Source organism: Nyctereutes procyonoides, unplaced genomic scaffold (assembly GCF_905146905.1).
Source record: "Nyctereutes procyonoides isolate TBG_1078 unplaced genomic scaffold, NYPRO_anot_genome, whole genome shotgun sequence".
Taxonomy (NCBI): domain Eukaryota; kingdom Metazoa; phylum Chordata; class Mammalia; order Carnivora; family Canidae; genus Nyctereutes; species Nyctereutes procyonoides.
The window spans coordinates 9974543-10046631 of NW_026575051.1; the positions used below are offsets into that span (position 1 = coordinate 9974543).

Consider the following 72089-nt stretch of genomic DNA (forward strand, 5'->3'; position numbering starts at 1 on the left):
TACTGAACTGAAGCTACTTTGGGAATAAACCTTATACTGCTTAGAATGGCTCAGAAGGGTATGGATGAATAAGTAAAGCACAGAGGGGTTTTAGGGAGTGAAACTCCTTTTAATGATACCAGTGGGTATGTGTCAGTACACCTTTGTCCAAACCTATAGCATGGTCAGTACCAAGTGTGAGCCCTAAGGTGAACTTGGACTTTGGTTGACACTGATACGTCAATGTAGATTTGTTGATTCTAACAAACGTACCACTCAGGGACAAGACGCCCATAGTGGGGGACTCGGTGCAAGTGGGGCAACTGGTGCGATAGGGGAACTCTGTGCTGTGTCCTCAGTTTTGCTGTGAACCTGAAACTATTCTCAAAACTAAAATCTATTTTTCAAAAAAGAACCAGAAGAGTGATGGGTCTTGCCATACCTTTTTTTTTTGTATATATTTTTTTATTGGAGTTCGATTTGCTAACATATAGCGTAACACCCAATGCTCATCCCGACAAGTGACCCCCTCAGTGCTCATCACCCAAGCATCCCAACAAACCGCCCACCTCCCTTTCCACTACCCCTTGTTTATTTCCCAGAAATAGGTTTCTCTCATGTTATGTCACCCTCACTAATATTTCCCACTCATTTTCTCTCCTTTCCCATTTATTCCCTTTCACTATTTTTTATATTCCCTAAATGAATGAGACCATATACTGTTTGTCCTTCTCTGATTGCCTTACTTCACCCAGCATAACCCTCTAGTTCCATCCACGTCAAAGCAAATGGTGGATATTTGTCAGTGAGAATGGTGAAAATTAACAAGACAGGAAACAACAAATGTTGGAGAGGATGTGGAGAAAGGGGAACCCTCTTGCACTGTTGGTGGGAATGTGACCTGCTACATACATCCACTGTGGAGAAGTGTGTGGAGGTTCCTCAAAGTGTTAAAAATAGTGCTACCATAGGACCATCAACTGCCATACCTTTTACCAACAGGCCAGCAAGTTCCCCAGCAGAGCGAGTTTGGACGGCAGTGAGAGAACAAACATAAAGTTCATCTGGGGCAGCCTGGGTGGCTCAGTGGTTCAACGCCGCCTTCAGCCCAGGGCGTGATCCTGGAGACCTGGGATCGAGTCCCACGTCGGGCTTCCTACAGGGAGCCTGCTTCTCCCTCTGCCTGTGTCTCTGCCTCTCTCTCTCTCTCTCTCTCTCTCTCTCTCTCTCTCTCTCTGTGTGTGTGTGTGTGTGTGTGTGTCATGAATAAATAAATAAAATCTTTAAAAAGAAAAAAAAATTAAAGTTCATCTGAATTACCCTTTTGTGAATCCCAATTGTGGTACTTAATAGAGAAATTGACTGCCATTCCCTTGGCCCTGATGACTCCCAGTGGCTTCTTTGCTGCCAGCCCTCTATACTCCCCCCTACCCATTACTGCTTTTCTCTCTCTGGCTAAGAGAGGGGCTGGGCAGAGATCTCACAAAAGTTCAGGAAACCTGTTCTTTAACACTGAACAGAGCGGAATGTGGTATTTGTTAGTGAAGGAAGGCATGCCCCTCTGCTCCTGGAAGGTCGAGTCTGCTTCCCTGGGTTTGCTGTGTCCTGGGAACATCTCAGGAGGCTGCTTTACCTGATGAATGGCAGAAATGAATGTTATTTGAAAATGATGCATCTCTGCCATCTCTGGCCTGCGTCTTCCTCCCTCCTCTGAAGAAAAGACTGGATTGCTAGTAACTAAAATCCTCAGCCTGCCCCTCCCACCTGTCCCAAGGAGCCAGTCCAGCCCCATTCACATCATTCCCAGGGGTAGGGCCTCCCTCCTCTCCAAAGACCTCTGAGCACAGAAGTGAGGAAAGTCAGGGAACAGGCTCTGGGGAACCCCTGGGAGCTGGTCCCTCTAAACCCGCACCTGAAGCCACTGCCTATGTCCTCTCATTCATTTCCACCCAAGCCTGGCCATGGCTCTCACTCACCTGAGCCTGAGGCTTTCCTGAGAGACACAATGAGAACACCAGGCCATTGTTCAGGATGAATCCACATGTCAGAACAATCTCCAACAACAGAGGTCCTGTGGAACAATCGTCAGCAATAGCAGGCCTGTGGAAAGGGCAAGCACTGGAATCCTAGCTTTGACCACCCCCACACCCAGAGTCCAAAAGGGTGGGTATCTGCTAAATGTTCTATTCTGAAGCTGAGCCTGCTCCTGGCCATGAGAGCAGCCAAGCAGGGGTTTGTACTCTTTGAAGACGGGGCCTCTACTTTTCCCAGGATCCTTAACCCTGGCTCTCACCGCAAAGGAATCTATCTGGTCTCCTGCCACTAACACCTGCCTTCTCCAGAACTCCTGCACAGCTGCTGGGTCACTCTGCACTGAGACCCTCACTGTTCCCCTCAGGAGGCCTAGGGAAAGCCCTTCGTGCTCCCCGCTGCTTACAGAAAAAAGTGCACATGACTGTGGCCTTCAAGGGTCTCCACCATCTGAATTTATGGTTGTGTGTTAACCTTATCCTCTCCTTGACATTCAGCCCACTGTCCACCTCTGTAGCTGACACACTGTGTGCGTTCTCACCACTTGCTCCTGGCATGGAACACCATCCTCTCTGTGCCTTCAACATTTATCTCCCTCCAGGTGGTGATCTCTGACACCCACCCACCTGTGGCCCTCACTCCCCAACAGCTCTGGGTGGGGAACAGCTTCTGTAGATCCCATTCCTTTAACTCCGAGGAAGAGGCAGCTGAGGGATTACTCAAATTCCATTGGCGCTGGGGCCCCATTTTCTAGATGGTGCCTCATGGGCAGGGATATAATATGACTGCATGCTCTTAGCATCCCAACTCCCAGCTCCTTTCCTACAGAGCTGATGGATGGGACTTTTGCTGCCTTGAAGTAGTAACATTCAAGGCTTGGATTGGGCCTTCAGGAGGGAAAAAGAAGCGAAGGTCATTCTGCCTGCTAGGGTTCAGGACCCCCTTGGTCTGCCTGGAGCAGGAGAAAGTCCTCCATGTGGTCAGCCTGGTTCCAGAGTCCTCATGTGGGGCCTGAGCTGAGGGCCTCAGCTAAGCCCTTACATTCCTTTGCTTGGGCCTCCACGGAGCAACCCTCGTTCGGACACAACTTACATTGGATCCAGATTGCCTTGGTTGGTTCTCTTGGCCAGTGCCATTTTCTGAAAGAGATAAAAAACCCTTTTGAGCCTTGACTGACATGGGCTCCTACTGGGTGCCCAGATTCTGCCTGCCCAAGATGGCTCAGTATACTCTGAGCTTGCCTATTTCCACAACCCAGCTGACTTACTCTGAGCCATGACTTCTTCTTCTCCTACATGCTGAACAGCCATCTTCCAAGATCATTGCCATGGGACAATACTCATTTGGGGGAGAAACATTCACAGGGTCCTCGAAGGTCAAAGGTAGAAGGAGTATTCAATACCATCCAGCCCAATCTCCAAGGAACAGGATGACAAGGAATGCCCAAGGTCACTCAGCAAACAGACCCAGGGACCCACGTTTCCTGACCCTATTCCTATATATCTCTGTGACTGCCAGCTGGCCTCAGCCACCAGAGTCTCATCCAGTAAGCCCAGTCTAATCTTTCAGCTCTCAGTACTCTTGTCCTCTCAGCCCATCACAGTCAAGTGACCCACTCACCTGCCACGAGTCTTTCTACTCTTGCTTCTGACCCTACATGGAGCTTGCCTGTGAGGCAGGGAACCTCCTTCCTGCCCTCCCTGCCCCATCTTCTCTCCTCTTAAATTCTCATTTCAGCCCCTCTACTGTGGGGTTGGGTGGACACCATCCATCACCTCCAAATATCCCCCCAATATATTAAGTTTCTTTTTGTGCTCCACAACTGCCATGCCCTCCCCCACCTGGAAAACTGAAGAAAAAGTCAAGAATAAAGAAAGACTCTTCCCCGGTGCACTGAAGGAGCATCTATTCATCCCTGGGCAAGCCCAGCCAATCCCAGATTCATTTGTTTTAACCTAACTAAAAATCAGTCCCTGACTATCCTTTCCGGTGAGTACAAACTCAGGTATTACTGCAAGTACCCTCTCCGGAGGATTATATTTTGTTTCCCCTGTGAGGCTAGCAATTCCTTCAGGCAAGAGCAATCTGTACTTGACTCGGTTTCCTTAGCCACATTAGCCTAGATTTTCTCCAGTTACTAGAGAAAAGGAATGTGAAGCTGCTACCCATCCTGCACTGAGTGCTCTTTATGGCTTGATGGAAATAATTATGTTAGTGTTTATCATATACTAAACCTGATACACTTCTCATGGAATAGTCTGGGATCAGTCATTCTTGATTACTTTTCTTGGTGTTCTCATCATGTGAGTTAAGGAATCAGGCAGCACGAGGGATTCAGACCTGGTGAGCCCACGCCATTTGCTAGTGCCTGGAGTGAGCACACTCCTCCGAATGTAAAACATAAGGCTTTTGTTCCTCTGAACTCAACAAATACAGAAGAACCCAGAGAATTGGAGCCACTGAATGTCACAGTGTGGAAAGCTAGAAAAGGGTGGGGGACTTGCTCGAGGTCACTGAGCATGTCCGGGGCAGAGAGGGAATGGGTCTCGGGCCAGCACTCTTCTCCTCGTCCCATGACAGCCTCACCTCCCTGGGTAAAGAGCAAAGTGCTAGTGCTTCCACACCATCCAAATTTATAAAGTGTCTCTGAGTAAAGGGCAATGGAATCGTTTAACTGACTGCATAAATCCTTTGTAACCAGCCAGTTAGTTCCTGGGTATCACTGGATGTTTCTAAAGTACTGGGAATTACTATATTCGAAGACTATAGCCTGTCCTGCCTATAGCCCTGTCGGTTTGCGTGGTCAACTCTTTATTTCCAAATACTACGACGTCCAACTTAAGCCCAGCCCTCTCCTGATGTTCACATATTGCAGTTAGCAGGACATGGGCCAGCGGTGTCCTGTGGGGAGGAGGCCCCTCCAACACTCTCACTCAAAAGGAGGTTTCTTATTTTTTTATTTATTTAAATTAAATTAGCCAACATATAGTAACATCATTAGTTTCAGATGTAGAGTTCAGAAATTCATCAGTTGTGTATAACACCCACTGTTCATCACATAACCTGCCCTCCTTAATGCCTATTACCCAGTTACCCCTGCCCCCACCCATGTCCCCACCCCCACCCCCAGCAACCTTCCGTTGGTTTCCTATAGTTAAGGAGATTTCTTAAGAAGCTTGAGGCAAGGGCATCTGCATGGCTCAGTTGGTTAAACACCTGCCTTCTGCTCCAGTCATGATCCCAGGACCCTGGGATGGAGCATCAGGCTTCCTGCTTCTTCTCCCTCTCCCTCTGCTTGTGCTCTCTCACTCCTGCTCTCTCATTCATGAGCTTCTCTGTCTCAAATAAATAAACAAAATATTTTAAAAAGAAAGGAGAAGAAGAAGAAGAAGAAGAAGAAGAAGAAGAAGCAGCAGCTTGAGGCAGAAGTATCAGGGTCCCCCCCCATGTGGATAGACAGGCTTTCTAATAAACCAGAGGTGCCCCCACCAACAAGAAACAACTAGAGGTAGTGAAAGGGCCTCATTTTGCTCTCTAGAATCTATTCCTCATCTGCTACTTTTTAAATCCCTCTAAAAAGGGAGCAACTTCTTATTAGCAAACTGGACCCATTTCCAGGATTCACCAAGAACCATCCAGTCAAGGTAGGATCCCAGCTGCATCCCAGTATCTGCTGAAAGATACAGGGAGAAACTTAATCTCTCTGAGCCTCCCTCCCTTGTGCCATGGGAACAACAGGGCTTATTTCACAGCAGGAAGATTAACGAATTATGCTCATGGCACAGAGCCTATGGTCAGTTATCTATTTCTTCTATCAGGTTCTCTGATACAGAAAGGATGTTTGAGATGACCTAGTCCAATTTCTTCACAGGTGAGAAAATGGAGGCCCAGAGAAAAGCTATGGCTTTCTCAAACTCACAAAGTGTGAGTGTGGAAGATCCAGGGTGCAATGATTTGGGGTCTGAAGTTTTTCCCATTACTCTGCTCCATCTCTCCAAGGCAGCCCTCCCAGCATATGGGGCCTCAGCCTGTGGCTGAGGTCAGTCTCCGCAAAAACCCTTCTCTGTCCTGGGTCTCGCTTCTTCTCACCTTTGCACTCTACCCAACCAATCTGTTTGAACAGGACATGGGGCTTCTAAGGTAAGAGATCGATCACACAATGGTACAGCCCCAAGTCCTGCTGGAGCTCTGTCACAGTGACCTTGCATAGGGCCTCAGTGGGACAATCCTTCAGCAGGAATCTCCCTACCTGGGCCCAGTTCAGGCCTTTATTTCTAGTGTTCGTGCACACCAGTGTCTCTGGGGGACCCTGGCTCCTCAACTGTGGCCAGGCCTTCAGGCTAGAGGACTAGGACATGTTGTTGTAAGAACCAACGGTGGTCCAGTTCTTTCCTTCTAACAGGCACTTCTGTTTCTCCTCTTCGCCTACAGCTTGGAATCCTATAATGAGGAGTCAAAGGGCTTCACAGAGCAAATGTTTCTTCCACCATCCCTACATCTGCAGACCCCAGTGCAGATACAAGGTCGCAGATCAGAAGTAGTAGTAACTCCACCAAGCCTTTCTGAGTCATTTAGGATTTCCGTAAATTATTTTGAAATGGTTCAGAAATTTTATATATACACATATATAATATATAATTATATATACATTTATATTACATGTTATTATTTATATATATTATTTATATATACTTACACAATACATAATTATATAGAAGTATATATATATCTCCCAGCAATGTACAAACATATGGAGCAAATAAGGCAAAATATCAATTATGGTTGAGTGTTTGAATCTAGCCAATAAGATTATGGTGGCTATTCTTCCCAGATTTTGTAGATTGGAAAATTTTAGTAATAAAATTGATAAAAAAAGAGTAAAAAAGAACTTAACCAGTTTTACAACCTATATTCTATTCTTCTTGTGCTTCCCCCAGACATGTCCCTTGCTTTCCAGAACACAGTACTTCATACTAACCCCTGCCATCTCAGGGTTGAATGGCCTCCCCACTCCTCTCCATCCCCACCCACCCACCCTGGTCCCAGAGGAGAATCTACCTGAACAATTGCACCTGCACTAATCTCTTTCGCCTTTCAATCCTCAATACCATTGGTCACCCTGTACCTGCTTACACCACCACCACCACCATCATCCACCATGACTTGTATTAAGCACATATATTCCCTAAATACTGAGCTGAAGAAGTTTACAGTCGTCTACTGTTTAACTCTCAAGAGAATCCTCTATAAAGTAGGTACCGTGTACAAACAAATACTGAGTAGGTACTACTTATAAATGAGAACTTTCAGGCTCAGAGAAGCTGGAGGACTTCCTCAGGTCATAAATGTAGAAAGTGACAGAGATCGGATTTGAACCCCACTCTGTCTGATTCCAGAACCCTTCATCTCTTTTCTATGCTGCCTTTCTGTGTCCTCCTAGAGAGATTTGTACTGTATTTTTGTCTTCATGTTGTGACTTTTCCCTTTTGTTACTTACCTTTCATTTTTACTAATGCCTCCTCTACTTCAGTGCCTGATTCCTTTAAAGAGAGACTTCATCTTACACTTTATATCTCCCAGGAAACCAGCATAGTGATGAGAAATTGTTTGGGTAACTTCACATAATTTCTCGATTTCACAGTATGCTAAAGGAAGCTCCAGGTTCTGTTTCATCACCTAGTTCCTGCTGGGATAGGTGCACCCTTCATTTCTCTTTCCTGTGTCTAGCACACATCCTGATCCCATCCAGTCCCTCCTAAGGAAGTGGGAGAAACCCCTCTTCGCAGGTATCCCTTTGGCTGTCTGCATCCCTGCCACCTCCTTACCTGAGGCCCAGAGCAGCAGCAGCAGCAGTAGCAGCCATGGCCACCCCCAGAGCCCTGTCCCCTCCATCCTATCCCACTCCCAGGGTCCACTGGGTGCTGGCCTTCTTCCAGTTGCTGGAGGATGTTTCCCCCACAGGGGTGTTTCCCATGTTTCCTGAGAGGCTTGACTATTACTTTGCAATTGAGAAAGGAAGTGTGAAAAGGGAGCAGCTCTGGAAAATGCAGAAGAGAAAAGAGTGATCACTGACCTTGTGACATCTTCCTTCCTGCTTCCATTACATCACAGCCCATTGGTCAACACTCGAGAGCTCCCCATTCTCCACTATAGCAAGACCCATCCATCTGATGTCCCACTTCTGTTTCACCCACTTCCACAGGTCACCAGGACTTTCTCATGCCTGGCCACTGACCACTACATCCTGCAACACCCTCTGCCATTCCCCCTGTCTAGAATGACATCATGCACCCAAATTTGGCTTGTTCTTCAAGATGCAGCTCAAACCTTGCCGATGACCTGCCTTCTTTAATCTTGCCCCACACTAGGGTTCTCAAGTATGGGCATGTAGCTGAATCACTCAGGAAGTCGGAAAGCATACATATGCCTGAGCTGTACCTCCAGAGATTCTGATTTGGTAGGTCTGGGAAAACTCAGCAATCTGCATCTTTACCAGAAGCCCAGGAGATTCTAAGGCAAGTGATCCAAATGGGGGATACTGTGAAAGCTCTGTTTGAGGTCAGATGAGTTCTGAGGCGTTCCCTCAGGTACTCGTCCTAGATGCAAGGTGTGTACTTCCCTGAGCTCCCAGCTTTGGCAGAAGCATGAGGACCACAAACATGATGGTACTAGGAGTAACTACCACAGATCAGAGGTATTTGTCATCTTCTGACTCTCCAGCCCCCAATACCATCTCTGCCTGGGGGACATGCCCCAATGCACAGATCTCACTAGGATGCAGAGCTCTACTTCCTCTACTATTGCATATGAAGGCAGAGATTGCTCCTACGTCTTCTTCCTGGCATCTAAATGCCAGGCATGTGACTTGACCTAAGCTTGTGCAAGATTCTGTCTAGGATTCTGGATCCTAAAGTTGTAATACACGGCGTAGGGCCAGTTGGAGATGCCTGACGCAGAAGAAATTTAAGCACTGAGAGTCCAGAAATAGCATGTGCCAAGGATGAGCTGGCTTCAAGTGTCCAAAGGCCATGGCACAATGGCAACATCACTAGATTGTGTGATATTGTGAATTATAAGAAATATGTGTTCAGTCATCCAGATAATTAAAACATATTAAAAGATATTTGGACTTCATCTATAGTTTCGGGATCGCATCTCCCAAAATCCATGAAATTTCCTAAGCTGTAAGAGCAGTGGGAGCTTCTTTTGTCACATTTGGTCTCTTTTCCTCAGTTTCTGAAAACACTTCAAAGCCATAAATGTGACATGAATGTTTTGTTCATAACAAGCCCCTTTTTACCACACCTGAGTTTATGTCAGTGAATAAACTCTTGGAATTCCCAGAAAGATGGAGGCTGTTGCCTGCGGAATCAATCTTGAAACTTTCAACCCCATCCCCTGATTTCTGGGGAAGAAGGAGGGGCTGGAGGTTGAATCAATCACCAGTGACCAACACATTCATCAATCATGCCTATGTAATGAAACTTCCAATAAAAAAAAAACAACAAAAATTGGGGAGTTCAGAGTGTATCCAGGCTAGGAAACCAGAACATTTCCATGTGCCACTGTGCTGGGCTCCAAACTCTATGGGGACAGAAACCGTTTTGTTCAGGACTTCACCTTATTTATTTATTCATCTGGCTGTTGAGTCATATCCTTTAATTTCTCTTATAAAATACAAGTAATCTAGTAAGTAAAATGTTTCTGAGCTTGGCAAGTTGCTCTAACAAATTAATGGAACCCAAGGAGGAGAGCACTGGAAACTCCTCTAGTAGGTGGACCAGAAGCACAAATGCTGCCACTGGCATCTAAAGACGAGGAGGGGGAGTCTTGTGGAACTGAGCCCTCAATCTGTAGAATCTGATTATATCTTTGGGTAGGTAGTATCAGAATTGAGTTGAATTAAAGGACACCCAGCTGGTGTCCAAGAATTGCTTGTTTGTATGGGAAACCCCCCCCCAAACACACACACACACACACACAGAGAGAGAGAGAGAGAGAGAGAGAGAGAGAGAGAGAGATGGGAATTGGGTGCAGAATTCTAATCAGTGAACAGACCCTTTGACTGTTTTCTTCTATGACCTCAGCTGTGGCCTCTACTGTGTGCATTGTCTCTTGGTTTCACCAGTTAGATGTCTTTTTTAAAAAGATTTATTTATTTATTTTAGAAGGAGAGAGAGAGAGAGAGAGAGGTGGGGAGGGTCAGAAGGAGAGAGACAATCTCAAGCAGGCTCCTCACTGAGCACAGAACCCTACCTGGAGCTTGATCCCCCAACCCTAAGATCATGACCCCAGACAAAACCCAGAGTTGGCTGCTTAACCAACTGAGCCACCGAGGCACCCCCCACCAGTTAGACTTCTGCAGGCTATCCCTATGTGGGTTCTTGGTTCTCACTTTGCCTTCCTTCTCTGTCTGCCCTATAACTGCCCTGTAGCTCTCATGCTCACCCATAAAATAGGCATTCAGGCGCACCCATGTCTTGCAAACTCCAACAGATTTAAGTCAGGGTTTTCTGATTTTCTACCTCTTCTGTTCTAAAGGAAGAGAGCCCCATTTGTGGGCTACTATCCCTGCTTCTCATGTGATACAAGGAGAAGAAACATTTAGACTTGACAAAACCCCTTTCCATTCTATATGGCTTTGAAGCCCTTAGTCCTCAGAAAAGGAACTCTAGCTTTTGTTCCTGTTAGTAAATAGTGACTTATTACTTATGTAGTCTCATTCTAGGTACATATTTCCTTTCTTAAATTTTTTTACTTAAAATTTTATTTTAATTCCAATGTAGATAACATATGGTGTTATATTAGTTCCAGATGTAAAATATAATGATTCAACAGTTCCATATATTATTCTGTGCTCATCAGGAGAGGCACTTAATCCCCATTACCTATTTTCCCCATCTCCCACCCACCTCCCTTCTGGTAACCATCAGTTTGTTCACTATAGTTAAGAGTCTGTCCCTTGGTTTGGCTCTCTCTTTTTTTCTTAGCTCATTTGTTTTGTTTCTTAAATTCCACATTGGAGTGAAATCATATGGTATTTGTCTTTCTCTGGCTAGCTTATTTCACTTAATATTATACTTTCTAGCTCCATCCATGTTGATGCAAATGACAAGATTTCATTCTTTTTTTATGGCTGAGTAATATTCAATTGTATATATATACACCACATCTTCTTTATCCACTCATCTACCAGTGAACAATCGGGGTCCTTCCATATTTTGGCTATTGTAAATAATGCTGTAATAAATATAGGGGTGCATGTACCCTTTTGAATTACTGTTTTTGTATTCTTTGGGTAAATACCCAGTAGTGTGATTCCTAGATCTTAGGGTAGTTCTATTTTTATTTTTTGAGGAACCTCCATACTGTTTTTCACAGTGGCTACACCAGTTTGCATCCCATCAAGAGTGCACAAGGGCTCCTTTTTTTCCACATCCTCGCCAGCACCTGCTGTTTCTTGTTTTTTATTTTAACCATTCTGACAGGTGTACAGAAAAACAAAATGCTGTTGGTATTTTGATAAGGATTGCGTTAAATTTGTAGATTGCTTTGAGTAGTATAGACATTTTAACAATACTTGTTCTCCCAATCCATGAGCATGGAATATCTTTCTATTTCTTTGTGTCATCTGCAATTTCTTTCATCAATGTTTTATAGGTTTTAAAGTATAGATTTTTCATCCCCTCTGGTTAATTTTTTCCTAGGTATCTTATTATTTCTGGTGTAATTATAAATGGGATTATTTTCTTAATTTCTCTTTCTACTGTTTCATTTTTAGTGCATAATGCATAGGAATGCAGTGGATTTCTGTACATTGATTTTGTATCCTGGAACTTTAATGAATTCTTTAATCAGTTCTAGCAGCTTTTCAGTAGAGTCTTTAGGATTTTCTATATGGAACATCATGTTGTCTACACATAGTGGAAATTTTACTTCTTCCTTACCAACTTGGATGCCTTTTATTTCTTTCTGTTGTCTGATTGCTGCAGCTAGGACTTCCAGTACTATGTTTAATAAAAGTGGTAAGAGTGGACATCCGTGTCTTGTTCCTGACCTTAGGGGAAAAGCTCAGTTTTCCCCTACTGAGTATAATGTTAGCTCTGGGGTTTTTATAGAAGGCCTTTATTTTGTTGAGGTATGTTTCTAGTTGCATACCTCATGGGTATGTTCTGAGGATTCAGTAATAGTGTACCCTTGATAAGGCATGTGATCAACAAATGAGATTCTCTATCAGTCCTATGTTTTGGACCCCATCTCATCCAGTATTTTCCCAGGATACAACCTCTTGTTAACTTGTTTTCTCTTTCCCAAATTTAGAATTCTCACCGTGATGTCATTTCTTCTTCTTAATCCATGCTTTTCAAATCCCTTCTCTGGGAATGTGGGAGAGGACCACAGATGAAGAGAGAAATCCAAGCATCTGATGCTAGAGAAGAGGTAGGGAGAACAGGATGTTTCTGTAGTAGGAGCTCTGTCCAGATCAGGCAAAAACGTTATAGCCCAGGGGAAGAACAAGGGCAGAATTAGCAGCAGTGCCCTCTGTACCTCACAACCCCCATGAGACAGCAACAGTAAAGAACATTGAAGAACATTAAATAAACATCTCTTTATTTAAGGCAAATCCTGAACCACTAGTAGAACAGGCATGTTTGCAGCTCTATCTTCTCTTCTGAATGGGCAAAACACATACCCAATGTTATTAATGTAATGAGGAGAGCTGGCAGGGTGGGAAGGTGGGACCTGAGCCTTAGAAATAACCTGTTACAGATTCAACTCATGGCATTGCCCTTCCTTCCCTTCCCCCTCACAGCTCTCCTCCAGGACAATTGCCAGAGGGATGTGGTTAGAAATCAGAGGTCATTCTCATGGCTTCACCAGCCTAGGGTCCAAATGACCTCTGTGTGACAGCAATCAGGACAGTGAAGACCAGGCTCTTGCTCAGGAGTCCACACAGCACAAGAATGACAATGTTGATCACAGAGAACCTGGGGAAAGAAGAGTTGTAAGTTGTCGCTACTCCGGCACGCCTCATACCTGAGCATTTACAGAAGTCCTTCATGCCCCTTCTCTTATCTGCTTAGGCCTTTCTAGCACATGTCCCCATACTGACTGGTCCTGTGCCTTTAGTATGTCCCATTGCCTAAAACTACTGACTGGAAATATATTAGTGAAGAGCATAGGGCCCATGTGCAGAAGAGGCAGCGGGGAGAAGAGGCAGGCTTCTTAGGACTCTCTTCCTCACTGGGATGCAGTAGAGAGTGAAGGCTCAGCAAGGAAGCCTAGTTTGTAGCCCCAGCAGCATGGCCTGCTTCCTGAAAGGGCTCTGGCCTTTCATGGCTCTGGCCTGTTTCCTCATCTGTAAACAGAAGAATCCAATCCTTGCCCAAATCTCATCATGAACTTTTACAGATTTTAGCATAATGGTTCTAAAAGTTCTGAGATAGCATTTGTGGATACCATAAGAAGAGATACCATGAGTGAGGAAACATGGCCTATCTATACTCAGTGATATGCATACAGATTATAGTACAACCAATCTGCATGATAGGACACAGGGCAAAAAGAGAAATAGGTGACAGTAAAACAAACAGAAACCTAGATATTCGCCTAATGTTATATACAAATTTAACATCTAAGGGATTTGGCAGCCCAGGAGGTAGGCAAGGATTGTTTATTTTATTATTATTATTTTTGTGTGTGTGTGAGTGGGCAAAGCGATAGAAGTTTATTAAGCAGAACTAGAGAAAGCTCTCAAAAGTGAGAGAGGTCCCGACAGGGTTCCCCAGGATTATTTAATAAATAATCGCGTGGTATCTGGATTGTAATATGAAGAAAAAGTCATTTTTATACAATTTATACCATCTAGCAAAATACACCCCCACCCCCAAGATGGACTAAAGATTTAAATAAAATGAAAAACAAAACAAAACACCCACAAACACCTAGAAACGTCACCAGAAAATAGAATCAAGCACATTAAGGAATAAAGCAAAGCAATAATTTAAAAATCAACACATTTACCCACACAAAACTTAAAATCAAATGTATGAGCTCACAAAGGGGGAAATGACAGAATGGTGACAGAAAGCAGCAAAGGCCCCTTTCTGCTGAAGTCCCTGTGGGCCTGTAGCACTGTCCTCCCTGTCCTCCTTGTCCCCCATGTCTTCCATCACCTGGAACTACATATCCCAGCGGCTGGTCAAGTTCAACCCCTGGCAGCTCCTGGCCCCTCATGGTTAGTGTAGCGCCATCCACAGCACAGGTGCAGTCCACTTCTCCAAGGCACAGCTCAGCTTGACCTTCAAGTCCCCTCTGTCCTCTCAGCCCTTTCACATATTCATGTGTGGAGCTCCTGGAGGGTGTCCACTTTTGAGAGCAAGCACGCACCCCTTTCTGAGGCTGCACACAGGCCACCAGACCACCGTACCCACTCCAGGGCCTGAAATTCATATGGCCCTGGGCTGCCCCTAACAGAGGATTGGGAATTCAGGCGTATAAAAACTCCAGCTCCCCCAGCCTCTGATATAGACAAGTCCCGTGGTCCTCCAGAACTGCCCTTCAGGACTGAGCCCCAAAGACTCAGCTTGGTGATGACACACTTGCTAAGTTTCCTTCTCTCCTGGTCTCACTTCCCTGATGTATTTACCTGAGGTCATTTCCTACATTTGTACAAGACTTTCCCCACTGCTTGCTTCCAGGGAACTCACCCTAAGACGGAGTGACAGGGGCTCCCTCTGAGGTGCTCCCCACCCCATCCATCCCCAGATTGGAAGCACAGTTCTTCCATTACCTAGGCAAACAGCTCCCTGTACTAAAACATTTCTTTTTCAAACAGCTTGGTGGCTTCTGCTTCCTTGATTGGATTCTGACTGATAGAATAGTTCATATTAGTTAATAAATAAAGTTAATAGAAGAGGTGCAGCCTCTATGTGGGTAATAGTATGTACTCTCGATTTATATGCTGGAAAACCAAAGTAACTTTTAAAAAGAAAAATGTTGATTCTCACTGATTGTTTACTTAGTTCACAAAGATTTAATAAGCACCTATTATTTACCAGGCACTGGCTCCTTCAAAACACTTGTTGGGGAAGTGGTGGGGGCGGTGGGAGGGGACAAAGTTCAGAGAGGCACTACCTCTACCTTTGTAGAGCTCCTAGTCCATAGTAAGAGAGAAATGAAAACAAGTGTCAGTTCACATCAAATTTAGTAGAAATATTTTCCAAATCCTTGTAGGCAAAGGATCCCTGTGGTGACAACTGCTTTACTTATATATTATGGATCACAACACAAATTGTTTCCAACCTTTGGAGGACATTTGGCAATATGTATATAGAGCAATATAAACATTCATATTCTCTTAAGGGAATTTCCTTTGAATAAATAATTTATTTTTTTTTTAAATTTTTTATTTATTCATGATAGTCACACACAGAGAGGGAGAGAGAGGCAGAGACACAGGCAGAGGGAGAAGCAGGCTCCATGCAGGGAGCCCGACGTGGGATTTGATCCTGGGTCTCCAGGATCACGCCCCGGGCCAAAGGCAGGCGCCAAACCGCTGCGCCACCCAGGGATCCCTGAATAAATAATTTAAAAGAAAAAAAGACATCTGCAAAAATGTTCATCTCAAAGTTATCAATACCATAAAAAATTAAAACAATCTCAGCGTCTAAAGCAAGTCAAGATGTAAGTCATGGCTGGTTCATTGAGAAAAGGATGCATTTGTTGAGATTATAATCATGAAGTCTAGGTAGCAACATCAAAGGATAGTTTTAGCATAGAAAAATAATAGCAATGTTTATAATTAGAATTACTGCTATATTAAATATGTATGAACATGAATAAAGACTACAAAGAGAATGTGGAGATCAGACATGTTAGATTAGTAGGAATATTGATGAATATTTTTCTGTTAATTAAATATTTAATAATCAACACATTCAAAGGTAAGTCAACATTTAATAAGAAACTGTAAAGAGGGTTTTGCATGCAAAGTTAATGGTTCTTAGCTTTGCCTGCACGTTAAGAAATCTCCTGAGGATCTCATAAAAAATACTGAGACCAGCCCCATCTCCAGAAATCCTGGTCTACAGGAGGGCACATGCATCAGTATTAAACACAAACCAAAGCAAAAGCAAACACTCCAGTAATCCTAACATGCTGCAGCCACTGAGAGCAGTTGGGCTAGATTATCATTTCCAGCTCTGCATTTTCTAGCCTCCCTATAGACAAGGAAACAAGCTACAAAGAGTTCATGACTCACCTAAAGTCACACAGCAAGCCAGTCTGGCTGCTATTAGAACCCAGGGGCCCTTATTCCATTATACCATTAGGCTGATGGGGTTGGCTGAGACCTACTGGAATTCAGCAAAGACATCCTTTCCCTCTCCTTGCTCCTCTAGTGTGCAAGAAAACAAGGTGAACCAGGAAGAGTGAGCAGTCTCACCAACAGTCTCTTCCCATTCTAGCACCACCCCCTTCCTCCCCAGGGATATTTCACCAGAATTAGGTGACTCAAGTCTGTCCTGCCCTCCCCACAACCCCATCCATCATTCCCCACAGCTTCTCAAGCACATGGACTCAGAAACCAGTAGGGCCAGAGACCTGAAACCATAGCTGGTGACATTCGTCACATTTGTGATGTTGACTCCAAAGTCAGGAGAGGAGGTGTCAGCAGTTGATTTGGGTGGGAGTTGGGTCACAGTCCTGGGGCTGGCAAGAAGCGTGCTCTGGGCCTTGGTAGTGGTAGGAGGATGGGTGGAAATCTGAGCCAAGTTCTGGGTAGGACGCTTGTCTGATGCAGTGATGCCTAAAGGATCAGCAAGAAGGCACAATGAGTAAATGTATGGATAAGATGAGGATGAATTTTTGGGAAGAGGGTTGGTAGATGGAAGCATGGAATATTACTCAGCCATTAGAAACGACAAATACCCACCATTTGCTTCGAGGTGGATGGAACTGGAGGATATTATGCTGAGTGAAATAAGTCAATCGAGGACAAACATTATATTGTCTCATTCATTTGGGGAATATAAAAAATAGTGAAAGGGAATAAAGGGGAAAGCAGAGAAAATGAGTGAAAATATCAGTGAGGATGACAGAACATGAGAGACTCCTAACTCTGAGAAACGAACAAGGGGTGGTGAAAGGGGAGGTGGGCGGGGGGTTGGGGTGACTGGGTGACAGGCACTGAGGGGGCACTTGGCAGGATGAGCACTGGGTGTTATGCTATATGTTGGCAAATTGAACTCCAATAAAAAAATTAAAAGAAGAAAGAAAGAAAAAAGAAAGAAAGAAAGAAAGAAAGAAAGAAAGAAAGAAAGAAAGAAAGAAAAAGATGAATAGAAGGAAGGCAGGAAGGCAGGCAGCCAGGAAGGAGGGGAGGAAGGGAGAGAGGGAGGGAGGAGGGAAGGAAGGATGGATAGGTGGCAAGGCAAATGAAATTGAGGAGGGCAATGAACATGGCCATTCATGAAACAAGTTTTTCTTTTGCTAAGATTAGAAAATTAGTGTGAAGTCAGCCTGGGTCAGAGACAGGAAAAAGGAAAGAACTAAGGAAGAAAGGCAGAGAAGGGAAGAGAGACAGAGACAGAGACAGAGAGAAAGGAGGAGGGAGGAAGGTGGTTAAGGAGGAAGAGGGGGGAAATAAAGGAATTCAAGCTATTCCTATCACTGGAAATGCACTTGCCTGCTATTCTTCACCACCTTCTTCAAGAATAACTTTCTGATTACTCAAACTTGTACCATTCTCTGCCTTGTCCTCACCTGAACCTGTAGCATATTGCTTTTCAAATTATCTATTATTAATGTATTGCATATGAATTTTATCTTCCTTAGGGTTAGGATTCTCCAGGTGCCAGAAACTTGAGCCTTCTTCCCTTTCCTCTCCTTAATTTCCCTAGTTAACATCTACTTAGGCCCTACTACGTGCCAGGTACCACATTAGTTGCTAGAGATACAGAGCTGAGAGAGGCACAGGTTCTTTTACTCAGAGATGAACATGGGAGGCATTTAAGTAAACTGGCCACTACTACCCAGTGAGACAGCATCATCTATGAGAGGCGACATGAAGTGAGCTCTGTAGCTTTGCTACCAAAAGTGGGGGCCAGGGACCAGCCTCAGCAGCAGCAGCACCTACAAGCATATCAGAAATGTGGAATCTAGGTCCCACCCTAGACCTATTATATCAGAGGCTGCTTTTTTTAATAAATTAATTTTTATTGGTGTTCAATTTACCAACATACAGAATAACACCCAGTGCTCATCCCGTCAAGTGTCCCCCTCAGTGCCCGTCACCCATTCACCCCCACCCCCCACCCTCCTCCCCTTCCACCACCCCTAGTTCGTTGAAATAAGATCCCCAGGTGGTTTGTACCCACGGTAAAGTCTGAGAAGCACTGCTTTTGGAAGCACACAGGAAGGCCATCAAATGGACCCTTGGGAAGGAGATAATGGATCATAGAGGCATCCCCCCAAAAAAATTTCCATTTGGAAATCTAAAGAATGAGACTAAATTATCCAAGTCTATCACTCATTTTTCACTATACCCCATTTCCTACAATAGGACCTCAAATTAAGCTCTGCTACCCCAAGAGAAATCCCATACATAGAAGCCCCTTCTTACTTTTGGGCCAAATGCATCTCAATGACCTCAAATGAGAGACAAGGAGCTTTTGGGAGAGGCCAGACTGCTAGAAATTCTGAGCCACAGCCATAGTGGTGCTACCACCACTGCCCATACCCTCACCTGGCCTGGCTCTCCCCCATTCTCCTACACCCCTCCAGATCACTCACCCTTGGTCACCACCAGGCGGACACGGGGGTACAGGATGTCAGGGTCCTTCTGAGGGTGGTAGATCACACACTGATACAGTCCTGAATCCTCCACTTGAAGATTAGTCATTTGGACGTTCAGGATGGCCTCACTGGGGATGTCTTCTAGGAAGTACCTGCCTCTCCGGACTTGACTGGTATCCCCTGAAACACTCTCTGTGAAAATCAGTGTCAGGGGCTTCTCTCTATCCATAAGCTTCTGCCAAGCTTTCTGGCTATGGGTGTACTTCCAGGTGGAGGTGGTACATTTCATATTCAGGGTGCCTCCCTCTGCTAAGACATACTTTATTTCATCTGGTTCAGTTGCAGCTTGGAGTTCTGTAGGTAGGGAATAAGAGTTAGACTCTATGAGGAATAGTTTTCCTCTCTTTGGAAAAAAAAAAGAGAGAAATCACCTCTCTTTCTTGTTCAACCACTCATTTTCCAGATGAGATCCTCAAGGCCTCCAGAGAACATGCAAACTTCCCTGAAAGCCAGCACTAGATCCCAAATCTTTTTACAGCACTTCTGTTCTTACTCCAAGAACTAGACTGCACATTTTTTGTGCAAACTTTCATAAATGATTGTTTTTGAAAGGGAAAAATTGCCTGATTGGAGGCAGAACACGGTACGTGTGCCAAGACCATGAGTGATAGGGGTATAATGGAAGGGAAGATTATAGAGGACATACAAGGTGATGAGTAGATGTGAAGACATGGTAATAATGGACAGTGATTCCACTAAACAGCTAGGAAAACTGCGTCTAAGTAGGGGAAGGAGATCAATTCTGGTCTAGTCCAAGGGAGCTTTGTCAATGGGAAGACCAAGTTGAGAAGAAGTAAGATCTTGATCTGTGTTTTTGGCGACACAACAAGGCTCTATAACTTATCCGCGGGGTCTACAGAATATTCACTCAAGCCTGGGTTACTTTCTTCCGTGGAAACCACCAAATAATGGACTGGACAGTAATGTTGGGTCAAACTGTGGGTCAGACTACCAGTACCTACAACCACTACTCTTATTATTAATACTACTGCACGTGCACACGCACATACACACACACACAAAATTTTATCCTTGGGGAGTAGCTCTGAAAATGCCCATTGAAAAATGCCAATCACGACCCCTTTAATGAAGCCCCTGGGCTATCATCACAGCCCACCTATGGACTCCTAAAGATTTTGAAAATGAAACCAGGCCAATTCTTCTGGGACCAGACTGTTTCTAAGGAAATCTAAAAAACAAGCTTCCTGGAAAGTCATCTGAATTCTGGTCAGAAATTCTGCTCCAAGAGACAGGCAAACGGAGGCTGAAGGCTATCTTAAGCCAACCGTGACTCACTCATTCATCAATCAGTGACTAACAGACTACTGTGTGCAAGGCACTGTGTTGGGCTCTGAGAAAGATACACACCTCCTCTCTCCACCCTCTGTAACATTAATGTAAAATGTTATAGATAAGTTATTTGTCAACTTGGGCAAAGTAGATAATATGGTCTAAATGTGTGTGTTCCCCGCAAAAGTCATATATTGAAATCCAAACCCCCAAGGTGATAATGTTAGGAGGTGGAGCCTTCGGGAGACGATTGGGTCATGATTGACCCTACAAAAAGGATTAGTGCCCTTATAAAAGGGGATGCAGAGAGCACCCTCACCCCCTCCACCCGGGGAGGACATAGTGAGAAGTCCACAGTCTGCAATCCAGAAGAGGGCCTTCACCAAAACCCAACCAAACTGGCAGCATGATCGTGAGCTTCCAGCCTCCAAAACTGTGAGAAATAAATGCCTGTTGCTTATAAGCCACCCAGTCTGTGGTATTTTGTGATAGCGGCCCAAGTCGACAAAGAGAGTAGGAGTTACAGGAGTCTGAGACTGTGCACAAACTTGCCTATCTCTTGTGAAAGAAGACAGCAAGGACTCAGCACTGAAGTACTATCTGCATGCCATTTCTTGCACCACTGCAAGAAAGGAATTCCTTATGTTAATAAAAAAGAATAACAACTTCCTTCTATTGCTGTTTTTAAAAGTACTAGCTCATGTAATCTTCCTAACTTTATCATTAAGCTTCATATTTTATAAGGTTGATACTACCATTATTCCTATTTCAGAGAAAAGGAAATTGAGGCACAGAAAGGTTATTTAACAACTCAGAGGTTATTAAGTGATTTGCCCGAAGTTCCACAGTAGAAAGTGATAGAGTCAGGATTCAAACCTGGCTAGTCTGACCCCAGACTCAGCTTTAAACCCCAGAGCTGTGTTGCCCAAGGCAGCTGTCTCGTTGAGATGAGAGCAGTCCCAGTCCACGCCTGAATAGGTACCTAATGATTCTGTTCCTTAGGATACAGGAGTTAGAAAGAGACTTTAGGTTATCCCAAAGCCACCCTCATAGGACCCAATGAAATATATACCACGGGCTTTCTTGAACACAAGTACACAAGCATCTACTCTCCATCTTCTCCTAGTTCTGCTTTGGAAAAAAACATGATTATGACACAAGTGAATGAGAACCAAGCTCCCATCTGCCTATCTGAGTTATTACCCCAGCTCCAAGCAGGCTTAAAGTGCCATGTGTGTGCAGGCTCTGCAAGGTGACCTTGCTCAAAGTAGTGGGTTCCTGGAAACCACCTTTTCTCTGTAATCTTCATGTCTTTCCACAGCAAACTCTTCTTTTTACTTGTTATTGACATTTTCCCTCTCTTTGTTTTTTTTCCCAATTTATTCATAAGGATTAGGAGGGGAACATCTAAAGTCCCAAATGCTTCCATCTTTAGGGAAAGTGTGAGCTGTACAAGAGAAGTGAGGGTGTGGTGACGGGGCAAACCTGCAAAGCCTGGGCAACAAGGCCTCCAACAACAGCAGACAATGGCAGCCTGGAGTCACAGCCCCCAGGAAAGTGAGCATCAAGCCCCCTCTTTTCCCTTCTGTTCTGCTATTCCTCAGCACTAGCAGATTTCCTGGCCCACAGTAGGCTCCTGGGAAATACTTGTTGAATGAATTATGTCTTTTGGGATTAATAGACGGTCACATCACATCAAAACCACAAATATAACATTTGAAACAAAACTTCAAATGCAAACAAAATTATTTTGGATCATGTCAGGTTTAGATTTACTCTAGCACTTTCCAATCCAGAGTTGTGTCTATCTTTGCCAACATCAAAATGCACAGATATCCTGTTTCCCTAATTCACCCATTCTATTTCTGTTCTCAGGCCATATACAGTCTCCTGTTCTGTTAAGTTTGGGTAGAGAGACCCAGTCTGGCAAGTCTCTGGTTGGCTCTATGTTGGGTAGCCACATCCTCCCCACCCCCAGAGCTTCCAAAGAAAAGGGAAGCTTTTCTCATGGTGGGATCTCCGAGGTTTGGGGCAGAGGCCTCACCTGCTCATGCCTCTTCCTCGCCTCACCTGAGATGAAGAGCAACCAGAGCAGTTCCCAGAGCCTGGCCTTCCTCATCCTTCATGTGCGCCAACACCAGCTGGCACTGATGTGCCTGGGACACTCTAACCTCAAGGCTCCAGAAAGTTGCACAACAGGATATGAAGCCATTCCTGGGAGGTGCTGAGGTTGATGCTCTGTTTTCGTCATCAGTTGTCTTGGCTCCAGATGTTAGGGACAACACAGAAACCCAGAGATAGGGTTTGAGTGTAGCCTTTTCTGAATTCCAGTTTCCTGATCTCTGGGGATAATGACAATTACCTTTTCAAACAATCTCACAAAATTTTAGTGAGAATAATACTCTTGTGTTAGCAAAAGTGAGGCATCACAATTATCAGGGGACTAGAGGGCCACCTTGCCCTCTTGAGGCCAGCTCTTAATCCAATCCAGTTCAGTGTAATTAAGAGTGCCAAACATGGGAGGGATGGGTTGGGATAATAATGCCTCGCTTTTAGGGTTATTGTGAGGATAAAATGGGGGTCCTTATGGAAAGCACTCAGTACCGTACCCAACACACATTTTTTTTTACACCCTCTCCCTACTCACCCCCACCCTGATTTCCTTGGCTTTTTCTGACTCGAGGCTTACCCTCTTTTTACTGGGATGGCCCACATCATACATTTGCCCTCAGCCTCCTGTCACAGACCTGGCCTCAGAGCTCATGGAATTGTAGGAAGCCCCCTAAATTATTTGAGATGACATGGCAGCCATTAAACAAGAATAGACTTAGAAACAGAGTGACACAGGACAGGACAGTGATGAAAGAAGGAAAAATTCAGCAGTTGCCATACCAGAAACAATAAAAGGCAGATTTGACAATGTGAAAAATCAATAACAAAAAAGATTCACTTCAGAAATACTCCCAAATGTTGGGCAGCCCCAGCGGCTCAGCGGTTTAGCGCCGCCTTCAGTCCAGGGCATGATCCTGGAGACCCTGGATCGAGTCCCACGTCAGGCTCCCTGCATGGAGCCTGCTTCTCCCTCTGCCTCTCTCTCTCTGTCTCTCATGAATAAATGAATAAAATCTTTAAAAAAAAATACTCCCAAATGTAAAACAAATATAAGCATTTTGAAGAGCTCTGAAATATATTAGAGGAAAAGTCTTAAAAAACTAATAAATAATTTACAAATAAGAGATGTTTTTGAAGTATAATATGAAACAGTGGATCATAAATGAGGATAAAAATGTATATTAAAAAAATACTTTCGGGGGAGGGGCAAGATGGCGGAAGAGCAGGGTCCCCAAATCACCTGTCCCCACCAAATTACCTAGATAACCTTCAAACCATCCTGAAAATCTACGAATTCGGCCTGAGATGTAAAGAGAGACCAGCTGGAATCTACAGTGAGAAGAGTTCGCGCTTCTATCAAGGTAGGAAGACGGGGGGAAAAAGAGATAAAGGAACAAAAGGCCTCCGAGGGGGAGGGGCCCCGCGAGGAGCCGGGCTGAGGCCGGGGCGAGTGTCCCCAGGACAGGAGAGCCCCGTCCCTTCCCGGAGGAGCAGGAGCTGCACCAACTTTCCCGGGCGGCAAGGGGCTCGCAGGGAGTTGGAGCAGGACCCAGGAGGGCGGGGATGCCCTTGGGCTCCCGGGGACACTAACAGACACCTGCGAGCGCAGGAGAGTGCTCCGAGCTCCCTAAGGGCTGCAGCGCGCACGGAGGGACCGACCGGAGCAGCTCGGAGGGGCTCGGGAGCGGCTCCAGGGAGGGAGCTGCGGGGCGGGAGCGCGAATCCACCAGCGCAGGCCCCGGAGCACAGGGCTCCGGGACACAGCCCAGGATCCGGCCTCCCCCGGGACAGGCAGAGGCTGGGAGGGCCCAGGACAGCAAGGACGCTCCTGCCCGGAGCTGAGCAGATCAGCGGCCCCGCCCCGGAGCCTCCAGGCCCTGCAGACGGAGAACCGAGAGCCCCGAGCCCCGTAGTTCCTGCAGAGGCTGAATCCAGGCTTCCAGAGTTGCCATAGCAACTGCTGCTGTTCCTCCTGGGGCCCCACGGGGTAAACAACCCCCGCTGAGCCCGGCAGCAGGCAGGGGCAGAGCAGCTCCCCCAAGTGCTAACACCTGAAAATCAGCACAGCAGGCCCCTCCCCCAGAAGACCAGCTAGACGGACCAGTGATACTCCCCCGTGTTCCAATACAACTTGTTTTTGGCCACTCTGCACTGAGCAAAATGACTAGAAGGAAAACCTCACCTCAAAAGAAAGAATCAGAAACAGCCCTCTCTCCCACAGAGTTACAAAATCTGGATTACACTTCAATGTCAGAAAGCCAATTCAGAAGCACTATTCTACAGCTACTGGTGGCTCTAGAAAAAAGCATTAAGGACTCACGAGACTTCATGACTGCAGAATTTAGATCCAATCAGGCAGAAATTAAAAATCAATTGAATGAGATGCAATCCAAACTAGAAGTCCTAACGACGAGGCTTAACGAGGTGGAAGAACGAGTGAGTGACATAGAAGACAAGTTAATGGCAAAGAGGGAAACTGAGGAAAAAAGAGACAATCAATTAAGGGACCATGAAGACAGATTAAGGCAAATAAATGACAGTCTGAGGAAGAAAAACCTACGTTTAATTGGAGTTCCCGAGGGCGCCGAAAGGGACAGAGGGCCAGAATATGTATTTGAACAAATCCTAGCTGAAAACTTTCCCAATCTGGGAAGGGAAACAGGCATTCAGATCCAGGAAATAGAGAGATCCCCCCTAAAATCAATAAAAACCGTTCAACACCTCGACATCTAATAGTGAAGCTTGCAAATTCCAAAGATAAAGAGAAGATCCTTAAAGCAGCAAGAGACAAGAAGTCCCTGACTTTCATGGGGAGGAATATTAGGGTAACAGCAGACCTCTCCACAGAGACCTGGCAGGCCAGAAAGGGCTGGCAGGATATATTCAGGGTCCTAAATGAGAAGAACATGCAACCAAGAATACTTTATCCAGCAAGGCTCTCATTCAAAATGGAAGGAGAGATAAAGAGCTTCCAAGACAGGCAGGAACTGAAAGAATATGTGACCTCCAAACCAGCTCTGCAAGAAATTTTAAGGAGGACTCTTAAAACTCCCCTTTAAGAAGAAGTTCAAGTAACTCTGAACGTGAATGGACTTAATGACCCCATCAAAAGGCGCAGAGTTTCAGACTGGATAAAAAAACAGGACCCATCTATTTGCTGTCTACAAGAGACTCATTTTAGACAGAAGGACACCTACAACCTGAAAATAAAAGGTTGGAGAACCATTTACCACTCAAATGGTTCTCAAAATATACCCTAAAAACTACAGAACACTTCTGAAAGAAATTGAGGAAGACACAAAGAGATGGAAAAATATTCCATGCTCATGGATTGGCAGAATTAATATTGTGAAAATGTCAATGTTACCCAGGGCAATTTACACGTATAATGCAATCCCTATCAAAATACCATGGACTTTCTTCAGAGACTTAGAACAAATTATCTTAAGATTTGTGTGGAATCAGAAAAGACCCCAAACAGCCAGGGAATTTTAAAAAAAGAAAACCATATCTGGGGGCATCACAATGCCAGATTTCAGGTTGTACTACAAAGCTGTGTTCATCAAGACAGTGTGGTACTGGCACAAAAACAGACATATAGATCAATGGAACAGAACAGAGAACCCAGAAGTGGACCCTGAACTTTATGCTCAACTAATATACGATAAAGGAGGAAAGACGATCCACTGGAAGAAAGACAGTCTCTTCAATAAATGGTGCTGGGAAAATTCGACATCCACATGCAGAAGAATGAAACTGGACCACTCTTGCACCATACACAAAGATAAACTCAAAATAGATGAAAGATCTAAATGTGAGACAAGATTCCATCAAAATCCCAGAGGAGAACTCAGGCAACACCCTTTTTGAACTTGGCCACAGTAACCGGAGAAGGACAAACAGTGTATGTTCTCATTCATTTGGGGAATATGAATAATAGCGAAAGGGAATATAAGGGAAGGGAGAAGAAATGTGTGAGAAATATCAGAAAGGGAGACAGAACATAAAGACTTCTAACTCTGGGAAATGAACTAGGGGTGGTGGAGGGGGAGGAGGGTGGGGGGTGGGGGTGAATGGGTGATGGGCACTGAGGGGTACACTTGACGGGATGAGCACTGGGTGTTATTCTGTATGTTGGTAAATTGAACACCAATAAAAATTAATTTATAAAAAAAAAAATACTTTCAGTGTAGTATGGCAACTGAAGAATACCATATTGCAAATTTAGAAGTTGCTAAGAGAAGATACCTAAAAAATTCTCATCACACAAAATAATTCAGTAACTATGTAGGTGAGAAATGTTAACCAGATTTGCTTTGGTGATCATTTTGTAATAATACAAATATTGAATTGTTATGTTGTACATCTGAAACTGATATGTGTGAATTATACTTCAATTAAAAAAAACACTTTCTAGATATGAAAAGAAATCTGTAATTTGAAACTGAAAGTCCAACAGGAACAAGAAAAAATTCATGAGACCAAAGAAGTTTCCAGGTGAAAATAGTCTAATTTAAATAAAAAGATTCCTTGCAAACTGGTACAGCCACTCTGGAAAATAGTATGGAGGTTCCTCAAAAAGTTAAAAATACAACTACCCTATGACCCAGTAACTGAACTACTAAATATTTACCCAAAAGATACTTTTGATTCAAGGGATATATGCACACTGATGTTTATAACAGCATTATCAACAATTGGCAAATTAGGGAAAGAGCTCAAATGTCTATCAACTGATCGATGGATGAATGTATAAAGGTGATGTGATATATATATATTACTTACTCAGCCATAACACAGAATGAAATCTTGCCATTTGCAATGACATGGATAGAACTAGAGTGTATTATGCTAAGCAAAATGAGTCAGCCAGAGAAAGACAAATACCATAAGATATCATTCATATGTAGAATTTAAGAAACAAAACAGATGAACACATAGGAAAGAAGAGAGAGAGAGAGAAGCAAACCAGAAAATAGAATATTAATTATAGAGAACAAACTGAGGGTTGCTAGAAGGGAGGTGGATGGAGGGATGGTCTAGATGGGTGATGGTTATTAAGGAGAACACTTGTGATTAGCACTGGGTGCTTTATGTAAATGATGAATCACTGAATTCTACACCTGAAACTAATAGTACACTGTATGCTTACTAACTGGGATTCAAATAAAAACTTGACAAATTAATTAATTACTTTTTTAAAAATTCCTAACTGCTAAACAAACAGGGGAAAAAAACACCTTGATTCCCTCAAAAGAATTGAAATGAGCAGGACTCACATTTCTTCTCTAAGCAACAAATGCTAAGAGGCAGTAGGATGATGTGTAAAGAACATTATGACTAGAATTTTACACCCACACTGATTGCTATTCAAGTATGAAAACAACTAAGAGGTACGATTATGTCTGCAAATTAAAAAAAATTCTAAAGTTAACTTTGACTTTTTAAGCTAAAACTGTGAAATGTAGCAATTTCTAAAATATACATAGTAGTGGAGACATTGAAATCATATTATTACACCCTGCAGAGTTTATTACAGTTAAGGTTTTGCTAAAGTTCCTTTTATGTTCTATAAATGATATCAGAATCCAGACTTCAAGCTGCGCTTGGATTGAAATCTCAGAGATGTTTTGAAATTTTTTGATTTAGAGAGAAGCCTGCATGACTTTTTATAGGGATGAGTCAGATTAGTACAGTTCATTTAACAAATCCCTTTTTTCTTACAACAAATTCCACATTTAAATGAATAACACATTTTCTACTTTTTTATGTCTTTGGATACTTTGCTTCGAGAATCAATTTACTGGAATATTAAGAGAGAACTTTCTTTTTAGCTGTATTAGTTTTTGCTTCTTATACTTAAAGCCTCTGTCATTTGGTGTGTATACATTTCAGATCATTAAATCTGGGTGGATTGATATTTTAATCATTATATTGTGTCTGTCTGTGATATTTTCCTTGCTCTGAAGTCTACCTTAATCAGATATTAATACAGCCACTCCTGCTTTTTAAAAATTTAATGTTGGGGGCACCTGGGTGGCTCAGTCGGTTATGCATCGTACTCTTAATTTTGGCTCAGGTCATGATCTCAGGGTCCTGGGATCAAGCCCCAGGTTGGGCTCTGCGCTCAGCGGGGAGTTTGCTTGAAGATTCTCTTTCCCTTGTCCTCTGCCCCTCCTCCCTCAAATGAATAAATAAATCTTTAAAAAATAACTTAATGTTGGCATGGTATATATTTTTTCCATTCTTTTTCTTTCAATTTACCTAATCGTTGACTTTGAAGGGAGTTTCTTGTCAGCAGTATCTGCTCAGATTGTGCTCTTTTATCCACTCTGTCTTTTGATAGGCATATTTCAACAATTTAAATTTAAGGTAATTATTGATATGTTAGCACTTGGTCTACCATTTTATTACTTACTTTCTATTTCTTTCTTATTGGTTCTTATTTTTGTGTTTTTCTTTTGGGAACTTTTAATTAAGCAGTTCAAGAAGGATTTCTGACTATTACAAGAAGTGGATTCCTCCTTCACATCATCCTAACTTGAGGTGGCACCTCAGTGTGTTTAAATGAGAATAAAGTCTTTCTCCACCTGTCCTGTCTGCTTTATGCACTTAAGGTAAACAGAATGTAAATATCCTCTACTCCCTTATCCATTAGTTTTCTGAAGAGTTGGATGACCCACGCAGTATCTTAAATTCTCAAACTAGTTTTCCCATCAGGCTACTGTCTCTTAAGCCTTCTCATTAAATCACCATGGGACTTGTGACCTAGGGTTTCTTTTTATTTCATTGAGGCTGAGTAAAAAATTCTACTTTCACACTTAATCCTTTGGTGTCCAGAGTACCAGGAAGGTTTATTTTTAAGGTACCATGAGCCTTTTTGTCAAAAGCCTACTTTTATCAGACACTATTTTCCACACTATCATGAAAGCCTGTACAAATATTATTCTGGTTGGTTTTTTTTTCCTTCAGTAAGTCACTGGCCCAAGTCAGTATGTCCTAATCATCATGATGGGGTAAGGTAACAGTTTCTTTCTTAATATGGTTAAGCACATATCTATTCTACCCTCACTGGAATATGTGTGTGATACCTTTTGACAGTGAGATTATGTATATCTTCTTTTTGGCTGAAAAGAGGGCCCCACAGGTCTAGGACACAGATCTCTGAGATCTGGAGCTTGGTCTCTGAGAAGTTCAATGAGGACTTTAATGGGAGTGGAAAAAGCTTTAAACTGGCACCAACTACAGCTGCTGGAAACATACTGTCCTTGTCTTGATGAAATGTATTGCCATGCAACACTCAAAGGAACAGGTTGCAACCATCCTGTCCCCCCTCCTTCAGTCCCCCAGTCTTCCTCCAGTCCCCTTATTGACAGAGGACAATAGGGAACCAGTGGGCAAAGAAGTTGGGTTTCAGAATCTCAGCTCAGACTAGGGTAGAAAAAGGTTTAATCAGAGAGATAATAGCTGAATAACCAGCTCTCGCACAATCAATGAACAAGGCTGCAAGGCTGCCCTAGTCATAGGATGGGAATCTTTTATGAGTCTTGCTGATAGTGACTTTGAACATGGAACAACCTTTGGATTTGGAAACACTTCTACTCACTTTGAAAACATGCATACAATTAACTGTGAACAACATTTTTTTTAATTTGGGCAAAAAAATATCAACTTATATATAGCAGTCATTATTTTGTAAAGGAAAACATTCTATTCCTTTTTGAATTCAATAAAGATACTCAGCTTTTTGAGACTCAATTTGTCTTAACAGACCAACTGCTATTTCATTTTTGATGCTTATGTAGTGACAATTTTGCCACTGAGGTCCTTTAAGCTGACTTTTGTTCCTTTCATGACCACATAGGATGTCAAATATGTCCTTGCTTGACAGCAACAAGATGCCACAGACTCATCTTAAGTTCTCCCTTCCCAATATGGAATCAGCCACCCTCCAAGAAGCCAATACACTTGAAGAGGAGAACAGTATTGGAAACCAATCTCTGGGACCAAGTGAGGACCATTAGTTTTTTCTCATAAGTATTATTGTTACTGAGGTAACACTACTTCAAGCCAGTTTAGAGGAAGAGCCAGAAAATACTTTTTTTAAAGGTTAATAATTTTTAAACTTCCCTAAAGAAAACCTCAGGACCAAATGACTTCATTGGTGAATTCCACCGACCATTTAAAGAAGAGTTAACACCAATCTTTCACAAACTCATCAAAAATATAGAGAGGAGAGGACACTTCTCAACTAATTCTATGAAGCCAGTACTACCCTGATACAAAAACAAAGACATTACAAGTAAACTATATACCAATATCTCTTATGCATATAGACACAAAAGTCCACAATAAAACACAAACTGAATACAATGGCATATAAAAAAGAATTACACAACATGACCAAGTGGAATTTATTCCAGGAATGCAAGGTTGGTTAAACAAGTGAAAATTAATGCATTACACCATATTAATAGAATAGAGAAGGAAGAAACACATGGTCATCTTGACAGATGCCACTGAGGTCCTCAAAAAGCATTTGATAAAATCCAGCACCTTTTCATGATAAAAAAAAGAAACTTTCAATAAATTAGGATAAGAAAGGAATTTCCTGATAAAGGGCACCTAAGAAAAACCCATGACTAACATCATAGTTAATGGTGAAAGATTGAAGCTTTCTTAAGATCAGGAATAAGACAAGGATGCTTCTCTTGCCAATTCTATTCTCTATTGTACTAGAGATTCTAGTCAGGGCAATTAGGCAAGGAAATGAAGTAAAAGAAATTCAGATTAGAAAAAAATGAAGTAAAACTATCTCTATTCACAGATGACCCAAGCTTCTAAATAAAGAATTCCAAGGAATCAAAAAACACAAACAACAAAACAAAACAAACAAAAACAGCACTAGTAAATGATTTCAGCAAAGCTGCAAGATACAAGATCATTATACAAAACTCAGTAGTACTTCTACACGCTAGCAATGAACAATCTGAAAATGAAATTAAGAAAGCAATGCCTTTACACTAGCATCCAAAAGTATAAATACTTAGGAATAAATTAAACAAAAGAAAGATAAGATGTATACTGAAAACTATAAAATATTGTTGAAAAAAATTTTAATCTGAATAAATAGAAAATCATCCTTGTTCATTGATTGGAAGGCTTAATATCATAAAATGAAAATATTCCTCCAAATTCATCTACAGATAAAATGCAATCCATATTAAAATTCCAATTTCCTTTTCTTCAGAAATTGACAGCAAGTACTGGCATAAATATGTACACATAAATCAAAGAATAGAATTGATAATGTAGAAGTAAACCCAGACATCTATGATCAATTGATTTTCAACGAGGGTGACAAGACGATTCAAAAGGGAAAGGATAGTCTTTCAACAATTGATTTGTAACAACTGTATGTCAACATGCAAAAGAACACTGGAGGGTATTATCCTGGGTAAAGTAAGTCAATCGGAGAAGGACAATCACTATATGGTTTCACTCATACGGGGAATATAGAAAATAGTGAAAGGGATTATAAGGGAAAGGAGAGAAAATGAGTGGGAAAAATCAGAGAGGGTGACAAAACATAAGAGATTCCTAACTCTGGGAAACTAACAAGGGGTAGTGGAAGGGGAGGTGGATGGGGGAGATGGGGTGATTGGGTGACAGGCACTGAGGGGGGCACTTGACAGGATGAGCACTGGGTGTTATACTATATGTTGGTAGATCAAACTCCAATAAAAATATACATATGAAAAAAAGAAAACCTTCCTTCACTAAAAAAAAAAAAATGCAAAAGAACAAATTTGAATCCCTACTTCACACCATATACAAAACTTAACTCAAAATGGATCAAAGGTCTAAATATGAGAGCCAAAAGTATAAAACTCTTTAGAAAACAAAGGAATAAATCTTTATGACCTTGGAGCGGGCAGTGGGTTTTGGATATAACACGTAAACACAAACAACCAAAGAAAAAATAACCTTCATCAAAATTAAAAACTTTTGTGCTCCAAAATTATACCATTATCAAAATGAAAGGAAAATCCACAGAATGGGAGCAAATACTTGCAAATTACATATCTGATAAGGATCTAGTATCTAACATAAAAAGATAAATAATCCAATTTTATAATGGGCAAATTTCTCCAAAGAAGATAAAACAAATATCCAATATGTATTATTCTAGAGTCACTTGCATTCAGTGATGTCCTGGTAAATACTTGTTAACCAGCTGTCTGAAAAGTGACTAAATTTGTAGCAAGCCAACTTCTGTGGTATAAATACTCTCACAAGAATTGATTTCAAGCTCTCAACACAATGTCACTGAATGTGGAGTTGGAAAGAGATGCTTGCAGTCAACTTTCATGATCCAGTACAAGCTGGCTCCACTATATAATATATAACATATATGCATGTAAAAGGTATGTAATAATTACATGCAATTATGATAATTATAAGTATCCTATAATTATAACATACGTATATTAGGAATTATAATTCTTAATTCTGTTTTAGTTGTACAACCACTGATGCCCATTGTTGTTCATTTTCATTGAGAAGTATTAGTGCCCTATCAGGTGACATTTTATACTTGGTAGTCTTTGTCCCCGGTTCTTATGAGTAGCGTTTTGCTACTACAGGATAGTGAAATTGACTCCAAGTCTAGATTGTGAGCCAAGTGGGGGAAAATGAACAAGTCTGTCTATAAGCCTTTCATTTAGCTGCAGTAGGTCTGCCGACAATTGCTCAATGCATAGTTTTCTGTTCATGTTAATAAGTGGGAATCCCCACTGAACAAATTCACTTTGCACTGACTATCCAACAACAGAAATTTTAGTAATAGGAGCATCTGGGTGGCTCATGGTTGAGCATCTGCCTTTGGCATAGATTGTGATCCTGGGGTCCTGAGATCAAGTCCCTCATCAAGCTCCCAGGGAGCCTGCTTCTCCCTCTGCTTATGTCTCTGCGTCTCTGTGTCTCTCATGAATAAATAAATAAAATCTTAAAAAAAAGAAATTCTAATAATACAATTAAAATATAACATAAATGTGTAAATGAACTTCCAAAATTATTGGATATTAAGTTTGACATGACTGCAAATTGTCATCAAGATTAATTGCAAAGACCAAACAAAACAAGACAGAAAATAGAATATATAATTTTCAAATATACTTTTAGATGTTTGAACTTTACTGTCATTTTCTATTGAATCTTGATATAAAAGCATATTAATTAGATTTCCCTCTTTCATGAAGCTTTTCATGAATCTTTTTCTTACTTTTTAAAAATATTTTCTTAATCTTAAAACATGTCATATATTATCTTGTCATCCCATGTTTGAATTATACCTGTGTTGAGCATATGCTAATGTTAAGACCATTCAAAAATGCTCAGTCTCTCCTCTTTCCTGACACATTATGGGGTTGCAGCCTTGTACCTTTTGAAGCAAGTATGGCCATGTGATTTGCTTTGACCAATGAATTATGAGCAAAAATATGTATCAGTTGGAATGAGGCTTTAAGAGTCAGCACAGTCAGCACAGAATTCACCACATTCTTCCTTTAGAGTGGTTATTGAAGCTTCTATCAGCCTCAATTGTGGATAATGTTCACTACAGATTTGTTTCCTTTTTCATTTTGGGTTTTAGGAAGAAGCAGCATGTTCTATATTTTGATAAGTACACATAGGTATAGATCTTGGGAACTGTATGAGGACTGTACTTATTCTTCCTAATTCCTAGCCCAAATATCTGGGCATTTATTTCAAATGGTATCTGTCCAGAGTATCCTGCCTTTTAGTATGATCTTCACACTGTACCAGTAAACTGTAAAGAGGCACTTATGTTCTACCTTCAGGAATTGATTAGGAAGAGCCTCTAATAACTATAGGGGTAATTTAATATGATAAATGAAAGGGAGAATACAGATAAGAACGAGTTTTTGAAGCTTTATCTAAAACCTTCTCAGTTCTTTATTCCATTGGTTAAGTACATATATATGTGTTTGTCTGTCTTTGTGTATGTATTTTACATATATATAAAAATATATTAGACCTTCGATTTAGATTCAGTCCCTAATATATACTAGTATTATTTTCTTTGACCAATCCATTTTAATTTTGAACTTCAGTTTTCTTAAAAATATTAAGATAGAAATATTAACTTTCCCAGTATCACAGTAGTCCAAAAATTTATTAATAAGTTAATAAAATATGGATAGATGATTATTAATAATCAATTCAATTATATGGAGAATTATTATAGAAACATTATGTTTTTAAAACTTTACCAAAAGGTCCAAGTAGAATGATAGCACTGGTCCACACAATTTTCAATTTTATATGGATTACAAGAACCAATTTATATAGAGACCAGTTATTTATTTGGGTGTTGATGGGGTGAGGATCCAAAAACAAAACAAAACAAAACGGAACCCTCAAGCCACAACCTGGTATAAATCTAGTCACCACTAGAGGAAGCAATTTACCTAGTTTATTTTTGGATAAGTTTCTGTGACTTCATATGGCAACTAAGTAGAAAGTGGCATTCTAAGGGAGCCATAGTTTTTAGACTCCTTATCCTCAGACCTTAATACTCAAAAAGTTTTATCCTAGTAATATCTTTTACACTGAGATAGCTTTAACCTGGAAGATTATATATAATATAATATAATATAATATAATATAATATAATATAATATAATATAATATAAACTGGAATTTATAAGGACGAGGTTACTGTCCAGCCTAGCTGAATCTTTGTTTATACATGGTGTTCATGATTTAGGGAGTTCCCAGGGACATAAGGTTTCTCTATAAATAAGGTATAGGTCTGATTCTGGTTAGTTGGAATCAGGGGGCTGAATGTAACAGAAAATTTTAGTAAAATAGTAGTTTAAGCAAGATATTAATTTCTTGTGTCTCATTAAAAAGTTCAGAAAGTTCAGAGCTGGTATGGGAGTTTTTCATCATCAAGGACTTTGATTCCTCTCTCTGCCACACCATCCCAGCCCATAGCCTCCAAATCACATCATCTTCTGGGCCAAAATGACTGCTGGAGCTCCAACCATCACATTTGTGTTCTAGACAGCCAGAAAGCTTGTTCTTATACACTTCCTTAGCTACAGCAAGGTTTGCCTCTTCCCTGAAGCTGACCAGGCTTGCTACCCCTACCCCAGTGGCTTGATGCTTCTGTTCCATAGAGATAAGAATTTATTTCCCACTCCCTCTCTCTGGGTCCTCACCATGGAGGGAGATTCTCTGCCTTCAGTCTTTCTCATGAGTACCTGGAAAAGAGGTTGCAAGTGGATGTGAATACTTCTCTTGTGTTGGGATCCCAGGAGTCTTGTGCTATCATACTAGCCTGCACTTGATGTTTGACAATTTCCGAAATCTTAGGTGAATTGTTCTTACTCACTCATTTGGTATTCTGCATCTCTTTCTTTCTGTGGAATACGTGGGCCAGTGCTACTCACATCTCAGGTCCACTTACAGTGGCCCTTGGGTTCTGGGGAGTAGCACTCATTTGAGCTTTCTGCATGCTGGGTATAAGCAACTTGAGAGGCAATTGTGAAGACGTACCGGCTGAAAAATTTCCAGAGCTATGAAAAGTCATTAAGCCACAAAAGAGGTCATCATAAACCAAGCAATGTAAACAAAAAGAAATCAACATCTGGGCATATTGTCAAGAAATTAAAGAACACAAAACAGAGAGGAAGCAGCCATTTATGAAGAACGTTAAATAACAGACTTCTCAGCTGGAATAATGCCAGCCAGACAGCAATGGAACAAAATCACCAAAGTGCTTAGGAAAAACAAAAATTGTACACCTAACAAAACTCCCAATAGTGAGGACTGTATTCATTAGGATTGGATTCTGCTATAAAAAAAATAGAAGAATTCCAGAGAACAGTGTTTCACCCAACTTAGAGGTTTATTCTCACCCCGTAATGAGATAGCTATACTGCCTCCAAAATAGATGGGGACTGGGTTCCCTGAAGTTCTCAGGCCTCAGGTTTTCTCCAGGGCAATATACTGTCATCACCAGATATAGTTCTTTTGCTCATGATCCAAGGCAACATTTGCCATTTCAAAATTCCTTTTCTTTACAGAAAATTTTTTTTCTTTACAGAAAATTAAGATAGAAGTAACTCTTTTATAAAATGAAAAATTTTGCCCTTATGTCAGCACGAAACATATTTCATAACATACTGTTGGTCTGAGGAATCCACACTTCTGGGAGCTGTGGTTCAAAGTCTGGAGAAAGGGCAGCCCAGGTGGCTCAGCAGTTTAGTGCCACCTTCATTCCAGGGCCTGATCCTGGAGACCCGGGATCGAGTCCCATGTCAGGCTTCTCCCTCTGCCTGTGTCTCTACCTCTCTCTCTCTCTCTCTCTCTCTCTCTCTCTCTCTCTCTGCATGTGTGTGTGTGTGTGTGTGTGTGTGTGTGTCATGAATGAATGAATAAAATCTTTAAAAAATAAAAAACTAAGTCTGGAGGAATGATCTAACTTTGAATTTACATTCTGGCAGTCATGGGAGTCAGATCAGGGCCTCTTTTCTCTTTCCCTTTAGACCGTAGAGCATCTTAAAAGATATCCATAAACATGAATCCATAAACATCTCCAGACAAGCCTGGACACCCAAGATACATATTTGCTTCCCTCCCATGCATGTTTACTGGGAGACTCCTGACACATGAGACACACAGCTCCCAGGAAGGGAAAGACACTGACCTTGTGTGCCTGGAGAAAACCACCTAGCACTTGTAGTATATTCCTCCCCCACAGACTGAGGATTCTCAGTCCTCCTCCCTAGCCCACAACTCACCCTCCTCCAGCGTCTCTCTCTGTTATCACCGGTCACATAAATCTGCCAGTCACTACTGCTGGAGTCAGCTATCGTTCTTGGTTCTTCCCTTATCTTCCAAATCCATTTCTGCCACAGCCAGTCAATTCTATCTCAACCTAATGCTCCCATATCCTCCTGCCACTTCCCTGGTCCCCTTTCTCATCTACAACCTTGTCATCTCTCTCCAAGGTCACCTTTGGAGGCTTCAGAAGCTGGTCTTGCTTCACATTCTGTCCTTCAATCCAGACTGCTCAACTTCCCAGATCATTTTTTCTGAAGTTCATCTCTACTTCAATATTTGGAACTCTTTGTAATTCAATGAAGTCAATAAGAAAAAAGCTAATAAGCTAGTGAAAAAATGTACCAAGAACATGAACAAGCAGATCACAGAAGAAAAAAAGCAATGTAAACAGTCTGATGACATCAAAACAGGATCAGCCTTCCTTATAACTGAAAAGATACAAAACAAAACAACACCACATATAATCTGCACCTATCAAATTGTCCAAAAAAAAACCCACCTGCAAATGTTGATAATATTTAGCATTAGCAGAAGTATGAGCACCCCTGCACTGTTGGTTGTTAGGAGTACAAGTTGGTGTAACTTCTGAAGAGGACAATTATGACAACATTGATAGAAATGCACATACCTACCAACCCAGCAATTTACAGCTATAAATCTCCCCATAGATGTGCTACAAAATTACAAGGAAGTTTATTGCACCACTATTGGTAAGAGCCTTTGAAAACTTTCACAATCATTAAGGAAGTGGCTGGGTGAACTGCAATAAAATGCCTTGCTGGTATTTAAAAAAAAAATGAGCCCAATCTCCATGTGTAGATAAAGATCAATCTCTAAGATCAGGCTCTGGGAAAAAAAAAGATGCAGGACCATATTTATTGCATAGTGTGTTTTGTGTAAAAAATGTTAAAAGAAGTATATGCTCTTATAAAGTTATAACATTTTCTGAAAGAATACATAAAAATCAGTTAACAGAGGTTGCCTTTGAGGGGAGAACCTGGAAGTTAAGGAAGGACAAGAAAGACTTACTTTTCATTTTATACTTCTAAACTGCTTGGAAGTTTTTGTTACCATGTGCATATATTTTTTAATCATCTTTAATTTTTTAGGTTTACAACAAAATTGAGCTGAAGGTACAGAGCTGTATACCCTTGCCCCCCCACAGAGTCTCCTGTTATCAACACCCCCACTATAGTACATGTGTTGCAATCAACCTACACTGACACATCAGTACTACCCAAAGTCCATAGTTTACAGTAGGGTTTACCCCTGGTGTTGTATATTTTATATATTTGGACAAATGTATAGTGACATGCATCTACCATTATAGTATCATACAGAATAATTTTACTGCCCTAAAAATCCTCTTTCCTCACCTAACGCCTAGCAATCACTGATCTTTTTTACTGTCCCCATAGTTTTATCTTTTCCAGAATGCTATGTAGTTGGAATCACACATTACACAGCATTTCCAGATTGGCTTCTGACATATGCACTTAAGTTTTCTCCATGTTTTTTCATGGCTTGATAACTTACTTCTTTTTAGTGATGAATAATATTTAATTGTCTGTATGTACCATAGTTTATTTATCCATTCACCTACTGAAAGGTATCATGGTTGCTTCCAAGTTTTGGCAATTATAAATAAAGCTGTTATAAATATCTACTTGCAGCTTTTTAAAAAATGTTTGTTTATTGATTTATTTGAGGGTTGGGGAGAGGGGCAGAGGGAGAAAGAGAATCTCCAGCGGACTCCTCTCTGAGTGTGAAGCCCACCACAGGGCTTGGTCTCATGGCCCTGAGATCATGACCAGAACCAAAACCAAGAATTGGACCCTTAACCAACTGAGTCATTCAGATGCCCCACCATGTGGAGCCTTTTGTATGGACATAGGTTTTCAATTCCCTTGGGTAAATACCAGGGAGTATGACTACTGAATTCTATGGTAAAGTATGTTTAGATTTATATGAAGCCACTAGTCTTCCAAAGTGGCTGTACCATTTTGCATTCCCACCAGCAGTGAATGAATTCCTACTGCTCCATATCCACCCAACAGTTGGTCTTGTCAGTGTTCTGGATTTGGAGCATTCTAATAGATATATAGTAGAATCTCATTGTTTTAATTTGCAGTTCTCTCATGATATGTGGTGTGGAGCATCTTTTTGTATGTTTATTTGCCATCTGTACATCTTCTTTGAGGAGATGCCTGTTCAGGTTTTTTGTTAATTTTTAAATTGAGTTGTTCATTTTCTTATTTTGGTTTTTTAGAGTTATTTGTATGTTTTGTATAATAGCCCTTTATCAGATTTATCTTTTGCAAATATTTTCTTATAGTTTGTGACTTGTCCTTTCATTCTCTTGACAGTGTCTTTCACAGAGGAAAAGACTGTTTTGTTGTTGTTGTTGTCATTGTTAAAAGTAGACTCTACACCCAGTCTGGGCCTCAAACTCACAACCCCAAGATAAAGAGTCACATGCTTTACTGACTGAGCCAGCCAGGTACCCATAAGCTTTTAATTTTAATGAAGTCCAGTTTATCAATTATTTTTTCATGGATCATGTCTTTGACATGATCACAGCGGTGCCTGGGTGGCCCAGTCAGTTAAGAGTCTGTCTTCAGCTCAGGTCATGATCCCAGGGTCCTGGGATGGACTGCTGCATTCAGATCCCTGCTCTGTGGGGAGCCTGCTTCTCCCTCTCTCCCTCTCCCTGCTTGTACTCTCTTTTTCTCTCTTTCAAATAAATAAGTAAAATATTTTTTAAAAGGAAGGAAGGAAGGAAGGAAGGAAGGAAGGAAGGAAGGAAGGAAGAAAAAGAAAAAAGTAAGTCATCACAATACCCAAGGTTATCTTCTAGGAGTTTTCTAATTTTATGTTTTAATATTTAGGTGTATGATTCATTTTGAGTTAATTTTTGTGAAAGGTTTAATGTCTGTGTCTAAATTCATCTTTTTCATGTGAATATCTGCCATAATTTGATGAAAAGAGTATCTTTGGGCAGCCCTGGTGGCTCAGCGGTTTAGTGCCGCCTTTGGCCCCAGGCATGATCCTGGAGACCCAGGATCGAGTCCCACGTTGGGCTCCCTGCATGGAACCTGCTCCTCTCTCTGCCTGTGTCTCTGCGCCTCTCTCTCTCTCTCTCTCTCTCTCTCTCTCTCTCTCTCTCTCTCTCATAAATAAATAAATAAAATCTTAAAAAAAAAGAAAAGAGTATCTTTTCTTCATTGTATTGCTGTTGTTCCTTTGTTAAAGATCAGTTGACTATATTTATATGGGTTTGTTTCTAAGCTCTCTATTCTGCTTAATTGATCTACTTATCTATTCTTTCACTAATACCACATTGTCTTGATTACTGTAGCTTTTTGCAGCAAGTATTAATTTTGGGGAGTCTCAGCATTCTAATTTTGTTCTTCTCATTCAATATCACATTGGCTATTTTGGGTCTTTTAACTCTCCGTATAAACTTTAGAATCATTTTGCCAATATCCACAGAATAACTTGCTAGGATTTTTATTCAGATTGCATTGATTCTGTAGATCAGCTGTAAAGAACTGTTATTTTGACAATATTGAATCTTGCTATACACAAACATGGAATATCTCTCCATTTATTTAGCTCTTCTCTGTTTTTTTAATTGGAGTTTTATAGTTTTTATCATATAGCTTGTATACATACTTTGTTAAATTTATACCTACATATTCCATTTTTGGAGTGATAATATAAATAGTATTGTATTTTTAGTTTCAAATTCTGTTTGTTCATCACTGATATATAGAAAAGTAATTAACTTTTGTATGTTAACTATATAACCTGCAACTTTGTTGTAATTGCTTACTAGTTCTTTGAGGGTTTGTTGTTGTTGTTGTTACTGATTCTTTCAGATTTCCTACATAGATGATTGTGTCATCTGCAAATAAAAACAGTTTTTTTCTTCCTTCCCAATCTATATACCTCTTATTTCCTTTTCTTATCTTATTGTATTAACAGGGACTTCCAGTACAATGTTGGAAAGCAGTAGTTGGAGGGGACATCCTTGCCTTTTCTGATCTTAGTGAGAAAAATTTTCACTTCTCATCATTAAGTATGATGTTAGCCATAGAGTTTTATTTTTAATGTTCTTTATCAAGTTAAATAAGTTCCCTTCTATTCCTAGTCGACTGAAATTTTTCATAAATGGGTGTTGAATTTTGTTAAATGCTTTTTCTGCATTTATTGATCTGATCATGTGGTTTTTCTTCTTTAGCCTATTGATGTAATAAATTACATTAAATGATTTTCAAGTGTTAAAACCAGCCTTTCATACCTGGAGTAAATCTATTTGGTTATGGTGTCCAGTTATTTTTGTACATTGTTGAATAGGATTTGATAATATTTTGTTGGAGATAATTTCATTCGTGTTCATGAAAGATATTGGTCTATAGTTTTCTTTTCTTGTGATGTCTTTGATTTTAGTATAAGAGTAATTCTGGCCTCACAGAATGAGTAGGAAGTAGGCCCTGTGATTTTATCTTCTGGAAGAGATTGTAGAGAATTGGTGTAATTTCATCCTTAAAAATTTGGTAGAATTCACCATTGAATCCACCTTGGCCTGGAGCTTTCTGTTTTGGAAGGTTATGAATTATCAATTCAATTGCTTTATGAGGTATAGGCTTATTCAAATTGTCTATTCTTCTTGTGTGAGTTTTGGAAGATTGGGTCTTTCAAGGAATTGGTCCATTTCACCTAGGTTATCAAATTTGTAGGCATGGGGGAGATTTGTCAAAGTATGGGGTAACAGAATGATGGACATTAAGGAGGGCATGTAATGTAATGAGCACTGATTGTTATATGCAACTGATGAATAACTGAACTCTACCTCTGAAATTAATGATACAGTATATGTTAATTAACTGAATTTAAGTAAAATAAAAATTTTTTAAATTGTAGGCATGAAATTGTTCATAGCATTCCTTTATTATCCTTTTGATGTCTGTGAAATCTGTAGTGATTCCCTTAACTCATATCTGGTCTTAGTAATTTCTGTATTCTCTTTTTTCTCTTAGTAACCCTGGCCAGAGGCTAATCAATTTTATTAATCTTCTCAAAGAATCAGCTTTTGGTTTTGACTATTTTCTCTATTGATTTGTTTTCAATTTCACTGATATCTGCTCTAGTTCTTATTATTTCATTTTGTCTCCTTACATAGGGTTTAATTTGCTCTTCTCTTTCTAACTTCCTAAAGTGGAAATTTAGATTATTGGTTTTAGATCTTTCATTTTTAATATATGCAACCAATGCTATAAATTTCCCTATAAGCACTGCTGTCACTGAATCCTACAAATTTTGATAAGGCATGTTTTCATTTAGTTCAAAATATTTTTTTAAATTCTCTTGAGAGTTCTTCTTTAACTCACATATTATTTAGAAGTGTGTTGTTTGATCTCCATGTATTTAGGGGTTACCTTTCTGTTATTGATTTCCAGTGTAATTTCTTTGTGGTCTCAGAACAGATATTGTATGGTTTACATATTTTTTTAATTTGGTAAGGTTTTATGGCCCAGAATATGATCTATCTTGGTAAGTGTTTTATGTAAGCTTGAGACCTTCTCATGTATCTGCTGTTGTCAAATAAAGTAGTCTATAGATGTCAATTATATTGATTGATGATGTTGTTGAGTTCAACTATGTGCTCACTGGATCTGTCCATTTCTGATAGAAGGATGTTGAAGTCTCCAACTATAATAGTGGATGTATCTATTTATCCTTGCAGTTCTAACAGTTTTTGTGTCATGTAACTTGACACTCTGTTGTTAAGTACATAGACCTGAAGGATTATTTTGTCTTCTTGGAGAACTGACCCTTTCATCATTATATAATGTCCTTCTTTATCCCTAATAACTATCCTTGCTTTGAAGCCTGCTCTGTCTGAAATTAGTATAGGTAATCCTGCTTTGTTTTAGTTAGTGTCATTATTGTTTCAAATATATTCTTCATTTTCTTCTCTCTTCTTCCTCTGGTATTTCTTTTTACACATGCCACTCATTTTGTAGTTGTCCCATGATTTTTGGATACTTGGTTCTGGTTTTTTGTTTCAGTCCTTTTTCTCTTTGATTTTTCAGTTTTGGAAGTTTCAATTGACATATCCTCAAACTCAGAGATTCTTTCCTCAGCAATGTTCAGTCTACTAAGGAATCCATCAAAGGTATTATTCATTTCCATTACAGAGTTTTTTATTTCTAGCAATTCTTTTTTATTCTTTCTTAGGATTTCCACTTCTCTGCTCACATTTTCCACTTTCTTGAATGTTGTCTACTTTTTCATTATAGCACTTAGTACATTCATGACAGTTTTTTAAACTCCTGACCTGATAATTCCACCATTCCTGCCGTATCTAAGTCTAGTTCTTGCTGATCCTTGCTCAGTCTCTTCAAACTGTGTGTTATTGCCTTTTAGTATGCCTTGTAATCTTTTTTTGATAGCTAGACATGAGGCATTGAGTACAAGTATTGTGGTAAACAGGACTTTAGTAACATGGTGTTAAAGTGTAAGGGGAGTACAAGACTGATAAGAACTCAGCCTTTGAGTGCACTAGTGCCCCTGAACTGTGGACTTCAAGTGTGATTTTTGCTCTCCTTCTTAGGTGGAACAGGATGACTAAAGGGGACTACAGTTGGATATTTCCCTTTTTGCACATAGGAGGCTAAATCACACAGGAGTTGAGTATTTTCCTTCTCCCAGGTTAGTTGGACTCTGACAAAACTCTAATAGGCTCTGATAAAATGGTTTCTCTTGAGAACAAAACTCGAGGAAAAACAGAATGCTCTGGTATTTTTAAAAATAATTCTTCTTCCCCAGCTAGGAGCACCAGGGGATTTTTCTCCAATATTCACTGCAAGAACCTGGTACAGATCCTGAAGGTAAAACTCACAAAAGTGTGGGACCTCCCTATTTATGGGCCCCCATGTTTTACTGCTCAGATTTGTCCACACTGAGCCTCTAGCAATTCATCAATGCCAGTTCAGGTTTTCCTACCCTCGTATTGGTCCCAAAAGAAGTTTCTGCGCTTGGGTTTTTGCTCCAGTAAACTGTGATTCTTGTATCTGCCTGTATGTCTCTCGAATTTGGGCATAGCATTCACTCTGGGACCTCACTTCTCTCATAGATCTACAAAGAATTGTTAATTTTTCAGTTTGTTCAAGAATTTTACTTGCTGTTAGGATGCATCACAACTTCTAAGCTCCTTATATGCCAGCCTGGATACCAGAAGTCCTATTATTTTTCTAAGTGCATTTAATTTTAAACAAGTACCCATAATGCCTCACTGCTTCCAGAATCAGTTTCTATCTCTTTGGCATGGCTTTCTTTCTCTACATAGTCACCCAACCCACTATTTATCACTTTTTGTTCTTTTATGAAAATGACATACAATCCACAAAAGAGTAGAAGCATATAAAGACTTGGAGAATGTTCTATCCATTCTGGTCCTGCAATCTCAGCATGCTCAGGTCAGCCATGCATGTCTGTCCCATTGTGTCATTCACCTCCACATGCATAGGAAAAGCAAAGAATATAGTAGTAATATGTGTACCTGGAAAAAGCCGTGTGAGTGTGTGTACACATGAATGTGCATATTTATTTAGACCATAAGTACGTGTACGCATCTGTGTAGTGTGTGTGTGCGTGTGCATGCATGAATGGGTATGTGGTATACATGTGAGGGTGTTTGTACATTCTTACTTTCTTTTTTTTAATTTTTTTTTATTTATTTATGATAGTCACAGAGAGAGGGGTGGGGGCAGAGACATAGGCAGAGGGAGAAGCAGGCTCCATGCACCGGGAGCCCGATGTGGGATTCCATCCCGGGTCTCCAGGATCACGCCCTGGGCCAAAGGCAGGCGCTAAACCGCTGCGCCACCCAGGGATCCCTACATTCTTACTTTCAATGCCTTGAACATAACACTGCTTGAAGTCCACAGGGAGTGGGTTGAGTTTCTGGGGCTTTTCTATAAAATTGAGAGAATGAAGACATGAGAATAGGATGTATGAGAGCTGCCAGAACATGTGTTTGGTCCTGAGTCAGGTGGTAACATCCAGGAGTCTGACTGACTGACAGGGAAAGCTGACAGAGGAACTGTCAGTGATTGTGAGCTCTCCTGGAGTCTGTACCATGTTCTCTGGTCACTGGGAAGATGGATCCTTGAGAAGACCAATACTGTCTTCCAGCCTTGGCCTCCACTTTGGTGAGTGTCCCACAGGGTCAGGCCATCCTCACAAGATGAAGTGTGAGTGTCCCAAGCCACATTTGAAGACGCTTGGGCATTCCTTTTCCCAGGTACCTCTAGTCCCAAGAAGAGTGTGGGAACACCTTGGAGTCACATGGCTTCTGGGAGAGACCACCCCAGGCAACAGAGCAGTTTATTTTTTTTAAAGATTTGTTTATTTATGATAGACATAGAGAGAGAGAAAAAGAGAGAGGGGCAGAGACACAGGAGGAGGGAGAAGCAAGCTCCATGCCGGGAGCCCTTTGTGGGACTCGATCCCAGGTCTCCAGGATCATGCCCTGGGCCAAAGGCAGGCGCTAAACCGCTGAGCCACCCAGGGATCCCCAACAGAGCAGTTTAGCTAAAGGTTTTCTTCTTTTTCTTTCTTTTCTTTTCTTTTCTTTTCTTTTCTTTTCTCTTCTCTCTCTCTCTCTCTCAGAGAGCATGAACAAGGGTAAAGAGAGGTATGAGAAGGAGAGGAAGAAGCAGACTTCCCACTGACCAGGGAGCCGAACATGGGGCTCAATCCCAGGACCCTGGAATCATGACCTGAGCCAAAGGCAGATGCTTAACCAACTGAGCTACACAGACTCCCCAGTATAGCTAATGTTGACCTCCTACTCCCTTCAAAATCAGTTTGCTTATTCAGAAGTGTTCCTGAGAAACATTTATTAAAGAGAGTGGCTTCCTACACAGTACTATGAATGTAGCTCTTCTGAAGACTTTTGCAAATATTTGGGTTCTGCTTCTGTTGGGTATAACTTTAAATAGTTCACAAGTAAAATTTGCTTGATTAATTTTTACTATTTTCCTAATTATACTAAGTCTTATCCATTTTTCAGTATATCATATGCAAGTTATCAAACTTAATTTAACTCTTTTGAGTGTTTGAGCCTTTTTTCTGTGTTAAAAAGTTATTTTCTGTATGATACATCTGTATTAAAAATAAGTGAATGAAATGGGAGAAGAGTCATATAGAGTCATACACACTTCTACTGAATTTTAGTTTTCATGGCATTTAAATCCCAAAGTCCTATTCCTATATAGAGCCCCACCATCTAGGTTTCTGGTTCAATTCTGCCCTTCATGAGCCATCTGAATTAAGTTGCAAAACTTCTACAAGTATTGGATTTTTCATCCCCAAAGTGTTTAACATCAGTGACTCCCTCACTAGGTATTTCTAAGGATTATATGAATTAATCTTTTGAAAGGACTTAAAGCAGAGTTTGGTATACACTATTCAATAAATTCCAGATCCAGAAATACTTACTACCTACGGTTTATGTCAAGCACTGTTCTAGGGCTGGGGATACCAGAATAAAAAAGATGAACAAAATCCCTGTGCTCAGAGAGCTTACATTCCATTGGAGGGATGGAGGCAAACAAATAAATAGATCAAGTGTCACACGATGACAAGTGCTAGGGAGGAAAAAGATAAGGATGGTGGAGATAGGGAAGGTGGTGTACTGGTTTTATATTGTTATCAACTCAGGTAAGCTAGAATTGTACTTCTCCAAATTCATTTACCTCATGGCTTCAGGATACAATTCACCATGAGAGCAACCTACACAAGATTTGGAAGCAGAACTGAAGCCACAGGCATGGTACCCCTGAAGGCTGGTGCTGGTGCCACTGCAGCCCAGGTGCCTTGTTGCTAGACTCACCTGTTTGGTGTGGGGCAGCTCCTGGTCCATAGCTCCTGTGACTCAGTCTCCAGAGTCCTGGGCCAAAAGTCACAGCTCATCCTGCAGTCCACCCTCACAGCTGAGGTTGGAGAAGACTGAGAGGCAATAGCAGGCTCCACCTTGCCCTCTGGGTCTCCATTTGTCCTCATTCTCCCTTCCTTCAAATCCAATCCTTTCTTTCAGTCATCAGCCCCACTGACTTACAGTAACTTTAGGCCCAGGCCCAGCTGTCAAGTCCACCTGACAGATTTGTTCCCCAGATTTCACCAATGTGTAGGGTCTGCGCCCTATAATTCCCATAATCCTGAATGATTTGTGATCCACTTTCCCAAACACACCCTGACTGATCGGAAAGTGACATCTATCTGGGAGTAGTGAGCTGCTGTTTCCTACAGGGGAATGAGAAGGCTTCACTGATAGGGAGACATTTAAGCAAAAGCATAAAAGAAGGGAAGAAACAAGGCATCTAGTGCTCTGGAGGGAGAACACTCAAGCAGAGGGGTAAAACATACACAGATCTGCAGGTGAGAGTATGGTCAGTAAATAGCAAGGAGTTGAGTATAGTAGAGGAAAGTTAGAAAAGAAGAGTCTCAGGAGTGGGGGTCAGGGAGAGGGATGAACTGGATCTCAGGGCACCGTATGGACCATTTTATGAATTTGTCTTTTACTGTGGGGAGGGAAGCCATTGAAAGGTTTGGAGCCTATCTACAGATTTAAAGGGTTATTCTTATTATATGGACAATGCACTGTAGGGAAGCAAGGGTAGATGCAGAGAAGTTAGCTGGGAAGCTATTGCAAAAATCTACGTGAGAAATGATGGGGGCCTAGTAGAGATGGTGGTAACTGACCAGATAAACTTGATAGGGAGAAACTATGGGGTTTGCTCATGGATTGGCCATGAGAGAATAAAAGAAAAGTGTAGGGTAGCTCCATTAATTGGCTTGATTTTTAACTATTTTTTTTCCTAGAAGGATACTAGTTAGAAAAGTTCTACAAGAAAATTATATGAAATATGTATTTAACCTGGATAATAGAACACTTTTAGCATGACCTGATAGCAGAAACCATACAAGAAAGACTGAAAAATCTGACAATATAAAAAATTATAACATAAAATAAAACAACACAAAGTAAAAAGACAAACTAAGAAAAAAGATCTATATATGAACATATATTCAAAACATTGTTGCATGTAATATGTAAGAAGTCTTTGAAATCAACCAGAAAGTTATTTATAATCCTATCTATAGATGAGGGATGTAAAATGTCAGTGATAAATTCATGAAAGAAGAAACACAAATGGACAAAAATGAAATGTGAAATTGTTCAACATACCTAACAACCAAAGAAATGCAAATTAAAATGACAAGGGGATATATTTATTTTACCACCAGATTGACAAAAATAAAAGGAATGACAGACACTGTGAGGACACTGAAGGAAAGGCCACTCTCGTTGGTTCCTGGGATGGGAGTGGAGGTGGGGAATGTAACTGGCACTATCTTTCGGCAAACACCAAACAGTAAGAAGGAAGGAAATGACAAAGGTAAAGGCAGAGAGGTAGAGCTACTCTGTGCTCACAGAAACTTATTTTCTTCTCTTCCTGGATCCTCAGGTAGACCCCATTTTTGCCCAGAAAATGGAGGCAGAAATGATGTGTGCTGGTCCAGATTTGTTCCAGACCTGGCTATAGACTCTCCCATGAGCCACACTTCCTCTTTGCTATCCACCGCTGGAAGCACAGGACACTGAACCCTTAGGATAGCAGAGCCATGAGATGGAGAAAGCCTGGCTCCCTGAATGGTCCTGCACAAAGTTGCCCCTGACGATCTGTTGGTCTGTGAGATGAATAAGAAATCAACTTTTATTCTCTGTGATTTGGGAATGTATCTATCTATTAGAATAGCTAATATCATCTTAAGAAAGACAGGCAGAAGTCAATTAAAAGAAGAAATTAGAGCAAGAAAGAACAAAATAAAATGCTTTTTCTTAGGAGAAAAAAGAGTAAGATATATAAATTTCCAGAAAAACTAATCAAGAGAAAAGTTAAGAAGTACAAATAAAAAAGAAAGAAAACAAATTAGAAATAGCTGGAGACCCAAAAAAGATTTTCAGAATTAAAGTGTTATGAATAATATCTGCTAATAAATTTGATAACTTCAACAGATACATTTCTATGGGTGCCTGGATGCCTCAGTCACTTATGCATCTGACTCTTGATTTTAACTCAAGTCATGATCTCAGGATTGTGAGCTCAAGCCCTACATCAGACTCATGTGCTGGACATGGGGCCTGCTTAAGATTCTTTCTCTCCCTCTGCCCCTCCCCGCTCTAAAAAAAATGGATACATTTCTGGAAAAACATAAAATTTGAAATTGATCATAAAATAATTAAAAGCTTGACTAGACCAGCAACAACTTAAAAATCAAAATCCAGGAGTGCCTGAGGGGCTCAGCTGATTAAGGTCTGACTTTGGCTCAGGTCATGATCTCAGAATCCTGGGATCAAGTCCCTTGTCTGGCTCCACTGGAAGCCAGTTGGAAGTCTATTTGTCCCCCTCCCTCTCCCTCTGTCCCTCCCCCCCACTCATGCTCTCACATGCTCTCTCTCTCTCTCTCTCTCAAATAAACAAAATCTTTAATAAAAAAAGCTCTAGACTGTGTTGTACACCTGAAACTAATATGACATTGTGTGTCATATTTTTTAATTTAAATTTTTAAAATGTAAATAAATTTAATTTAAAATTTAATTTAAATCTTTTTAATTTTAAATTTTAAACAAACAAACAACTTTCTCTAGAAAGGCAGAGAAAACAGAGGAGGAAATCATCCATGATGAAATCTAAGAAGTTTTCCCATGAATTTCTAGATTGCAGGGGCCACTCACTTCACAGAACAAATGGCTGAAAGTAAACACACTGTGAGTCTCCTCACTGTAGTCCTGGAGTTGCTAGGAATAAAGACAAGCACTAGCAAAACAGAAGCAATAAATCATTCATCACAGTTAGCACAGTGGCTTCAGACTCTTTAACCATGGTAAAATCTAGAAGGTAATAGAGCAATGCCTTCAGAATTCTGAGGACAAAGGATATCCAACTCAGAATATCATGTCAGTCAAACTATTTGTGTCAAAGTGAAAAAGGACTTTTTTTCTTAGGGTGGTGAGGGGCAGAGGGAGAGGGAGAAGGAGAATCTTAAGCAGTCTCCATGTCCAGTACATGAGCCTGATACAGGGCTCGATCTCACAATTCTGAGATCATGACCTGAGTCACACTAAACACTTGGGCCTCTATCACCCTGGCAGAACTTTAGAAAAATAACCACCCCTACCCACAAGGGAATCTGGGTACCACAGACTGAGCACACGACACCCCAGAATACAGTCCACATTTTGCAACCATAATGAAATTAGATTAAAAATAAGTGATAAAAATGTAACTAAAAGTATATATTTGAAAAATTAAAACCACATTTCAAAATAACTCATGGTTGAAATTTACAGAGGCATATACAGCTAGAGTGTTTCCTTGAAATGTGAAATTATTCCTTTTAAATTCAGGGGCTAAACAAGCATCCTCATTTTCATTTTCTGTAGCTGTTTTTGTGCTGAAAAGCCAAGGCAATGCCATAAGACAAGAAAAACAGAAGGCATAGGAGGAGCACCTGAGTGGCTCAGTCAGTTGGGCATCCAACTCTTGGTTTCAGTTTGGGTCATGATTTCAGAGTCATTCAGCCCCAAGTGGAGTTCTGTGCTGATCATGGAGCCTACTTAATATTCCCTCTTTCCTTCTCTCTCTCTGTCTCTCTCTGTGTGTGTGTCTCTCTCTCTCTTTCTCTCAAAAAAAAAAAAGTAAAGAAACCCAGAAGTCATAGGGATCTAAAGCAGGTGATAAAACTCACAATGTTTGCAAGTGATATGATTACCTATGTAGAAGTTCCAAAAATAAGGTTCCTCAAAAAGTTGAAAATAGCGCTACCCTATGACCCAGCAATTGCACTACTAGGTATGTACCCCAAAGATACAAATGTAGTGATCCAAAGGGGCACCTGCACCCAATGTTTGTGCAGCAAACACACAATAGCCAGACTATGGAAAGAGCCTAGATGTCTATCAACAGATGAATGGATAAAGAAGATGTGATATATATATATATATATATATATATATATATATATACACACACACACACACACACACACACACACACACACACACAATGGGCTACACTCAGCCCTCAGAAAAATAATAATAATAAATAAACTTTGCCATTTGCAATGATATGGATGGAACTAGAGGGTATTATGCTAAGCAAAATAAGTCAATCAGAGAAAGACAATTATATGATCTCACTCATATGTGGAATTTAAGAAACAAAACAGAGGGAAGGGAGGGAAAAATAAGACAAAATCAGAGAGGGAGACATCCATGAGACTCTTAATCATGGAAACAAACCGAGGGTTACTGGAGGGGCGGTGAGGGGAGATGGGATAACTGGGTGATGGGCATTAAGGAGGGCACATGATGGGATGAGCACTGGGTGTTATATAAGACTGATGAATTACTGACCTCTACCTCTGAAACCAATAATACATTATATGTCAATTAATTGAATTTAAATTTTAAAAAATTTTAAAGAACTTCCAAAAATACATACAATAAATCATTAGAAATAATAAGAGGGCAGCCCCGGAGGCGCAGCGGTTTAGCGCCGCCTGCAGCCCAGGGCGTGATCCTGGAGACCCTGGATGGAGTCCCACGTCAGGCTCTCTGTATGATGCCTGCTTATCCTCCCTCTGCCTCTCTCTGTCTCTCTCTCTGTCTCAATGAATAAATAAAATCTTTTTTTTTAATTTTTTTGATTTTCATTTATTTATGATAGTCACAGAGAGAGAGAGAGAGAGGCAGAGACACAGGCAGAGGGAGAAGCAGGCTCCATGCACCGGGAGCCTGATGTGGGATTCGATCCCGGGTCTCCAGGATCGCGCCCTGGGCCAAAGGCAGGCGCCAAACCACTGCGCCACCCAGGGATCCCAGAATAAATAAAATCTTAAAAAAAAAGAAATAATAACAGAGATTATCAAGTCACCAAACATAAGATCAAAATATAAAACTCAATTATGTTTCTGTACACTAGCAACAATTACAAATGTAAGTTTTATTTATTTTTAACACAGAATTATAGCAGCTACCTGAGCTCACATTTATAGTCTGACTGCTTTCTGATTCATTCTGGACTTTTAAACACTGCTGCCTCATTTTTCATTTCCTTTTTTACTTTTTACCTCAGTAAATAGAAGCAAATCTTCAATCTATGTTTTTAAAGAAAGGTACCTTAGGTTCTTTCGTATGAAAACTCTTTAGGTTGTCTTTACAAAATTAGGACAATTTAATGAGGCAGAAAATCGCTGGTTCATAATATTTCCCCCTATTCTCAAGAACGGATAATTTGTTGTCTTCTAGCATTTAGTGCAGTGGCAGAAAACTCTGAAACCAGGGTTGTTATTAAGTCCTTAAGTGCTAACTCTTTTCTCCTTCCAATGTTAATGCTTATAGATTTTTCTTAGTTATCATAGAAAAAAACGTTCTTGCTAGATATGCCTAGAGGTATATGCTTGGCATTACTACCATTCAGCAGTACTCAGTTTACATTTATTTCTAGACACTTGGGAGAATCATATTTCTCAGTCCTCTTGGAATTGGATAAGGCAATATTACTTTTTTCACCCAAAGAAATGTAAATGAAATGTCACTTCCAGATAGGAGCACTGAATTGTGTATCTTTCTGGCAGTTTTTCTCCCACCGCAGAAGCATTTGATTTTTGAGGGGCTGTAAGATTGAAGTAGCTTGGAACACAGAGCTAACCTTGAAGAACAGAATCCTGAAAGTATGCCTGGACCCTCAGGAGACATTGCACAGGAGAGAAATAATCTTTGGCTGTGGGAGCCACTGAAGGTTATTTATTACTCCAGCATAAAGGAGTCTATCCTAACCATAAGATAGATCTCTTCATTGATTTTTTTCCTTTTGATTAGCACACACGGTTTATTTCACTTCAAATTTCTTCTACATCTTAGATGATTTTTCCCACTGGTAGGCTAATGTGTTAGTGTTCTCAGCACTTTTAAGATAGTGCTAAGCTATGATGTTCTGTAGGTTAGGTGTATTAAATTCATTTTCTTACTTACAATGTGTTTATTGGAGCATAATCTTGTCATAAGTCAAGGAATATCTGTATTTTATATCATGATTACTTAATCATAGCAGCAACTATGATCCAAGAATATTGGCACCTGAGGTTGCACACTCTCCCTAACTCACATAGAAGTATTAGAGGGACTCATTTGTAAAGGGAAATGACCAATTTATGAGAAAAGTATTAGAGATATTGAGAACGAGATATCCTTCCAAAAGTACAGAGGCTTTTGCCTGATTAATCTAAGTCAGTGATTCTCAACTGTAGGTGATTTCACCCCTCCAGGAAAAATTTGTCTATGTTTAGAGAAGTGGTTGGTTTCATAACTGAAGAGAAGGTGCTACATACATCTACTGGGAAAAGCCAGTGATGCTGCTAAATATCCTACAATGGATAGGAAAGACGCCTGAACAAAGAATTATCTGGCCCAAAATGTTGATCATGCCAAGGCTGAGAAACTCTATTCCAGAGTATAATCCGATATTCAGAAAACCACACACACACAGAATTCCCCACCACTTTTATGCTGCAGTCTTTCCTCTCTAACTTTTCATCTTTAAAAATTTGCAAATGTACAGAAAAATATAAGTAATAAGTAGAAATAAAGAAATCCTCTAATATATAGCACAAAAAATGTAAACATATACAAAGGAACATGCGGAAAATAGATAACACAGGAGCTTAAATTAAGCAATTTAAAAGTCTTTATTCATATCTTTAGAAAGAAAAGAGAAGACATCCATGAAACTAGAACAGAATACTAGACAAAGAGGCTCTTCTAAGAACAAAAATAGTATCTTTTGCAATTAGACATCTAATAGAAATAAGGATATTTCAATAGAATTGGCAAATAATATTGACAAAATGCTTGGGAAAGAACCAAAGAACAAAAAAGATGAAAATTGACAGAGAAATATGAAGCACTAACCCAAGAAACCAAATAAATGAAGAGACATACTATGTTCATGGATTGGAGGACACAATGCTGTTAAGGACCCCATTCTCCTAATATTGATCTGTAAGTTCAACACAATGCCTGAAAAAGAATTTTCCTATAGAAATTGATAAACTGATTCTAAAACTCTATGGAAAAGTAAAGGACTTAGAACAACCCGGAAAAAAATAGTGGAAAAAAAAACTTGGAGGACTTGCACTACTTGATTCTAAAACTTACTATAAAGCAACAGTAATTAAAAGAATATCATATTAGCCAAAAAATAAATAAATAGATTTGTGGAATGGAATTGACAGTTTAGAAACAGACCTACTTTATATATTTAGGAGATATTTTATGAAGGTGGTAAAGTAACTCAGTGGAGATAGAAAATCTTTTCAACAAATATGCTGAAACAACTGGATAACCATATGAAAATAAATGAACCTCAATACACAAAAATTAAGTAGCCATTGATTATATATCTAAAAATAAAGGCTAAAGCTGTAAAGCTTCTAGAAGAAAAACATTTACAAACGCTGTTATAACACTAGAGTGCTCAAAGATTCTTAGGACTTAGAAAACATTCAACATTAAAGAAGAAAGAAAGAAAGAAGAAAGAAAGAAAGAAAGAAAGAAAGAAAGAAAGAAAGAAAGAAAGAAAGAAATTGGACTTTATCAAAATTAAAAATGTTCCTCCCAAGACACCATTAGGAAAATAAATAGGCTATCCACAGACTGAGACAAAATATGTGTAATTCAAAGATCGGAAAAAGATTTATATCCAAAATATTTAAGGATTCCTAGAACCCAATCTAGAAAGAAAAATGATCCAAAAAAATAGGCAGAAGCTGGAATAAGCACTTCCTGAGGATATGGTAGTGGCTGGTAAGTACAGGGGACATACTCATCATCATCACTCATCAGGGAAATGCAAAGTCAAACTACAATGATATTTCTCTATGCATCTATTAGAATAGGGAGAATTAAAAAGACTGTCAATATCAAATGTTGGCAAGGACATAAAGGAACAAGAAACTTTCATATATTGTTTGGTATTAAAATGGTAACTTGGAAATTTGTCTGGCAATTCCTCATAAAGTCAAACATACTCTTACTCTATCACCCAGCAATTCCATGTCTATGTATTTAACCTAAAGAAAGGAAAATACATGTCATGGCTGAATTGAGTCCCCCCAAACTCATGTTTGAATTCTAACCCCTTGTACTTCAGAATATAACTGTATTTGGAGTTAGGATATTTAAAGAAGCAAGTAAATTGAGGTCATTAGGGTGGACCATAATCTAATATGACTGGTGTCCTTATAAGAAGAGATGAGGACCCAGATAAGTGCAGATGAAGAACCATGTGAAGACACAGGCTGAAGAAGACAGCTATTTACAAACCAAGGAGAGAGTCCTCAAGAAACCAACCGTACGCATACCTTGACCTCAGACTTCTAGCTTCCAGAACTGTGAGAAAACAATTTGTTATTAGGGAACATTCTGGTAGCCCTGCAAACTATTACAATGGATGTCCATAAAAAGACTTGTTCAAGAATGACCACAGCAGCGTGATTCATAATAGCCAAGTAACTCAAATGTCAACAGGTAAGTGGATAAACAAAGGCAGTATATTCTACATTCCTATGATTTAGGAACAGAAAGAAATTAATGTGTGCAGTAACATGGATGAACCTCAGCAAGACTGTAGTGAGTGAAAATGCCATACACAAAAGAGTACATACTCTATTATTTTGCTTATAAGGAACTCTAGAAGAGACAAAGGTTATCTACGTGAAAGAAATCAGAGTGATGCTTACCTCTGGCAGTGATGATGAATATGTTCTATATATTGATATGGAAGCGGGTCCCATGCAATTGTCAAAACTCATCAAATTATACACTTCAGATCCGTGCATTTCACTGTACATAAAATTGTAATTAATAATGTCAAACTCAGGGCGCTTGTGTGGCTCAGTCTGTTGAGTGTCTGCCTTTGGCTCAGGTCATGATCCCAGGGCGCTGGGCTCAAGTCCCACATTCGGCTTCCTGCTCAGGGGAGGGGCCGGCTTCTCCCTCTCCCTCTACCTGCTGCTCCCCCTGCTTGTGTGCTCTGTCAAATAAATAAATAAAACTTTTAAAAAATGTTTAAATGTCAACCTCAATAAAAAATGTAAACAAGAAAGACGAAAAGTAAAAGGGCAAAATAATGAGAGATTTAGAGAATATGTCTATAAAAGCTAACATTTGTGTAATAGAAATTTCATAAGAGGGAGAAAAAAAACAGAAAATGGAAGAAAGATTATAAAAGAAATAAAGAAAATGCACCTCAAAATTAAGGACATGATTTTTCCAGACTGAAGACGCCCACTGGTGCTCAGTAAAATAAATGGTAAAAGATCCGCATTAATACAGATCAGCATGGAATTTTAGAATGTGGTGAGGGATGAGAGGAAGGAGGAGAAATGATCCTAAAAGCATCAAGAGCAAAAGAGAAAAAAAAATCCTCATTAGTGGATTAGAAATGTAAACGGCATTGGGCTTCTCAAAAGAAAGGGAAGATCTTGGAAGGAATGTTCCAATTAAACTCAGAAACAGAAAGATAGGAAATTCAGGAGAGCAAGCCAAGAGAGTGCCCAAGAAGATGGTGAGTAGAAATCACAGGAGGTTGTGGGTCCGGGCTTACAGGGAAGCCAGTGCAGCAGGAGGACAACCAGTAGGTCAGGGGCATCTCAAGGGAACTAATCTAACGTATGACTTCATGTGTTTGAACTTCTCAGATGAAATCTACATTCTTCATAGAGAGTTTACAAATGAATTAACAGTGAATAGGTAGGAAAGAAAACAAATGAAAAGAAGGTAAGCTGGGGGGTGATAAAAAATGACACTGAAAAGAGGGACACCTGGGTGGCTCAGCAGCTGTGGGGCTGCCTTTCAGCTCAGGGCATGATCCCGTTCCAGGGACCCAATCCTGCATCGGGCTCTCTGCGGGAGACTGCTTCTCCCTCTACCTATGTCTCTGCCTCTCTCTGTGTCTCTCGTGAGTAAATAAATAAAATCTTTTTTAAAAAATTATACTTAGGGATCCCTGGGTGGCGCAGCGGTTTGGCGCCTGCCTTTGGCCCAGGGCGCGATCCTGGAGACCCGGGATCGAATCCCACATCGGGCTCCCGGTGCATGGAGCCTGCTTCTCACTCTGCCTGTGTCTCTGCCTCTCTCTCTCTCTCTCTCTGTGACTATCATAAAATAAAAATTAAAAAAAATTATACTTAAAAGAAAACATAATCATAATACATTCATTCCATGGCGAGGCTAAAAAACAAGTATCTACAGGGTTCCAAAATGTGAAATCTGAATATCCTTCTTATGGGCAGTTGTGATTTGACTATATTGTGGTTTGGGGAGAGAGCATGTGGGGGTGGGTAGGAAAGTGATGGGTTAAGTGATCCAATTTTCATCCTCATTAGTGGGAGATTAGCGGCCAATATAAAAAACTGGAAAATGAAAAAAAACTGGAAAATGAACGAAGAGCAGTATAAGCTTTGTTTCTTCACTTCCACAAATATAGAAGTAAATATCAGAATTGGTAGATAAAAGATGTGGATTCCTTCAAAAGAATGGGAGCTGGGACAGAAAGTGGTAGAGCACAAGACTTCTTTGGATTTTTGAGTCTTGTACAATTACTTGCCTTTTTATTTTTGTTATTTTTTTAACTCAGGTATTGTTGGCATACTTTTTAAAACCAGCATATAGTGGACACACCATTATTTTCCTTTTTAAACAATAGCAATCACTACACATGTCAAAGTACTTAGAAAATTGTCTAGAACTCCTGCTTCACAAGCCAAGTGTTTCTTTTGTTTTCCTTTTTCTGCCTTTTTTTTTAATGTTCATAGCAGCTGTATTCACAAAAGCCAAAAGGAGAAAGAACCCAAACATTCACGAACAGTGGAATGGATGAATAAATTACTTTTTCTGCCTTTTAATTCATCACCACATTGCCCCTCCAGGAAGAGGCTATCAATTATGTACTTCCAACAATTCATGAGAATTCCCTTTTCCCTACACCTCTCCAGCACAGAATATGATTACCATTTATTTTAATCTTCTTTGAACTGATAGGGAAAGTGTGGGGTCTCACTTCATTTCTCATCTCTCTGATCATCAGCCATTTCAGACATAGGTTCATATGTATTATTTGTTCTTTATTCTGTAACAATTGACTTGTTCCTATCCTTAGCCCTTTTTAAAATGGAAACGTTTGTCTGATACTTATTTATTTAAGAGAAAAAGATTTTAGTCCTAAAGCTGTTAACTCTTTTATCTGGCATATAGAATGGAAATATTTTCCTTCATTGTCACATACTTTTAAAATTTGTGTCATTTTTGGAAATATCAAATATCATATTTGTAGATGGTATGAACAAAGGATATTTCCCTTATGGGGAGGAAGAGGAACCAAAGCTAACTGCAACGGGTATTGATGACTGGGAGACCAGCTGAATTGTGAGCTTCAAAGAGAAACAGGAAACCCTGGAGAATGAAAGGAGAGGCACAGAGTAGGGGGAGGATGCCTACCAGTTGGGTTTGGTCCACGGGGTAGGAGAGGGGTGGCCTGGATGCACAGAGAGAGTTCCCAGGTGGTGGGTCCCCACTTTTTGGACATGGCATCAGGGAAGGCAACATGGTGGTCCTTAGCTCTGGGATGAGAGGTGCCACCGCGGTAGATTCAGGTGCTGGGAAGTGTCTTCCAGAGAGGCACAGAACACAGGATCGTAGTGGTCCTGAAGGAGCAGGAGGAGATGGGGGGACTCCAGGCTCAGCGGGGAATGCCCAAGGGCCCTGGGGTCTTAGGGCTGGGGGCAGTCTTTGCTGCTCCTCCCATTGTACTGGTGGAGACCTGAGAAGTGGGGAAGGAGATTCAGAAGCACACTCATTGGCTGTTCCACACCTCTTTCATCTGACCCACTTCCGGCCCCATCCCCTTTCCATTCCTGAGGTCTCTCCTCAGCAGGTCCTCACCTTCTCCCCAAGTCCTGAGGTGGGAGCTCTGGAGTGTGAGCTAAGCACTCAAGGGTTAGGTGGACCCTTAGAGGGGACTTTAGGGTAGGTAGATCTGGTCTCTGATGGAAGGAATGAATGTCAGTGTGTATGCACACGTGTGTCTCGTACCTCTGTGTGCACACCTGAGGGTTAGTTAGGGAGGACACCTGAGGCTGACCTCAAACCGGGACAACCCAGCTGCTGTGGGTGGACATGACCCAAAGACATGAATTTGAATGTCAAAGAAGATGTTGGCTTAAATCAACCAAATGCATGTGCAGAAACAGGCGAAGTAAAGAACATTTAAATTGGGATTAGTTATAATTGATACAATGCCACCTGTGTGACTCCTGGCTGCTTCTGTCCTGCAGTGCCTCTCTCCCAGGAGAGAAACTTTCCCCTGCTTCCTTGGTCCCCAAGTAACTCCAGGCCTCACTCACCTGCGTTCTATAGGTCAGAAACAGGAGAAGGGCTGTCAAAGCCAGGATCTTGGTCTCGAGGAATGCACACAACAGCATCATGAAAGCACTGTCTGGCAGACTGTGGGAAAAGCAGGAAAAAGGAGGGGAGGATACAGGCCTGGGAGAGCAGCCCCTGAGCGCAGCATGGGGCTGGAGTCTGTTTATGGGCCAGACCTACACTGAACTCACTGAGGTCAGCCACAAGGGACCATCTGGAACAAAATCATGAGAACCCAAGAAGCCGGGGTGGAGGGAGAGGTTGGCCAGGGGAAAAAAAAAGAAATGACCAGAGTTGTCATTTGTGTGGTCACACTCTCAGGGCTGGCCACAGCTCCAGTGGATAGGAGCAGAAGAAAAGCAGAGGGAGAGACCCCTCCACCCCAGGTCTGTAATAGGCAAACCTGGGCAGGGACTACCCAGAGGTGCCCCTGGAGAATGTCTGAGCCCCAGAGGAGCAGTAGACCCAGAGACATAAGGCCTCAATCCTAGTCCACTGCTGCCCTGAAGTAGCTGAGTGACTCTGGACAGATCTCATCTCTCTGGCCTGTGAATCAACACTCATAGAAGTTTTTGCATTCCTGATAACTATTTCTGCTTCATGATGAGGGAGGGGGAGAGCCCCTCTTTCACCCCTCCCAACCTAGTCCAGCACTGAGCTGAGACCTTAGGGCCCCTTTCAGACATCTCTGTCTCCCTGGTCTCCTGAACCAGAGCCCACACAAGTCAGCAGCTTCCCAGCCCCCTCTCTTTAGGTGACACCCCAGACCTACCAGTGCTTAGAGCTACTGATGAAGGTTGAACTGGTTATCACTGGAAAAGCAAGTGTGATTGATGACAACAGAGAAGGCAGTGGCAGGCTAGACTCCCCAGAGGGAGAGAGGCCAGCCCCCAAAGCCTGAGAGGAAGAGGGGGAGGGGCCAGGGTCAGCCCCAGGGTCCCTCAGGCCAGGACTGACTGGGGTCCAAGGCAGGGAGCTTCCCAGAGCTGATAGGAAGAGAGAATCAGGGGCTGGGGGAGGCTTGGAGTGAGAAAGAAGCCTGATACTAGGTCCCTAAATCCTCAAGGGCAGGGAGAGTCAGCAGTGCTCCCGTGGAGAAGGCACAGACTACTTGTCCCAAAAGTCTGGCCCTTTCACCATCAAAGTCTCGAGATCTTTCTGGTCTTGCCTCAGACCCAGGTCCTGAACAACCTGCGTGCCCAGTCTGGGGGTGACCTCAGCCACAGGGCCCCACACAGACACCCTATACCCTACATGGGGTGGACAGTTCTGGGGGTCAGTGGGTGAGGTTGGGTCTAAGCCATCATGTGGACTGGGTATTTACCCCCAGTGGGTCCCAAATTAGCTTATACCTTTAGGGATAGGAAACTCAAGGATGGAGGTGATGACCCAAATATGAGAACTCAGGATCTAACTGCCCACATCAGTGTGGGAGCAAGTGAGGAGGTAGTGGGATTGGGTGGAGGAGGTTAGGGAAGGAGGCAAGTGGCTTCATTTCCCCAGACACCCAGGAGGGCCCCTTCCCTCTGCAAAGAACTCACTTGAAGTCACCACCAGGCTGATATTTTTGAGAATATAGATGCTCCCCTTAGGACCTCTGTCTATTCTACACCAGTAGATTCCAGAACTTATCTTCTTGATTTCTGTTATGATGACAATGAAGAAGCCAGCAGAAGGGTTGTCCCAGATAAATATGGAGGGCTTTGCGCCATTACCTGGGATCTGGTGCTGGTGACTAACTTCAAACAATAACCTGGTTTTGTTTCCTTACACCAGGTTTTGTTCTTATACTCACCTGCCAGGGGAGCAGATGGGCATTTCACAGAGACTACCTGGCCCTGTGCTGCCCACACCAGCTCATTCTCCTGGGTTTGTACCCAGGACCCAGAAAACAAGTCCTCAGGTCAGGCTAAGGAACGGGAGATGCCACATTCAGAGCATGACCCCAGACCCCCCCCCCAGCCCTCCCTGGCTCACCATCCCATAGTGTACTGCACCCCCACCCAACCTCACCTCCAAACTCCCTCCCTCCCTTTCCCTGTTTCCCTGGAGCCACTCTCCTCCCCTTGCCCCTTATCCAAGGCCAGCAGCAGCAGGACCAGCAGCAGGTGGAGGGACTCCTGGGTCATACTGCCCTCTGCCCGTATGAGGGTGCCTGGAGTGAGGGATACAGGGTGGTTATAGGATGGAGAGACCCGGGAGCTAGGCCCGACTCTGCCCAGATGCCCCAGCACATCGAGTGCAAGATGGAGAAAAGAAAGGACTTGACTGAGTAAGTGTGAGGTCTGCAGCATGAATTCTGTGGGCAGTGGGAAGGTGGGGCCCCCCAAGGGAACCTCCAGCTGCTGGGGGCATCCCTGCTTCAGTCCTGCTCAGCCAGATGGTCCAGGCACTGTGATTGCCCTTGGCTCCCCCTGCCCACCCCACCCCCCAACCCAGCACTTATGAGGGGAAGCTAGGTGGAAATAAGAGGCCACCCTACTTCTCTCAGCCTCAGTTCCTTTCACTTCATCCTCTCAGAGGCCTGGCTTTTGTTGTTGTTGTTGTTGTTGTTGTTGTTTTTGTTTTTTCCCACCTCCAACAAGCCAGGGAAGAACTGGCCCAAGGCAGGGAGGGACTCTGAGGCCTGACCAGCCTTTAAGTACCCGTGATCCCCAGGGATAGCAGAGAGCCCCTGGCCTGGAAGGCACATGGTTGAAATTACACAGGCACATCTATTGCATGGACTCTCATAGCTTCCCCCTTCTCCCGCAAGATGTACACTATGAGCCTGGACCCATTACAACAAATAGGAACCATAGGATAACGCATCAGGGCTGTCCAACCCCAACGTAAGCTCCCCAATTGTGCCTGCACCCTTTCACACACCCCTATCATCAGCTCCAAGAAGTGTAGCTCAGTATTCAACACCTGAATGCCAAATCCCACATTATTTCCCCTGCAGTGGTCTCTATAGGGAGTGGGTTTGTGTGAAGGTTACTAGGGCCCCACACAATATTGGATACAAAGTACAGTTCCCTCCTGCGCTGTCATGAACATTGACCACAAGGTGTAAATAAACATGCAACAATGGGCTACAGCTACTAAGGATTCTAGCTAAGTTGGACCTGGGCTGGTTGGGCCCCGCAGGCACCTGAACCATCCACCTCTGGCGGTGATTCCGTTTGGGGGAACAGTGAAGACACCACTGGGACCCCCGACTCCCTCCTGGACTCACAGCACCCTGACCATCTCCCTTGGTACAGGAGGTTTGTCACAACTGGGTTTGTAATTAGTGCATCTTGGACAAATTTCGCACAGGTGGTAAGAGGGAATGTTTGAGTAGCTCGGGTTCAGATTGTGAGGGAAATCTGTGTTTTCCATTTTGAGAGGTTACGCGGGAGGTACAAGGAGAGAGGGGATGTCATTTCAATTTTCTGGAAATGAAGTAGGGAGGAAAGGGACTTTCAGGAAAAGAGCAAACACAGGTTTGCAACTGAGACTTTACAAAGCCTGGTCACAAGAGTATTGAACTCTGGAATTCCCAAGCTTGTCTGCACCTTAGAATCACCTGGGGCTTGTGGAAAAAAAAAAAAAAAGTCAAGGCCTAAGCCACCACCCAGACCGAAGAACCTCGCCCAGTGTGATGTGGTGTGGCATCAGTGCTGGTGACGCTCCCCATGTGATCCCAGCGTGCAGACAGGTCTGGGGACCACTGGTCTCATTTAATTTCCACAAAATCCTTGTGAAGCAGTGATCACTAACCCTATTTCACCATGGAGAAACTGAGGCACGAGGAGCCTTGGTGATTCCCTTAAGGTTCCCCAGTGAATGGTGAATTGGTGGCACGCAGAGCTCCTTCTGCAGCCGGTGCCGCCCTCGGGCAGGACAGGGAGCGGAGCAGGAGGTGGGCTGTTGTCGCATGGCTGGGCTCCGAGGCCCTGTCCCCTGATGCCACTGCGGTGGGCTGGAGAGCGCTCCTGGGACGGACGGACTGCCCTGCCCCCTGCTGGCAGGAGAGCGTCATTACCGTGTGACGTTCTCCGCGAGTCTTCCCAAGGTCACCTTTTTCCTTCCTACACTGTCCTCCCTCTGGTCCTCAGTCCTTCTAACCTGCTTTTTGCTGTGTGACAAAGAGGTCCTCCCTTCGCAGCAGACAGGGAGCACTTGGCGGGTGGAGTCGCCTTTTCTCTGCACTGTGGGCTCCCTACAAGTGTCTGTGGGGTGAACACCCTCCAGCAGAGCTGGGGGTCTTGGGCTCCCCAAAGGTGCAGACAGTGCCCAGCACCTGGGCCTTCAGACCTGCCAGAGCTCAGTGGCATCCCCAGGAATGGAAACTGCAGACGCTGGAACCCGAAATCAGTCTCTGGTCCCCAGTCCTGAGAAGGGTCGCCTCTTCAGAGGTTTGGCTCTCCCAGGAGAAGCCTGGGTCACAGGGCTCCCAGGGAACCGGGCCCTGCGAGATAGGCCAGGAAGTGTGGACTAGGGTTCATCGTCAGGGAATGGCACCATCTGTGGCCCTAGCAAAGGAAATAGCTGTGGGTGGTCCCTGGTACCTCTGGAATCCCACTCTGTTGACCATCTAGGGAGTACCTGCCTTCTTCCTCCAAACCAGGATTCAGGACGTGAGAAGAAACTGGGAGAAGCTCAAACCACAGTAGCCCCAGGAGGGGTAAGGAAGGGCAGCTCTACCTGCCTCCTCCTCCCTCTCAGCATAGCTGTGGGGACAGAGGGGACTCCGTTTCCCTGAGCATAAAATAGGAATATTACACCTTTTCTCCCATTGAACCCATAAGGTCAATAACTCTAATTCACTTTTTTTTAAGATTTTATTTATTTGTTCATGAGAGACACGAGAGGCAGAGACAGAAGCAGAGGGAGAAGGGGAGGGAGAAGCAGGCTCTCTGCAGGGGAGTCCCCTCTAATGGCCTTCCCTGAAGTGCACTTTCCCTGGGTCTTCCTGCCTGGGGCTCTCTGGTCTGGGTCCCTGCATAGGTTTGGGGCCAGATGTCTGAGAGTTGAGTGGATCTGAGCTATTTCTTTCCCAACTCCTGGCCTCCAAACACACACACACACACACACACACACACACACACGCATACACACTCAGGATCAGACCAATCACTCCTCCACATTTTTGAAAGCCCGGCTTTAATTCTATCTCCTCCAGGGGCCAGGTACAGGGTGTACAGCCTACCCTGCAGGTGAAAATCCCACATGAGGGGAGGTTGGTGGATGACTCTTGTCTTCTAGTAGGAGAAGGCAAGGATTCCAGAAACAGCAAAAGGCCTGAAGGGTTTGGTAACAAAGGAAATCCTGTGTCCGAAAACCTTTTATAACTCCAGTCTGGCACAAATTTGGGACAGACATGAGACTCTCACTCCATTGATTCAAATGTCATATTCATCAAACTTTTACAATATTCTACAAGAGAGGAAAATACAAGTACTTTGAGGGTTTTTTCTTAATTATAGAAACTTTCTAGGGACGCCTGGGTGGCTCAGTGGTTGAGCGTCTGCCTTTGGCTCAGGTCATGATCCCAGGGTCCTAGGATCAAGTCCTTCAACAAGCTCCCCACAGGGAGCCTGCTTCTCCCTCTGCCTGTGCCTCTACCTCTCTCTGTGTGTCTCTCATGAATAAATAAATAAAATCTTAAAAAAAAAAAAAGAGGGATGCCTGGGTGGCTCAACGGTTGAGCATCTGCCTTTGGCACAGGGCATGATCCTGGGGTCTGGGATTGAGTCCTACATCGGGCTCCCTGCATGGGGCCTGCTTCTCCCTCTGACTGTGTCTCTGCTTCTCTCTGTGTGTCTCTCATGAATAAATAAATTAAATCTTTAAAAAAAGGATTTTTCTATTTTTTCCCATCTTGACCACAAAAATGGTTTAAAAATATGTGTGGGGGGGTGGGGCACCTTGATCAGACATTTGAAGAAATGAACATGCCCTTATTACAAGCACATGTATCCCTTGTCAGTGAAACCATTAAGACAAGTCTGGTGCTGGAAGAATAAGGGACTGATGCTCTGGCGTGTTTAGCTTCCTACCAGGTCGGGCTTTCCCCTTCTCTCTTCCTCCTTTCCCCCCTAAGGCTGCCATCTGTTCAGGTGTGAGGTCCCCTCTGGTCCCTGCACAAGGGGCCAGTGCCCCACCTGCTGTCATCCAGCCCCGCCACCCCCAAGACACCACCAGGCCACTGCGCCACAAAACCCGGGCATGTTATCCTTTGTAGATATTGTCGAGCGCAGTATGCTAATATTTTGCTCAGGATACACGTGGTCATGAGGGATACTGGTTGGTCATTTTTCTGTCTTCTAATTTCTTTCTCTGTTTTTTGTATCAAAGTAAGTCTGGCCTTATAAAATGAGTTGGGATATGTTGTCTATTTTCTTAAAGAGTTTAAATTTATTTACTTATTGTTTCTTTCTTAAATATTTGTGGCATTTTGTCTTACTAAATACCCATTTCTCAGCCTCTCTTGAAGCTAGACACCCAGATGCTCTCACCGGCAAGTTCTACCAAATGTTTCTGTGTCTGAAATGGTTACTGATGTTGTAAGAGATTGTTAATTATTTTCAATGTTTAATTAAATATCGGCTATCTTATGATTTTCGGCATGGTGCTACTCTTACTATGACTTTATTTCTGTTTATTGACTTGTATATTAATTTCCTCTCTCCCTCCACTTTCTCCATCCTGCCAAACACTCTCCTCTGAGTATAAGCTGCATGACTGCATGCTGTCTCAATCTACTCGCTGCAACTGGAATGGTAGGCTTTTAGTAAATATTCATTGAATGTACATGTGAATGAATGAACAAACCCTGAGAAAATAGTCTTTGCTTGATCAAATGTTGGTCAAGCTCCTGAACCTTCTCCTAGGCCCATCAATGGACTTCCTTGTAAAGTACAGTTTTTGGCAAGAACCCTCCTCTTTATACTGTTCTACGCTCCTTATAAAGCTCAGCATGAATTCTGTGTCCTCCCAGGGCTCAGGTATAGGAGATGCAGCCCACCATCAGGTGAAGACATGGATATCCTCGATATTAGTATATGACAGAGTTCCTTATCCTCCGCCACCTCCAAGTGATGTCTGGCCACCCCGGCCAGTCCTCATCAAAAATCCTGTTCAGTCGAGTGGGTTTAGCCAGAACAGCCCTTGCACTCCTTAATCCCGATACTTCTCAATAATTTTGCATCCACTGACCCCCACCTCCTCCCTGGCCGTAAATTCCCACTGGTCCATGCTATATTCCGAATTGAGCCCACTTCTATACTGAGGTCTCTCTTCCCCTTACTGCAGTAGTTCCTAAATAAAAATCTTTTTATCACTTAAACTACTGCCAGGCTCTGGCTTCTCTTTGACAACTCTCGTTTTGTTTGTACGGGTTTTTCAGCTAGTATCCTTGAGTTTTTCAAGTAGATAACTACACAACCAGAAAATCATAGTAATTTGACCTATTATTTAAAGTTTATGCGTCCAATTTTATTTTCCTGGGCAATTACATTTGCTGGTGCATAAACACTTCAACAATAATTTTGTCATTGAGCATTTTTATCTTGATCCCAGCATTTAACATGATTCCTCACTAGTGTGATGTTAGCTGCTGATTAATTCAATAAGTCATTTATTAGAAAAGCAATTTCCTATTTATAGAACAGGAAAATTTTTGTCTAGAATGGATGTTGAATTTTATCAAATGCCTTTCTGCAATTGATCAATATCTTCATATAATTTTCTCCTTTGATTTACCAAATAGAATCAAGCATTGACCTAACTTTGATAGCCAAACACATTTGTATTCACATAATACAAGTGATTTAGTCATGATATATTATTCTTTCCATATACTCCTCTAATTTGCTATACACATTTTTTTATTTTAACCTTTTTTTTTTTTTTGGTCAAGCTTTAAGAAGAATTTAAGCTTTCTCTTTATCTTGTTATAACCTGCCAGGAAGCATTTCACTTTTTTGCTCCTTTGTAATAGCTCAGATTTGATGAGCACCATTCGTCTCTTGCAAATATGTTGGGAAACTAAATCAGCACCTAGGCTGATTCCTAGGTAGATTTTTAAACACCCATTCAAGTATTGTCCATGGCTAGCTGTCCAGCTGATGATTTCAAATCTTGACCTAGTTCTAACTTACACTTTCCTCTAAAAAAAAAAAAGAAATTTATTTCTGGAAGGCAGAAGAGATGTCCCCTTTCCTCATCCCTTAGAACCTATGAGTATTGCCCTTCTATAATGCAAAAGATGTGATAATTAAAGATCCTGAGAAATGGCTTTTATCTTGGATTCTCTTGTGGGTCTTGAATGCAACCACCTGCCTCCTTATAGGAGAGAGAGGCCAAGGCAATTAGATAGGGTTTCACACAGAGCAAGCAATGTGACTATGGAGGCAGAGATGGGAGTGATGGAACCACCTGTGGAAGAATGCCAACAGCCAGCATCAGCTGAAAGAAACAAGGAAGGATCCTTCCCTAAAACCTCTGGAGGGAATGTGGCCCTAATAACACCTTGATGTCAGACTTCCTGTCTCCATTTCCCTTAAGTAACCCAGTTTGTGGTGATTCACAACAGTAGCCCTAGGAAACTAGTATGTCCTCCAATCAGGATTTTTACTTTTTGTGATTATAGAATTGCATTCATTCATTCATTCATTCATTCATTCATTCATTCATTCATATGTTTTCTAATAGATTTCATATCTGGTGTTTTTTAAGTTTTTTTTTTTAAAGATTTATTTTTAAGTAATCTCTACACCCAACATGGGACTCAAACTCATGATCCTGAGATCCAGAGTCATACATGCTCCACCAACTGAGCCAGTCAGGAACCCCAGCACATTTCATATTAGTGACTTCAACTAGTTTGTCATTGCTAAGGCACATAGAAGTATTTCCTTTTAAAAATCTTTTTCCAAGGGATCCCTGGGTGGTGCAGTGGTTTGGCGCCTGCCTTTGGCCCAGGGCACGATCCTAGAGACCCGGGATCGAGTCCCACATCAGGCTCCCGGTGCATGGAGCCTGCTTCTCCCTCTGCCTATGTCTCTGCCTCATTCTCTCTCTCTCTCTGTATGACTATTATAAATTTAAAAAAAAATCTTTTTCCAAAAGCGTATTTATTCATTTCATCATATTTAAATTTTTTCACCTTTCTGGATAGACAGTCTTGTTTTTCACTATGTGCTTATGTTCTATGTTTTATATATATATATATATGTATACACACAGACACTTAAATGTAAATATATTCTTAAAAAATATTTAATGCGATATGCATATTTTAAATTTGCACTTAATTACACTGATGTAAATCAAATAATTAGAATTAATAAATTATTAACTTAGCTAGATGTAAGATCTACATACAAAAATTAATTGCACGTATATTCACAAAAAACAAGCAATTACAAAATATGATTTTACAATGACGTCATTTTTGGTCAGCTTTATCACCAGGATGCCATAATTATTTAAACCTTTCTTTCTTTGGATTTGTCTCAGTGCTTCCCACCACCATTTGTTGGCTCTTTTTTAAAAATTAACTATCAGTGAACTGAAGCCAATATTCAAATCACTTTTTTACAAGAAGGATGTTGGTTATTACCATGTGTAACACCATCTGGTTGTCCCCCCACAGTCAGGAGAGACATAAAAGTCATGAGTGACAAAGCTTCCCTTTGTTCTCAACAGAAACCAATTCCTTGTCTTCTGACATCTGGTGTTGCAACAGGAAGCTCTGAAATCAATGAAACTAGTTTTTCATTCCTCCGGAAGTAACTTTCTCTTCCTTCTAGCTCTGAAGCTTGCAGGATTTTTCTCACAGAAATATGACAGGCATCTGATTGCTGACCAGTATTTGGATTCCCCCTTTACCTCTAGAGAAATGGAAGGTTCACATTTTGCAGCTCCTTGGCAACCTGTCTGGCTAGTGCAATGTGTGGAAGTGATGTGTCTCACTTCCCGCAGAGCCATTGAAGAGCTAGAACTCCACTTTCCACCACTCTCTTCCCTGTCTTGATGACCAGAGCAGCACATGTTGATGTGCACATCTGCAAAGTCAATGTACCTCAGATGCTGAACCAACCCACAGCGGACTCCCACCCTGGACAGTATCTGGGCACATGGGCTTCACAGGAGCAAGGAAAAACATTTTTTGTGTGAACCCACTGAACTGGGGTTGTTTCTTACTCCAGCAAAATCTGGCCCATGCTCTAAGATAGTTTGTACCTCTTCTAGCAATTAACAGAGAATCACGTTTGTTATCCAGCACTTAAGAAATTCTCCCACTAAGCCTACATTTATTCCTTGTGTTCTCATTCTTCTGGCCTCTCCTTCAGAGACACCATTTCCCCAGTGGCTGCCTCTCCATTCTTTGTCATCTTCCATCTCTCAAGTCAGCAAACATTTGCTGTTGAGGGCCACATTGTAAATATCCTGTACTTATGGGCCAGAGGGTTTCTGTCATAAATTGTCAGCTGTCATTACAGCTTGACAGGTTCCCTAGATAACACATAGATGAAGGGGCATGTCTGCATTTACTTTACTTACAAATTCAGGTGATGAGTTAGATTTCACTCAAAGGCTGTAGTTTGCCAAACTTTACCCTAAAAAAAGAGAGCAAACAAAGAAAGAATTAGACATGGGGCTGAGAAAGAGAGAGCACTTTCAACACTGGATGAGGCCAAGGGCATTCCCAAGGGCATTCCCAAGAAGAAGGCCAAGGGATATGTCAGGGAGGCAACTGTGCTAAAAGCCTAGGGGGAAGCTAGTCCAGACTGGGGCAGGAAGACATTAGACCATCTGGGGATGGGCTCGAGGAACAAAGCCAGATGATGAACTGATAGGTTCAAACAGTATGTTTGAATTTTTACATTTAAATTCAAATTTAAATTTAAATTTAAAAGGTGAATTTTACATTTGGGGATAGAGTTTAGAGATGAATTAATGATGGTGCCTAGAATATAAAATAAATTTTAAAATTAAGGCGATTAATAACTTCGTGAAAAATGTAAAGCTGTACCACAAAGGAAATGTAATCATTATGAACGACATGACTGGGCTATGAAAACTACATATACATGGCAGGAAGTATAAAATCTAAAAATTAATTTTATCAGTAACTCTATTTGACTGTTGGGAGAATAAAGGTGGAGGAAGGGGTAGGCAAGAGCATGATGGGAAAGAGAGAAAACTTCATCTTCCATAGGGCACATTTCATGGATAATACCTACACATCTAACAGAGAAATATTGGTATCACAGTAAGTATAAAAACTCCACAATAAGTATAAAAACTCCCTCCTAGAGGGGCTGCTGGGTGACTCAGTCAGTTGAGCATCCTACTCTTGATTTAGGCTCAGGGTAGTGGGATTGCGCAGCCAGCTTTGCACTCAGTGGGGAGTCTGCTTGAGATTCTCTCCCTCTACCTCTACCCCCCCTCAAGCCCACACATGCTTGCTTTCTCTCTCTCTCTCTGTCAAATAAATAAGTAAATCTTTTTTAAAAAAAAAAGTGACTCCCTAGGGAGAAAGAGAGCTGGGGTGTAGAATGTTGAGGCATAGAACTGCTACTTTTTTATTAATGTGACATTATAACGTACAATTTTTGGAGCTACAAGTTTTGAAAATATGTATATGTGTGATTCTGATGAAATTTTAAAACACATAAACTGCAAAAGCCACCATACCCTTTTTCAATTCCTATATTTAGAACTCCTGAGTCAAAGGTGATCGCTTTTTTAAAGCAGATTTGGATTAATCTGACTACACTGTCTTTCAGAAAGGCAGTTATCAATATATTTACTGAGCAGAATATGTGATTGTCTTTCCCTAAAATCTCCCCAATCCTGGTTATCATCATTTTCTCTTAACTTTCATCAATCTGATGAGAAGAGTGGTTTTGTATTTATTTTGAAAATATCCACTTTGGATGTGTTTTCCTTAAAATTATTCATTTGTATTTCTTCTGTAGAAAAGTACCTGTTCATAATCCCACTCCCTTTTCCTATTGAAATATTCATTTTCTCTTATTATTTAAAAGACTTGTTTTTTTATATGAAATAGAATAACTCTTTATCTGCCAAATAGGAAGGAAACCTTAATTTGCAGCTGTGGTTTGCTTTTAAACCTTTTTATCATATCTTTTTATCATGCCCAAATATTAATCTGTATATAAAACGACTGAGCATTTTTCCCTACATAGTTTCTGGCACCAGGGCCATGATTAGAAAGTTCTACTCTAAATGACATAACTTCTATTTTTATTTCCTTTGAGAAGTTTGCTGTACTGCTATTCCATGTCTACATATATAATTAAAAGTCAAGCACACATGATTTTGTGGATGTTGATTCTTAACGATGAGAGACATTCATTGAAGAGATACCATGTAACAGGCACTCCTG

At 41.5% G+C, this 72089-nt stretch overlaps 1 protein-coding gene across 1 annotated transcript; it reads right to left on the bottom strand.

Moving 5' to 3' along the window:
• Positions 1–12634: 12634 nt before the first annotated feature.
• Positions 12635–47077, bottom strand: TREM1 (triggering receptor expressed on myeloid cells 1). Its single transcript, XM_055330395.1, has 6 exons — positions 47048–47077; positions 35765–35873; positions 20477–20590; positions 18805–19161; positions 16615–16819; positions 12635–12998 (listed from the first exon to the last, which is right to left on the bottom strand). Exons 1-6 carry the CDS (start codon positions 47075–47077, stop codon positions 12893–12895), a joined length of 921 nt encoding a protein of 306 aa, XP_055186370.1. The 3' UTR covers positions 12635–12892.
• Between the last annotated feature and the right edge of the window lie 25012 nt (positions 47078–72089).

What these genes read in the sequence shown, in the direction of transcription:
- TREM1 (XM_055330395.1), bottom strand. Translation starts at nt 47,077, where the DNA reads ATGGACCAGGAGCTGCCCCACACCAAACAG. An exon ending in CCCAGAACCCAAGGGCCACT is followed by an intron (nt 20,591 to 35,764) that starts GTAAGTGGACCT and finishes TATTTCTCACAG; the next exon opens with TTTTGGAGGCTGGAAGCTCA. An exon ending in GTCACCAGCTATGGTTTCAG is followed by an intron (nt 12,999 to 16,614) that starts GTCTCTGGCCCT and finishes TTCTTTCCCCAG; the next exon opens with GTTCTCTGTGATCAACATTG.